The following is a 72089-nucleotide window of genomic DNA, read 5'->3' on the forward strand; positions in this document are numbered from 1 at the left end:
TATCCAAGCCTATGACTCGTCTACTTCAGAAAGATGAGAAGTTTGTGTGGACACCTGAGTGTGAAGAGGCATTCCACAAGTTGAGGACATTGCTGACATCAGCTTCTGTCCTAGCTCAACCTGATATCGAAAAACCCTTCGATGTCTTTTGTGACGCGTCGGGCATTGGTTTAGGCTGTGTGTTAATGCAGGAAGGCCGCGTTATCGCGTATGCCTCGCGCCAACTTCGAAAACATGAGGTCAATTACCCTACTCATGACTTAGAATTGGCAGCAGTTGTTCATGCTTTGAAAATCTGGAGGCATTATCTGCTGGTTAATCTGTGTAATATCTACACCGATCATAAAAGCCTCAAGTATATCTTCACTCAACCTGAACTGAACATGCGACAGCGAAGGTGGCTTGAGTTGATTAAAGATTATAATCTACAAGTGCACTATCATCCGGGCAAGGCAAACGTAGTGGCGGACGCCTTGAGTCAGAAAGCGCACTGTCACTCAATCCAAGTGGAAGATCCGTTGTTGTCACATCTTATGCATCCACTTGTGCTCAACCAGATTTCGCTGGAAAGTACCATTCGCAATCGAGTCATTGAATTGCAGCAGACAGATGTGGGCATCCACCATATAAAGAAGAAAATGAAGGAAGAAGAAACCAAGCATTTCCGAGTCGATGAGAACGGAATTCTTTGGTTCAAGGATCGACTTGTGGTCCCAAAAGACCGTGAGCTGCGAAATCAGATCTTGTCTAAAGCTCATTCATCCAAATTGTCTATTCATCCTGGTAGTAGCAAGATGTATCAGGATCTAAAACCTTTGTTTTGGTGGACAAAGATGAAAAAGGAGATCGCTGCTTTTGTCGCTCGTTGTGACAATTGTTGTCGTGTGAAGGCTGTTCACATGAAAGCTGGTTTGCTTCAACCCTTGTCAATTCCTGGTTGGAAATGGGAAGAGGTCAGCATGGATTTCATCAGTGGACTCCCAACTTCTGTTAAGGGTTACGACTCCATCTGGGTAATTGTAGATCGTTTGACCAAAGTTGCTCGATTTATTCCAGTTCGAACTGACTATCGTCCGCATCAGTATGCGGAGTTGTATTTCGAGCACATTGTTCGTCAGTATGGTGTGCCTCGAACAATCATATCAGATCGTGGACCACAGTTCGCTGCTCATTTTTGGGAATGTCTACATGAGCAAATTGGTACTCATTTAGTCCGTAGCTCTGCTTATCATCCCCAAACGGCTGGTCAAACTGAACGAGTTAACCAAATCCTTGAAGACATGTTGAGGGCATGTGCTCTCCCTTCAAAAGGTTTTTGGGTTAAGTGGTTGCCATTAGCTGAGTTCTCCTACAACAATAGTTATCAGGAGAGTATCAAGATGGCTCCATTTGAAGCCTTGTATGGTCGAAAGTGTCGAACCCCGTTGAATTGGGTAGAAGCCGGAGAGCGAAGGTATTATGGCATCAATTTCGTGAACGAAGCAGAGCAGAAAATCCGTACTATCCAGCAACATCTGGAAGCTGCTCAAGCTCGTTAGAAAAGTTATGCCGACAAGAGAAGGAAACCGATTGAGTTTTCAGTTGGTGACCATGTGTACATCAATGTGTCTCCGATGAAGGGTGTACAAAGGTTTGGAGTCAAGCGAAAGCTTGCACCTCGTTATGTGGGACCTTATCGGATTCTCGAAAAGAAAGGAAATGTGGCATACAAAGTTCAACTCCCAGTTGCGCTTCGAGCTATTTTTCCTGTCTTCCACGTATCACAATTGAAGAAGTGCCTTCGTGTACCGGAGGAACGAGTGGAAATTCGAAATATCAAGTTGAAGTCTGACCTGGTGTACGAGGAGAAACCTGTAGCGATTCTTGATCGCAAGGAACGGGAGACGCATAATCGTGTGGTTAAGTTCTACAAAGTGTTGTGGAGTAACCACGGGGAGGAAGATGCCACTTGGGAGACGGAGGATGATTTAAAAGAAGTTTACAAAACATTCTTCGAAAATCAGTAAGCTTTCAAATCTCGGGACGAGATTTTTGTAAGGGGGAAGGGCTGTAACACCCCAGTGTTATGGTTGCATTGATCATGTGCATAGCATAAGCATCATCACCTACTCAAAGCATATCATGACCATCATCTATCTTGAGCCATGTCATTCTATGCATATATATGTTTTAAATTGCTTAATTAGGCTTCCTATGCTTATGTTTGAATGAACCATGCTTGTGTTTGTGCTTAATGTCTTGGTAATTAGTTTATCTATGCTTAACTTGACTTTGGGAACAATGTTCATGTTGATCACTCCTCCAAAATATGCCTTGAAGTCATGTTTGTGCAAATAGGCCCTAGAAACCTCTTTTGTTTAGGCTTTTAAAAAGTGTTTCATAAAATGTTTCCATGTCAAAACTTTCTACAGCAAAGTTGTAGCAAATTTTATAAGGAACAAAAGTTGTTTTATGGCCATCTCATGAAAATGATCACAAATAGCTCAAAAGTGACCCACAAGGCAGATTTGGGGCTGTTTCCAACACTTAGAAAATTTTCTAAGTCTGGAATCTCTGCAGTTTGCTCGAGGGGGTATTGTTCATCTTCCAGTTTGAATTCTAGGCCGAATCAAGCTTTGATCTAGTAAGCAATGTTAGAGTACTCATGTAGCTCTCCAGCATGGAGCAATTAGCCAGCAAAATCATCGAGTGGTTTAGGAGTTAATCGTCGTGCAAAATCGAGTTTCAGTCGGTGATCGCGAGGTCTGATGCAGAGCTGAGCTCGCCGTCGTGGACACCCAGCGCGACATCTGTCCACCAGATGGCGCCCGTACGCCGGCGACGGCCCCGCTCGTCAGGTCGTCGACGTTGGCATGGACGCCACGGCGCCCCGCACTCACTCAGCGCCCGTCCATTCTCCTCCTCCGCTCTCTCGCCCTCGCCTCTGCGTCTTGCTTCGCCTCCGAGCGCCTCCAAGTCTGCCTCGAGCTCCTCCATCTTCTCCACCCATCAGTTGGACGAGATCTCCCCGAGGTGAGCGGCATTTCGCAAGTTCTCCGTCGTCGGGTTCGCTGCCGCCGCGACACCGATTCCGGCGAACCTCGCCGCTGCTCTACCCTTGCTCCCTTTCTTCTCACTGAGTAGCGTTAGGTTATGCTTAGGTCTTGGCGTTGGTCCACACCACGCCATTACGGCAATGGCCTCACCGTCGCGCGGGAACACGGCCACTGCACCGCCGTGCTCACCGCCGACGAGCACCTCGCACGTGAGTAGGTTCACCGGAGCCGTTAGGGTTAGGCGCTCCTACCTCGAAAGCTCCGCGCTGACTCACTGATGCTGTAGCCACCCTTTCCCGACGCTCTACCGGCCGGAGATGGCCGGCGTAAACCGGGGTAGCTCCGCCGCGCCGCCATGGCCGATGGCGACCCCTCTCCGTAGCCGAAACCCTAGCGCCACCTACCTCAATCGACGCGGAATCTCCCCAGGAGCACGTTGGTGCCCTTGGATCCGCCGGAGAAGCTCACCGTCGGCGAGCGTTTGCCGGCGAAGGAGTCCTCTGTTCTCGGCGTCACTGACGCGCGGGTCCCGTCTGTCAGTGACTCAACGGTCACCCCCTTTCTTTTTTTTCAAATCTGGATTTTTGACTTTCTTGCAAAAATCATATCTCCTGTTTCTGAGATCCAAAAATTGTGAAACAAATTTTGTGGTATTCCTTGAGATGGCTAGTTTTCAATAAAAATATAAAATGAACCATGTTTTCTGGGAAAATATTTATTAAGGATTTAATCTTGTTATTCATGGATAAATGCATATCTCTTGTTATACTGCTTAGTTTGCTCTGAAAATTTTATGGTAGCCTCTGCTTGGTATTAGAGTGCTTTGATAAATATTTCATGATTTTTGGAGTACTGCAGTTTTGATATGTAATTTATGATTAAAATATGGCTTGTTTCTTTAATTAAATCATATAAAATAATTGGTGCTTATGCTAGTGCTCTACTTTGGTAGAAAACATGTTTATGGTATTCCTAAGATTTGAATAATCTTAAATCTGTTGTTTGGCACCATATAAGTCATGTTTTCCAATTTATGAAATAAGCACCTAGTTACATGTTAAATACATATCTTTAATTTGGTATGTGCTTTTGCTGTGAAATTTTTATAGTGATGCTTTGATGCTATCCTTGTGCTTCTATAATTTTTGTAGATTTTTCTAAGCATCTTGACTGATATCTTGTAATTATGCTCTCTTCTAGAATTAATTAATAAATGCCTTGCTAAGTAGATGTCTGAGGGTTATCATCTGATGTTCTGGTAATCTTGTGATATGATTGTGTTCATAAGCCATGTGATTGGCATAGTTTATGTTTTGGTTATGTCATTAAATAATTAAGTAAAGGGTTAAAGGCTGTTTTGGACAGCAAGGAAGTGATTTAACTTTTTCTTAGTGATAACTTGGCTTTCTGTAAAACTTGTCTAAATCGAAGTTGTTATAAACTTATTGAACTAGCTGTGGTTTAAATTTGAGGTCCATTGGCCTAGTAGTTTAAAAGTTATAACTGTTCCAAGTTAGGTTCCAGAAATAGGTGCTCTCTGTTTTTCTGGGACAGAACCTGGAACTTTGTTTAAATGACTGGTTTAATGTATGAATCTTGCTGTGATGTTGGAAGATGATTTGTAGACAATTTCATAAGCTTTCCAGAATGTCCTCACTTAAGTGTGTTGGACCTTTGTAGCAGTATTTATGGTTTGTTTACTGAGCTGATCTGTTTATGTGCTTGCTGTTATAAATTAACTTGTTTAGTTTATTTATTCATGTGGTTTTCTTGTAAGTTAAATTAGAAGTTTACTCCGTAAATGAGTGTCCAGTGAGTTACTTATGTTATCAAGCATTCATCTTTAGCATGTGCATCTTCTTATTGTTCGAGCATGCAATAGGTGCATCGGACGCGACAGCCTCCTACGAGCTGCAAGTGAATCCCGAAGGTCAGGAGGCCAGCCAAGAGGTGGAGGTCCAGCAAGCCGGACTCGAAGAGCCCGAAGAAGAAGTTGAGTACCCGAATCACGAGCCGGCGTCGTTCGTGAAAGGCAAGCCCCAGAGCATTCTAAGTCTCCCTTTATTTTCGAAAGTTTACTTAATATGTTATATCTATTGATGCATTACGTATAGGAGTTGTGATGAAACTTTTGCTGCATTCTACTCTATCCTTGTCCAGATAACTCACCACACCCTGGTTGTAGAGTTAGGATCGAGTAGCGGCTTAGCCATGCTTTAATCGGTAGAAGTCGGGTGATATCCTGTCACCTGCGCGATATAGGGTTATGTCGGATCACGATGGTCTATATGTGCTATCGTGGATGGAACCTGATTAAATTGACTTAAGCCGGGCGGAGTTTTGCAAGTTTGTAGTAACTCCGTCTGTGGCAGCTAAGGACCGATCGTTGTACGTCCTCTTGTCATGTTGAACGCATGCCTAACACTTAGTTGGCCGGATAACTCGTTCCGACCGCGAAGCCGAGTAGTATGACTCAGGCCGGAAGACCGGCAAGTATAAAGTGCGCACTACCGGAGGAAGTGCGGTGTGCGGGGGACCATTGGCGTAAGCCCAAAGGCAGGTGAGTTAAAATTCCTGACCTCCCTGGCAGAGTGGTAGCCCTGGGAGTGCGGCGCTGATCGGAGCCGCGATTCCTGAGTTGTACCAAAGGTGACCCGTTGGCTCTCCGGCAGGGGATGCTTGGGTGAGTGCTAGGAATAACCCTCCAGGTGGATAGGGATTCGATTCGAATCACCGTCTCTCCCGGTTAGTGAGAACTTGACAGAGCAACGGCAAACGTAGCACTCACTAATGAATTTGGTTCATGATAATGATGATAGCAAGAAGAACATATGATGAATTTGATATGGTTATTATTGTTTGTAATAATCAAGTGATGTGTTGTAGTACAGGTGCTAATCTAGTGGTGGACTGATAATAAATAAATATGATGCTCTCAAAATAACTTAGTCGTAAGTTAAGCTTTTGGCAAAAGGTGAGTCAACCAGCTCCACTTGATATTTAGCCTTGCATGATCCTTGGTGTCTTTTATGTTTTACTAGACGGGTAAGTCTAGTTGAGTACATTCTCGTACTCAGGGTTTATTCCCACCTGTTGCAGATGACATCTTTTATGACGGCTTCTGCAAGACCTGTCTCCATCCCGCTGGGGATGAGGACTAACCGTTGGGCACGGTTCTCTAACAATCTCGTCTCTGATGCTTTTGAAGGATGGTGTAGACTTTGGCAGTAACAAAAACTTGTGAACTGAACTTTGAACAAGTGTGTGTAATTATTTTGCTTCCGCTACTTCAAACTTGGGTTGTAATAACTTAATGACTCCGATGTGGTGCCGCTTCGACGGCAATGAATGACTATGTAACATCCGCTGTGTTTATGTTGAACTATTACGATCTTGGTTTGTTGCGAGTTGGTTTGAAGTCCTTCGTGAATTCAATTGACTACCGGGATTATATGGGCTCAAGTTTGGAAACTTGATTGCTGGTCGATCGTTTCTGCACTTGAACTCTTATAATTTGGTCGGTTCTGTGACACAAAATTTCCCAAAGATTTAAGATAGGGGAGTAACATGATAAAAGTAACATGATAAAAGAAAGGGATCAATTAAAATTTTGAAGCACACAAGTAGGGGGAGCAAGCTCATAAACTTGGATGTTGCATTTGAATGTGCATCACATGTGTCTGCTTGCATTAGCATTAGCTTTAGAAGCTTTCTCTCCGATATCTTTCTTGTGTGGTGTATGCTAGTTGTAGGCTTGATTGTTGAAATGAAGAACTAGCATGCATAGGTAGTGTGACTAGACCTTTAGTTGTTTCACAAGTGGTACTAGAACCTTGTTTATAATGTTGATCTCATGAGGTGTTCTAGTTTTTGTGAATGTCTAGTTACTAATGGTGCTAAGGATGGTGTACATTGGCAACTCCGATTGGTATCACGCTTCAAAGGTCCATCCTTTACACCTTAGCATCATTTGGTAGAAATTGACTCCTATATTTCCTATTTAAGCATATGTGCAAGCTTTCAAATCCAAACTCTTAGCACATATGTAGGGGGAGCAATTGCTACTAATTTGGGTTTATGAAACTTGTTCATAACCTTTGGACATGCTAAAATATTTGGACAAGAAACATAAATCTAAGAAAATTTTATTTAAAATCTTTGTAAAAAGGGTTGTCATCAATTACCAAAAAGGGGGAGATTGAAAGCCCTAGTTTGGTTTTAGATAATTGATGAAACCCTAGTACTAACCTCTATACTAAGTGTGTGTAGACTTAATGAGGTTGGTACATGCCAAGTGATGGAGCAAGTGATGATCATGGTGATGATGGTGATGACCACAAGGTGATCAAGTGCTCAACTTTGAAAAGAAGAAAGAGAAAAACAAAACTCTTTGGAGATCAAGGCAAAGGTATTGCTTAGGGTTTTGGTTTTAGTGATCAAGACACCATGGAGGGTGTGATCACACTTAGGATAGATAGCCGTACTATTAAGAGGGGTAATCTCGTTGTGAAAAACGGTTGTCTAAGTGCCACTAGGTGATTGGATTCCTTGCATATGTGCATTAGGACCTAGTGAGCTAACTAAGTAACCCTTGAAAAATGTTTTGAAATATGCTAACACACGTGCACAAGTGTGGAGACACTTTGGTGTTGGCACATGGAAGCAAGGGAAGTAGTTGAGATCGTTTCGCACAGTGCTTTCAAGCCGGACGCGTCCGGTATGAGGTCGGACGTGTCCGAGTTGAGGAACCGGACGCGGAAACAGTTTTCGCGTAGAGTCCAGTGTGCTTCGTCCGGTGAGGTCGCTTTCTCGATGAAACTCTTTGAGTTTGCGTCAGGTGCACAACGGACGCGTCCGGTGAGCGTCCGGTGCAAACTCTTTGTGCAGAGCTCCCTGGGTTTACGTCCGGTGCACATCGGACGTGTCCGGTGTGTGAGTCCGGTGGTGTGACCGTTTGCGACGCTCCCTGAGTTTTGGTCCGGTGCACACCGGACGCGTCCGGTATTTTCAAAAGCGAGAGTCCGGTGCCTTGTCAGTGTCGGAGGCAACGGCTACTTTTCTAACAGTCAGGAGCACCGGACGCTGGTCTGGCTCATACCGGACACGTCCGGTGTGAACTAGGACGCGTCCGGTGTGGACGCAGACAGTGGGTTAAGCCGCCAACGGCTAGTTGAAGCTTGGGACTTCTATTTATATGCCTTGGCTGGTTCTTGCTCACCCTCTTGACTCTCTAACTTGTTGTTACACCTTGTGAGCATACTCCCACACTTCCCACTCACCTTGTTCAAGTTTTGTTCATCCAAAGTGAGTTTAGGAGAGATCTTAGTTGCATTTGCTTAGAGTTTGAGCATCAAGTGGCACTAGTGATCGTTGAGCAGCGGTTTTGCTTGTTACTCTTGGTGGTTGCCGCCACCTAGACGGCTTGGAGCTGCGGAGGAGCTTTGGCATGAGTTGGTGATTGTTTGTAGCCATTTCCTGGTGATTGTGAGAGGTTTGTGCCTACCTCGGCGGAGAGCCAAAGGCAACATTAGTGGATTGCTCGTGTCATTGAGCTACCTCACTTGTGGGTAGGTTCTTGTGGTGTCCTAGTGAGGACGAGGTTCGTGCTACACCTCTTAGCCACCGAACCACCAAGTGTTGGTCGACACAACGGGGACATAGCGTGCCGGCAAGCATGTGAACCTCGGGGGAAAAATTGTTTGTCTCCATTGTGTTTGTTCATTGGATTTCTCCCGGTGACTGGACTTCATATTATTGATTGGTTCATCCCCTCTACGCGGCGGTATAAAGATCAAACCATCTCTTTTTACATTCCCGCAAACTATAGTAGCTTACTGTAACACCCTAAAATTTATAACTCTTGAAGTAGGTGAAAAAAATGATTTAATTTGTTGTTTTTGTGCCCATGAAACATAGGAAAATAATATTTTTCATTAAATTAAAATTCATCATAGGACATAGAAACATGTTTGAGCATACATGTCATGGCATTTTATTTACTGTGATGAGTGTATTTAAACTCAAAACTCAAAATATTTAAAAGGATTCTTAAATAAGTTTCAAATGGCTTTTGAAATAAAAGAATAAAAAAAAGAGAGGAAACCAAAAGCCCTCCCTCTCCCCTTTTTCCCCTCGCGCGGTCCAGTTCCTCACCACGGCCCAGATCGCGGGCGGCCTGGCCACCCAGCGCGCGCAGCAAGCCTGCCCTGGTCTCCCCCGTAGGCCCAGCAGTAGCCAGGCCGCGACCCCGCTCTCTCCTCTCAGGCCCAGGTCGCACGCGCCGCCCCTCTCTTCCTTGGCTGGCAAGCGGACCCCGCGCCTCCGGTAACCGACAGGTGGGCCCCTCAAGTCAGGCATTTTCTCCTACCTTGAGTCGGGGGCGAGCAGGACTCTGCCCCGACCCGAACACCGCGATCCGTTTCCAAATTCTTCCGTGATTTTGCGTGATTCGTGGTTTTTGGTTCTATAAATGGGATCGGGAATCATACCCCCTTTCTTTCCTTCCTGTTGCATGGACGCGAGCTCCATCTTGCCCTAGCCCAGCTTGCAAGTGCCGCCGCCATCCTGCAGTTTGACGCCGAGCGTGGATCGGCGTTTCCACCGCGATATTGCCTCTGTAAGCTTGATGACGGGATTCGAAACGAATTTGCAAAGTCCCCGGACCCCTTTTCCCCTAGTTCTTTGCTCTGGTTTGATCTCAATTGAGTGCCGAATCCTCTGCAGGGACTTCTATCCGCCAAATCGCGTGGCCAGTCATCTCCGAGCCCTCCTCGCCATCGCGTTTTGCCCTAGGTAAGTTCGCACGAAGCTTCTCTATCTCCCAGTACTTTTCCCATCGAAAACCGAGGCCGAAATCGTATTTTGATAGAACTCCGGCGAGCTCCACTCTATCCCGGCCATGGCGCCGCCGCTCAGGCCGCCGGCGGTTCCCTCTCCCCCTCCTGTTTCTAATCTGAGCCATCGGATCGAAATCCAACGGCCGAAAACAAAACTTACCTCTTCGGCTGGGATTTTTGTTAAAGAGTGCTCGGGAATGTTTGTTTTTCAACCCGCGGTCCATAACGCCCATAGAAAAATACGCTTTGCTATGTTGAAAACGTAAACTGCCACAGTTTGAATTCAAAATACGTTTTCAGTATTTACAAGTTTGCCACTGATTTTATTTAGCTCATAAAATCTTCGTTTTAAGTCCGATTTGACCCATTCAAATTGCGTTGGATCCGTAATAATGAACACTACATGTTAATAATATTGTTTACTCAGTTTGAAACTTTCTAATTTCGTGATCCTATTTAATTAATTATTTATCTATAGGAAATCTTAGAAAATTCATATCTTTTCCGTTTCAACTCCGATTTTCGTGATCTTTACGTCTATGAAATCGTAGCGATGCGTAGAATCATTTTATAAACTTTTCATACTGTTTTTATATGATTGGTGTACTGTTCTAATAGTAGACTTGTTTGCTTCGTGTATGTTTGTCTCCGATTGTTTGTGTGATCGATGATCGAGCTTAGACAAAAAACAGTTTTCGGAGTTCAAGATCAAAGCTTTGGCAACAAGTGAGACCAGCAGAACCAAAAGGATAAGCAAGAGCATTTGGATTAAGGCAAGTATAGCATTTGGATTTTATATTCTGTGACTATGATCCTGTGACTAGATTAATGTTAAGTAATAAACGCTAAAAATGACTTTTTAGCAACTTGATGATTTGTCTGTACGTGATCACCCGGGACAACAGTGCAACCATGAGGGCTATAATGGCTCTGGCTTTAGTTAAGTATGAGTAACTTTTCTAGCTCGTTAGCGGTTACCCGTTGTGGCGCAATTGGGGAATAGCAGACCGTGGATTCCTGCGGGTGAATCACATGGACTGACTAATGAAACCAAGCGGCCCTAACTTGTTAGACGAACCTTTGAAAGACTTCATAGTGATCCCTGCCGACCTCCCTTGGAAGGGGGTTAAGAGATTAGCTACCTCGGGCGAAAGGGTAAATCATGACTCATGGGTAAAGATGTGCAACCTCTGCAGAGGGTTAAAAACTAGTATACTAGCCGAGCTCACGGTCAGGAGCGGCCTTGGGGACATCTACATTAAGGGTGATGATTCTTGTGTGTTAAATATGCTCATTATTTATTGTTTAATGCTTTACATTATTTATGTCACATTGATCATGAGATTGTGGGAGCTATACAATCTAGTTGCTATACTTGTGGAGTTCGACATGGACTCACTATTGCCATTTTCCCCAAACCTCAGGAGAAGTTTAGGCTTGTGATCAACCAGTCAGTTGGATCCTGTAGAGTGAAGTTAATACCCGAAGTTGGAGTTGCGTATCCGCTGTTTGATACTAAAGGTTATCTCTCTTATACTATGCACGTTATATAATTTATGCATTGTCTTTTGATATTACCCCTTATTTGTAGCTATATGTGAGATTTGACTACTAAAACTCATATATAGTGTATATCTGGTTTTGTCCTTAAAATCGGGTATTACAAAGTGGTATCAGAGCAATGTTGACTGTAGGACGCAAGCCTAGTTAGAACTGGACGTTTTGGCATGCTTCTATCTTTGCTTACTTCTTGCTTTTCGCCTTGACCTTGATAGTTGCTAAAAGTTATGCTTACCTCTTGCCTAGTTCTTTTATAAAACCTTGTCTCTATTCTAAATCCTCTCTCTTTGTCTCTTTAGATGGATCATAACGAGGAGACCTTTGACAAGAAGGAACGAAAGCACCCAGATTTTCCAACCGTAAAAGCATTCGACATGGAGAAGCTTCTAGCCATGCAAACACAAGTAGTGGAAGGAATAACTCAGAATAAGAACTCTCAACAACGTATCTCAGGACCCGTGAGGAGACAAGTAGCAGAAGCTTGGAAAAATATGAGAAATCATGGAAGCGTTGGGAGTAATACACCAGGATATCAGGATCAATGCCACTGTTGTGAGCATTATGGTCTTCCTTGTCTTCGGAATATGTCATCTAAGAAGGAAGTTAAGACAAAACCAACCTGTGTGACTAATGAGGATAAGAAGAGGAAGGCAAAAGCACTAGAGCCGAGATTGGGAAGTGATCAACACCCAAATCCCAAGATGTCACATGTAGCTTCAAATTCTCGTCAGGAAAACTCAAACCTTGGAGATGAACAAATTCCCCAAGCTAATCCCACTGCTCATGAGGTATGCATAGATGGGTGGACAATTACTTATAGAGAGTTTCAACCTCGGAGGATCAAGCAATGTAGAAAGAAATCTAACCAGGCAAAGATAAACCATCAGAGTATGCAAGTTGATAACACACCGAACAACACTTCAGTGGAAAATAACATCACAGAGGAACCAGCTAAGAGAAGGTGTTATCACTGCCAACAAGAAGGACATTATATAAGCTCTTGTCCACAAAAGAAGCAACAGATGCATCGTGAAGATAACCACACTAAGTCTAAGATATAGGTGTCCGTGTCCCCTGGTGTAATAAAAACGCTAGTAGCGAAAGTTGAGTTTGTGTGCCTTGTGAACCTTTAATGCTTAATTGCTTGTTATTATGTTTATGTTTGATTTGGATCTTTGTAATGAGTGTAATGATTTTGTGAAGTTCTTCACAATTTCATTTAGTTTATAGAACTAAGGCATACGGAGTAATGACATAAGTAGTTGGGTTTGGTTATATCCTGTTTCTGTCTTTTGCTGATTTCTGGAGCAGTCTGCAATAATCATAGTGTATATCAAGATCTGATCGTGCAAAGTTTACTAAACTTTTCTGGAAACAACTAGACTCCAAGATCTTTCTCTGACCACAAGAATCACCCTCATAGCTGTTATGGTTTGGAAGTTACAAAAATCACAACAGGATACAACTGTGCTGTCAAGAACCTGGACCAGTTTCGGTTGCTTACTGTTTTAGACATATATAACTATAGAATTTGGAAGAGTATTCTATAGAAAAGTTGTAGACAATTTTCTATTCTTTCCAACGGTATAAGCTGGAACTTATTTGGATAAGTAGAACCTGAGATATGATATTTACAATTGGATGTTTCTGTTCTGTTTCAAAATCTGGATAGATCTGGCAATTCCTATTCTCAGCCAAGCTTAAAGACAGAATCTGGGGAAAAGTTGTATATGAAAGTTGTAAAGGATTTCATAAGCTTTTCAACAATGTAAGGATCATCTCCATATGAGTTAAGTAGCTCGAGGTATAATTTCTGGAATTTACTGCATCTTTGCTGGGATATTATCAGGAAGGATATTATGTTTGGCTGTTTTACCTGAGCCTAAATACAGAACCTAAGGACGTCTTCTACAGGAAAGTTGTAGGGAATTTCATAATCTTTCTAACGGTATAAGCTACAACTCTATTGGATTAACAGAATGGGAGTTATACCTGTTTTTCTATGCTGGTGTTTTTCATATCGCGGGAAAATTTCAGGATACATGTTTGTTCTCTTGCACAGAAGCTCTTTGGGATGTCATAAGTTCTCAATGTTAGTTAACTTGTCTGGAAAACATACTAGCTACCTTTCTTGTGTCCCCTAGATGACCTTTATTAAGGGGGGTAGCCTAAATAAAGGGGTTACATGGAGAAGAATTGGATAATGTTGGAACAAGAGACTCGGTACCACGAATGTAAAAGACTATGATGTGTGGCGTCCAAAAAGGATAGGAGAACTAGTCCCTAGTGTCCCCAATCAATCTAATTTTAAGGGGGGAAGTACCTTGATATCACGAGTGATGCATTTTAAGACTAGCTTGGAGTGATAATTGTCTTCTAAGATATTCTATGGTTATGATCATCTATCCTTGCCGTGTTACTGACGTTGGTCACTTGATGACAGGGAGTGTAGTGTCCCATGAATCCGGAGCACAATATGACACCTCTCATGGATAGGTGGGAAGAATATGATCATCTTGATTTTGAAGAAAGATGCTATGAGTATGACAAAGCTGAGTGTTATCAAAATAATAATATGGAAGAGCAAGTTGACAACGAATCAAATCAAAATCCACAACGACGGAAGCGTAAAAGGAAAGCTCGTAAGAAGCCCGCTCCTGGAAATAAAGTACAGCGAAATTATATCAATGCAAGACTGAACAATGTGGATAGGCATAACATTCAAGGAGCCACCAAAGTGGTGGGAGGCTATATTCAAGTGGACTCAGTACTAGTTTTTGCTCTGTTTGACCGAAGTGCTTCGCATTCTTTCATATCCACTGACTTGGTAAAGACAATCGAACGGGTGAAGTGTCCGACGAGAAAGCCTTTGTTAGTTCAAACCCCAATGGGAGAAATACAGGCAGATCAGGTTTGCTCAAATATCAATCTTGTCATAAAGAAGGAAAACTTCACTGTAAACCTCATTGTGCTAGAGTCACTCAATGTTCCTTTGGTTCTTGGCAATGGATGGTTATGTGCACACAAGGCAGTGATCTATGCTACCCAGTGGAAAATTTTCTTAACTGCACCATCAGGGAAAAGAATTGAGTATCAAGGTGGTCCACTCCTACCTGAGGAGGCATATCCATGCCGAGGTATCACGTCTTTGAGTTGTATAAGCTGAAAAGTTGGTAGTCAAGATGGACAGTGAGCAATTACGAATAATAGACATCTTATGGAAGTTTTGTTCACAAGTTGTAATCCCGAAACATAAGTGCTTGCATTTGGAATACAAGTTGTCAAGTTGAAATAATGATCAATATCTTATTCTTGATTATGTTTTGGAATCCGTGTCTTTTCCGAATCTCGAGGACGAGATTCATTTTAAGGGGGGTATATTTGTAACACCCTAAAATTTATAACTCTTGAAGTAGGTGAAAAAAATGATTTAATTTGTTGTTTTTGTGCCCATGAAACATAGGAAAATAATATTTTTCATTAAATTAAAATTCATCATAGGACATAGAAACATGCTTGAGCATACATGTCATGGCATTTTATTTACTGTGATGAGTGTATTTAAACTCAAAACTCAAAATATTTAAAAGGATTCTTAAATAAGTTTCAAATGGCTTTTGAAATAAAAGAATAAAAAAAAAAGAGAGGAAACCAAAAGCCCTCCCTCTCCCCTTTTTCCCCTCGCGCGGTCCAGTTCCTCACCACGGCCCAGATCGCGGGCGGCCTGGCCACCCAGCGCGCGCAGCAAGCCTGCCCTGGTCTCCCCCGTAGGCCCAGCAGTAGCCAGGCCGCGACCCCGCTCTCTCCTCTCAGGCCCAGGTCGCACGCGCCGCCCCTCTCTTCCTTGGCTGGCAAGCGGACCCCGCGCCTCCGGTAACCGACAGGTGGGCCCCTCAAGTCAGGCATTTTCTCCTACCTTGAGTCGGGGGCGAGCAGGACTCTGCCCCGACCCGAACACCGCGATCCGTTTCCAAATTCTTCCGTGATTTTGCGTGATTCGTGGTTTTTGGTTCTATAAATGGGATCGGGAATCATACCCCCTTTCTTTCCTTCCTGTTGCGTGGACGCGAGCTCCATCTTGCCCTAGCCCAGCTTGCAAGTGCCGCCGCCATCCTGCAGTTTGACGCCGAGCGTGGATCGGCGTTTCCACCGCGATATTGCCTCTGTAAGCTTGATGACGGGATTCGAAACGAATTTGCAAAGTCCCCGGACCCCTTTTCCCCTAGTTCTTTGCTCTGGTTTGATCTCAATTGAGTGCCGAATCCTCTGCAGGGACTTCTATCCGCCAAATCGCGTGGCCAGTCATCTCCGAGCCCTCCTCGCCATCGCGTTTTGCCCTAGGTAAGTTCGCACGAAGCTTCTCTATCTCCCAGTACTTTTCCCATCGAAAACCGAGGCCGAAATCGTATTTTGATAGAACTCCGGTGAGCTCCACTCTATCCCGGCCATGGCGCCGCCGCTCAGGCCGCCGGCGGTTCCCTCTCCCCCTCCTGTTTCTAATCTGAGCCATCGGATCGAAATCCAACGGCCGAAAACAAAACTTACCTCTTCGGCTGGGATTTTTGTTAAAGAGTCCTCGGGAATGTTTGTTTTTCAACCCGCGGTCCATAACGCCCATAGAAAAATACGCTTTGCTATGTTGAAAACGTAAACTGCCACAGTTTGAATTCAAAATACGTTTTCAGTATTTACAAGTTTGCCACTGATTTTATTTAGCTCATAAAATCTTCGTTTTAAGTCCGATTTGACCCATTCAAATTGCGTTGGATCCGTAATAATGAACACTACATGTTAATAATATTGTTTACTCAGTTTGAAACTTTCTAATTTCGTGATCCTATTTAATTAATTATTTATCTATAGGAAATCTTAGAAAATTCTATCTTTTCCGTTTCAACTCCGATTTTCGTGATCTTTACGTCTATGAAATCGTAGCGATGCGTAGAATCATTTTATAAACTTTTCATACTGTTTTTATATGATTGGTGTACTGTTCTAATAGTAGACTTGTTTGCTTCGTGTATGTTTGTCTCCGATTGTTTGTGTGATCGATGATCGAGCTTAGACAAAAAACAGTTTTCGGAGTTCAAGATCAAAGCTTTGGCAACAAGTGAGACCAGCAGAACCAAAAGGATAAGCAAGAGCATTTGGATTAAGGCAAGTATAGCATTTGGATTTTATATTCTGTGACTATGATCCTGTGACTAGATTAATGTTAAGTAATAAACGCTAAAAATGACTTTTTAGCAACTTGATGATTTGTCTGTACGTGATCACCCGGGACAACAGTGCAACCATGAGGGCTATAATGGCTCTGGCTTTAGTTAAGTATGAGTAACTTTTCTAGCTCGTTAGCGGTTACCCGTTGTGGCGCAATTGGGGAATAGCAGACCGTGGATTCCTGCGGGTGAATCACATGGACTGACTAATGAAACCAAGCGGCCCTAACTTGTTAGACGAACCTTTGAAAGACTTCATAGTGATCCCTGCCGACCTCCCTTGGAAGGGGGTTAAGAGATTAGCTACCTCGGGCGAAAGGGTAAATCATGACTCATGGGTAAAGATGTGCAACCTCTGCAGAGGGTTAAAAACTAGTATACTAGCCGAGCTCACGGTCAGGAGCGGCCTTGGGGACATCTACATTAAGGGTGATGATTCTTGTGTGTTAAATATGCTCATTATTTATTGTTTAATGCTTTACATTATTTATGTCACATTGATCATGAGATTGTGGGAGCTATACAATCTAGTTGCTATACTTGTGGAGTTCGACATGGACTCACTCTTGCCATTTTCCCCAAACCTCAGGAGAAGTTTAGGCTTGTGATCAACCAGTCAGTTGGATCCTGTAGAGTGAAGTTAATACCCGAAGTTTGAGTTGCGTATCCGCTGTTTGATACTAAAGGTTATCTCTCTTATACTATGCACGTTATATAATTTATGCATTGTCTTTTGATATTACCCCTTATTTGTAGCTATATGTGAGATTTGACTACTAAAACTCATATATAGTGTATATCTGGTTTTGTCCTTAAAATCGAGTATTACACTTACTTTCTTGTATAGAAACTTTAGGTAGCTCTCTAGTGTAAGTAGTGACATAGCTCTTGTGTGCCTAGAGATTATATCAACTAGAATTGTTGGATAGGTGGCTTGCAAACACCCCTTTAGAGCTAGAGCAAAAAGCTTCGCTTTGTTATTTACTAACCTCTTGCTCTAGTGAGTTTGTAGAATTTTTAAATAGGCTATTCACCCCCCCTCTAGCCATATTAGGACCTTTCACTATCTACCATGATCTCATAGGTAAACGTATTTAATAGAGACAAAGCAGGAAAACTACCATCCAATCACTTCTTGGTTACCACAATCCTGTCCTAAACATCTATGTATGAAGTATGGAGGGAGTATTAAAACAAGTATGGAAGGAGTATGTATGAAGCATTAAATATAGATAAAAAATAACTAATTACACAATTTGCCTAAAACTTGTAAGATGAATCTTTTGAGTCTAGTTAGTACATGATTAGACAATAATTGCCAAAGAAAAACAAAAGTGCTACAATGTCCAAATCTAAAAAGTTTTTGGATCTAAACAAGGCCGAAGTTTTATAGTAAGGCCTTGTTTAGTTAAAAAAATTATAGAAAAATTCAGATTCCCTGTCACATTGAATCTTTAGACACATATATAAAATATTAAATATAGATAAAAAATAACTAATTGTATAGTTTGACTGTAAATCGCGAGACGAATCTTTTGAGTAGTTAGTTTATAATTGGACACTAATTATCAAATAAAATAAAAATGCTACAGTAGCTAAATTCCAAAAAATTGGATCTAAATAAGGCCTAAATAGTTTGAAATATACTTCTTTTAAGGCCAGTTTTAATGGGGTTTCATTAGAGTTTTATCCACATTAAATATGTTGATGTGACACTATATTAATGAAGAGAGATTATGAGAGTTTCATGAAAGTAGAGAGTTTCATGAAGATGAAACTCTTCTATACTGTTTTCTAAAATATAAATATATTGGAAACTGGGTCATGAAACCCAATGAGACTGGCAGTGGGGAGTTTCATAGTGTTGTTTTCAAGACTGCCATGTCATATAAAATAAAATAAAACTTAAATGAAACACCCACCAATGAAGAGTTTCATTCCATAGTTTCATAGGTATTTAATTCTAAGACTAACAAAGAGTTGGTAACCGTGGCAAGAGAGTTTTATTTAGATGAAACTCATTTCTTTTCTCTTCTTAAATACATTATCATATCATCAAAAATATCTATATGGCAATCTATTTAATGTAAATAAAACTCACATGAAACTCCCATTGAAACTGGGTCTTGTTTAGTTCCTCAAAAATTTTGCAAATTTTTTTAGATTCCCCATCACATCGAATCTTTAGACGTATGCATGATGTATTAAATATAGATGAAAATAAAAACTAATTACACAGTTTGGTCGGAATTGATAAGACGAATCTTTTGAGCCTAGTTAGTCCATAATTAGATAATATTTGTCAAATACAAACCGAAGTGCTACTATTCCTATTTTACAAAAAAAATTGGAAGTAAACAAGACCCTGGTCTAATTGGACAAATCCTCATTTGTCAAATTGTTCCTTGACTTTCACTCACTATTTAGATATGTATAATCATATGAAGTATTGTTAAGATTTAAGATACTTAAAATTTAGTGTATATATTATAGAAAGCTTCATTATTGACAAAATTCCAATAGATTTTGTAAGTTTCAATGTTTTAGACCAGGATCTAAAGCTCGATAATGATAATACTCCCTCCGTCCATAAATATTTGTTGCTTTCGCTTCCCAGGAAACAAATTTGACTATATATATATAATGTTAATATTTATGGTACAAATTAATATCATTAGATTAGATAGATATTTAAATCTAGGTTTTTAATATATTTATTTGAAGATACAAATGTTGTACGTATTTTCTATAGATCGACTCTAACTTTTGGCACGAAACCATCAACAACAGTTAATTGGGATAGAGTACAAAATAATAGCTCTGTTTGGTACAACTTATTATAACTGTTTATGGTCAAAATAAGCTGGAACTAAAAGCCAATCGATATGTTTTAGAGCCTTTTTTGGCCATGCTTCTATGCACAACACTTATTGAGGGTGTATTTGGTAGCAATTTTGCATGCATCACAAGAGTTGTTTTCAGATTCTCCTACCAAAGGAGGCTCTCATGAAAGAACTTCCACAAAACAAGCATAGTCTCCCATTGCAATCGTTGCCTCCTTGCTTATAATTGCCACTGAGTCTAGGAATTATGGGTCTGTCCTAATTCTCCCGATGCTGGCGAGCCAAGAGAAAGCAAGAGGAGAGAGAGGTAGAGATGAGACGGGGCATTGCGCGAGGGTTGGGGACTTAGGGTATGTCTCTGGGGTCTCCACAAAAAATCTAGGGGATTTATGCAAAATGGCTAAGCTTTCAAATCTTTGCCTTCTTCGTGTAAAAAATTTAACGTGAGGGTTCTATTAATAAATTTTCAAAATATGATTGCTATTTATATGGGATAAGGTATATGGTGGGTTGATTTTTATAAAAGTTAAGAGTTTTTTGTGCAAAACATACAAAGACGTGTGTCGACGTATGAATAAGCCACCAATGCCTGGAATACTCTCGTGCGAGCAGAATAGCTAGTGGGTTTTAACAACCTTGACACTTGCAAAGCTAGGGGGTGGCAGCAGGGGCCACGCCCCCCCTAACAATATAAACTTATTTTTATAACATATATAGGTTTTAATAGTCTATGTTTATATTAAAAGATATAATAAATAAAATCTTGTTATATGTATCTACTAATATCTTCTAAACAACATAATTGAATATAATATAATTATAATAAAATATTTTGATTTTAGCTTAATTTGTTCGTCTACCATATTAGGAGATATATACCTATTGAATTTTTTGGTTACTAGAATATTTGTGTTTTATTATACTTTATATTTTACTGACACATATTTGACTAACAATAACAATTCAGTGATCATCTCTTTTTATTATGAATCGCATTATTGATATAGACACTCACATATATGCAAACAAACTGGTCATTTTTATGAATAAACAAACATCCTATTCCACTATGAGCACTTTTGAAATACTAAGACGATAGATTTTAGGTTCACGAGTCATTACATGCACCACGTTATTGACAGAACAATCACCTACCATGAGTATAAATATTTTCAAAATACTAAACTGGTAAATTTTAATATTCATTAATCATCATATGTGCCTCGATGTTGATAGACATAGTCATCTATCAAAAGAAAAATAGCGAACGTATTATAAGATCATCAAATACTAGAATAAATATAAACAAATATAGTTTAATCTTGGAACAAAAATCTGATCAATTAAGCTATACTAAGTTATCATATGTTGGAACTCTTTGACCAGCCCTTCTTATGTATAATTTTTTTGCTCCGCCACTAAACCTTGATATATAAACAGTTTAACTATATATATGTTCCCGATGGATACAATCCCAAACTCTAAAAAAATGGCTGCGGACAGGCAAGGATGGCCATAACGAAGGAAAACTATGGTGCGCGACCGCGACATACATTCACTCGAGAACGCGCGCGCTATGTATCGGTGAGTTGTACTAGTAGTAGTGGTTTGCCTTTTCTTACGTGGAGGAGATAACCAAGACATGCATGGTGGTGGTGGTGGCTTGTAATAATGCGTAGAACAGTGTTGATGAGCATGGCTTTCCGATCCCTCTCGACCCTTTTTCTCCGGGGGAGAAAAAGAGAGATAAGACGATTTCTTCGCGGATCCTACACCCGTGACCATGAATCCATGAAAATATGGTATAATAATAACAATAATAAGCCGTTGAACTGAGGCCATGTTTAGTTCCTTATGAAAAAAATTTCGCGTAACAGTTTTGTTTATTTGTTTATGGTAATTATTGTCCAACCATGAACTAACTAGGCTCAAAAGATTCGTCTCGTAAATTCCGACTAAATTGTGCAATTAGTTTTTATTTCCGTCTATATTTAATATTCCATATATGTGTTTAAAGATTCGATGTGACGAAAAATTTTAAGTTTTTGGTAGGAAGTAAACAACGCCAGAAAGAAAAAGAGCGAGCACGGGGATGCCGCCAGCAGTGCCTTTCTCTGGGATGGATTGATTGATGGAATGATTCCGTCGTGAGCCGGCCTGCGCGGGGCGCGCGGAACAACGGTGCGTGTCTCCGCGGCGCGATCCACGCGTTGTGGTGGGGGTGGGCCGGGAGTGGGACGCGCGGTGATCGCGGGGGCCTGCTGTGCTCTCGATTGCCCGCTTTGCCTGCCGCCGCTCACGATGACGCGGAATCTTCTTCTTTTTTTCGTTCTCACAGGTGATTGCGGCGGGCGAAGTGGCACCATTGTCGTTTTTGGTCTCGTGGTGCAATGCAATGCAACCTTTAATTTGCTTTGTGCCCGCCATGATCCACTCTTGCCCGCGGCCTGCATCCTGCGTGGTGGCACCGGCACCGGGCACGTACCTACCTCATCAACTGCTGCTTGTCGGTTATATCGTCCTGCGTTAACGCCTTGTTTAGTTCTAAAAAATTTTTGTAAAATTTTTCAGATTTTCCGTCACATCAAATTTTTAGACGCATGCATAAAATATTAAATATAGACGAAAATAAAAACTAATTGCACAGTTTGATCGGAATTGACGGGACAAATCTTTTGAGCCTAGTTAGTTCATGATTGGACAATATTTATCAAATACAAACAAAAATGCTATTATTTCTATTTTGTAAAATTTTTTAGAACTAAACAAGGCCTAAATCTGTCACCCCGGCCAGTTGATGACAGATTGACGGTAGTCAAGATAGCATGCATATGCATACGTAGTAAGTACACATAATAAAGTGAACTCTCTAAAGGCTAACAGCAACCTAATCAAGATACGCGGGAACAGCTTGGCAAATCTCCTCTAGGCTGACTACAATTTTAATATGGGATCGACGATCAAGCACATCATGTTCTAAACACTAATTTTAAACACAGCTTGAGTAAGTACCTCTTTATGACTTCATTTCTTGTGGAATACGAGTATTTTTTCGATGTTAAACATGCGTATTCCACTTGTTCGAATCCCGCTAGCTGCAAATATGTGTTTTTTCACGCGAAAAATCATTTGACTTATTGTGACATGCGCTATATGATTGGACCTCCTTGGTAGGGGTTTCCTCGCCGGATTTAAAATATTTTATTTTTTAAATGGGTTTGTGATTTCTAGAAATGATTTGTGGAGGTGGCTTGTGTTTCCAACCATCTCTACAATAATTTCTAGTTGCATCAGGATCTGCTTCTACGTATCCTTGATTTAATTTATAGAGTCAGATAGATAGAGGCAGTTGAGCCAGCTGCCTCTACAAATAATCCTTTACATAGCCATGTATGTGACTCTTTAGGAACATTGTGTATATGTAATACATCCATCTAAAAATGAATGCGGTCACACTATATGCGTTGGCACGATTAAATAGAACATCCTAAGGTTGCCGTGGACACTTTCCACATATGTCGCGGACGTGGTGTTTGAGTCACGCCACTGTATATGGCATGGCACATTTCGAAACAAAAGGATTTTTTTTGTAAATAATAATAACACAGAATAGTACATCCCAATATATCATTTGTTGAAATATTGGTGTGTTTGGTTGCAGTCTACATATGGCCAAGGCTCACTTGGGCCAAAAAAAATGAGTGTTTGGTTTTGTTGAAGAAGGCTTGGGGCATGGCTAACTTAGGCCAACCGTACAGAGATAGCCTGTCCATGAAAACCCAAATCGGGCTTTCCAACTAAGCCAGGCTCTGGCCAGCCGCCTGGCCAGGTTCTCGTCACCGCTCTGCCTGACTCGACCACATCTCGGCGCCTTGTCGCAGAGGTAGATGCTGAGCGTGAGCTCCCGGTTGGGGAAGGGCGGCTCCGTCGGGTTCGACCCGAGCGCGGCGGCGCTAGTGTTCTTGGATCCGTTGGAGTCGCCAAACATAGTCACTGGATCCGGGGCGAGCCTCGTAAGCCTACGATGACGAGGCACCGGCCGTGGAGGCAGAGACACGATTTCTCCAGCGCCATGGGGTCGAACTCCCACTCGTGGATCCCTTGCTGCGTCGCCTGCTCCCGCTTCTGCTGGAACGTGCTGTCCGCCTGCATGTTGCGCCAGATCTCGGTGTCGCGCGCGTTCGGCAGTGGCGTTGTGCCAGCCACCACCGTCGACGTGGGCAGCCAGCTCTGCTCCATCCACTAGTGGAGGATCTCCGGCGCGTGGTGCGACACCTGTAGCGCCCACTGGTCCCCCACCTCATGCTTCGCGTACACCTCTGCCGCCAGCTCCGGAGGGAACACCTGCTCTTGATGGACCGGTTGGGGTTGGGGTCGCTCTGGCCGTACTAGCGGTGTTGAAGCCCACTATGTACGCGCCCAGCTCCTCCGCGTTGGCGTGCACTCCAGTTGTTCGATGGAACGAGACAAAGGAGGTAACTTACCACCGGTAGAAAGGAGGTGAGTGTATTCAAACCAAATTAGCTAACCAAACACACTCTTTATTACTTAGCTAGGCTTGACAAATCACTCCAACCAAACAAGTGACTATTGACTTATGTAAACCTGGTCAAATCTAGCCCGGCTCAAAAAGCTAGCCAGACTTGGATTTAAACTTGAACCAAACACGTCCTGTATGTGCAAATTTATATTTATATACAGCTATGCTGAGCATTGTTCGCGTATGGTTTGCCAAATTTTTTGTCAGCGTTTGACTTGTTACAAAGTGTTTCTTAACGTAGATAGCAAATATGCATTGTGTAGTTCACTTTATTGGCGGCCATAATGCATGACAGAATATTCAGAAACCTTTTCTTGGGATGTAATCATTATCGTGAATGGAATTATACTAGAGAATGAAGTTGAGAACGTGCCATATGTACTGATCAATCCCTGGATCTGGAATGGTAGCGGGTGACATTAGAATCTTGATCCATTGTGATGACTGAGGGATTGGTCTCCACCTTTATGGAAAAAAAAAAAAAGCAGTGGGAGAGAGAACAAAAGTCAACAAGAGACAGGATGCTGGATTGCTGGCGTAACGGTGATCAACGCAATACGACACTGCACGGTCGACGCGTCCGGAAATGGTCTCCACTCCAGCACTGCGAGCTGGGCTGGGCTTTCAACTTTGAGCCTAGCCCATCCGCCATCTCTTCGCTGCGACCTGCGAGCGAGCACCCAGCAGAGCAGAGGGAGTGCACAGACAACTCAATCCGGAAACGACTGGCTCACAGTCACAGCAGGTCACCTCACCTCGCCCTCCTCTCCCTCACCAAGAACTTCTTGCCCAGTTTACATGTCTGTACTTCCTAGCCGCTCAATTTTACAGCGCAGAGCAGGAAGCATCAGCTAGCTGCACGCCTCTCGCGTCGCTTGCCGCCTTCGCTCCTCCTCTCTCTTCCTAGCTCGCTTGCTATGGCCGTTCTTGCGCTCAGGCTGGGTTTCGTGGCTCCGCCTTATCCTAGGACCAGCAGCGGCAGGTTCGCCTTCTCCCCCTCGTCCTGCCGCGCCGCCGCCAACGACGTGGGGGTAGGAGGACCCGCGCGCCCGATCACCGTCGACGGGGACCCGCCCACCGTCGTCTCCGCGCCCGGCCGCCGCATTGTCGCCAGTACGTACGTCAGTCGTCTACTCTAAGCTAGCCCATTCATTCAATTCAATCGTTAAAGTTCATTACTCGTACTCGTACGGTATCAAATCAAACGTCAATCTCGCGCGCAGTTGGCGATGTCCACGGTGATCTCTCCCAGACGAGAGCCGCGCTGGTGCTGGCCGGCGTCCTGAGCGCGGATTCAGAGGGCCATCTGTGGACAGGCGGACGCACGGTGAATCCCCTCCTGCCCTCCATATATCTGCTTCAGTTCTTTAGCATTGCACGTTTCAGTGCGTAAATAAATAATATTGCTCCGTTATTATCCTGATACTGTACTTATTTCTCAAGTTTGCTGCTACATCACAGTAGCCTCTGCAGTTTGCATAACATTTATACTCTGTCTCCCCCACTGAAATTAGATGTATAAATGATATGCTTGTGTCATTATAGGTACTGGTTCAAGTTGGTGACATCCTTGATCGTGGTGAAGATGAAATTGCCATACTCTCCCTGTTGAGCTCGCTCAACATGCAAGCCAAATCTCAAGGCGGTGCTGTATTTCAGGTCTGCCTACGTCTACCACTCTGCTACTCGTTGTATGCCACTAGTTCTGAATGATATACATGGACCCTGATTTTTCAACAGATTAACGGAAACCATGAAACCATGAATGTGGAAGGTGATTTCCGGTACTGTGATCCGGGAGGCTTTGATGAGTGCGTGCGCTTCCTTGACTACTTGGATGAATGTGACGGCAACTGGGATAACGCATTTCGCAACTGGATTAATGTCTGTGAAAGACGGAAGAAAGAATATGGAGCTCTGCCTAATGGGGACTGGCATCCTTGGGACTTCGTCAAGGTAAACAATGGTGGTCACTTGGTAGACAACAATTAATCAACTCCAAGTGAGCACTAACTCATTTGCAGAACCATTTTGGGAAAAAAAATCGCACTGATGAGGCTATGTATGTTCTTCTTCTGCTTCTGAAATGTTGGCCTTCCAATATTGTGACAGAAGCAGAAAGGCTTTGCTGCAAGATCATCTCTTCTCAAGCGAGGTGGTCCGCTAGCTTGTGAATTGGCACGGCATCCTGTTGTCCTCAAGATCAATGACTGGATATTTTGTCACGGTGGCCTTCTTCCTCACCATGGTGAGCCCCTTTACCTCCCTTTGCGTCTTTGTTTGCATACATGATCTTAGTCTAAAACACAAATCGGGTTCAGGGTCAGAACCTTCCTGACAGGATCACTGCATAAAACAAATGCAGAAGAGGCTCTTGCTTGAGCCTAGCAAGAATCTTGTGATATAACAAAATTTCAATCTAATCACAAATGTTCTTTTTAATAATACATATTGCATCAAGTGAACCTAAGTATCTCAGTTCGCTCTCTTCCTATTTGCAGTTGAATATGGGATTGAGCGTATGAACAGGGAAGTATCAATTTGGATGAAATGTTCAGGCGAAGACGGCGATGATGAGACAGACATCCCCTTCATAGCTACTAGAGGTTATGACAGCGTGGTATGGAGCCGATTGTACTCACAAGATCCTGCTGAGAGAACACGCCGTGCTTTGATGGTAAGGAAAAAAAATCTAAGAAAGTATACTACACTCCCTCATGTATCACAGAGATGTGTGTCAGAGACCTGAAAAACTCTTCTGAAAAGTTTTTCGACAAATGTTCATATTGGTTTCAGCTATCTTCTATTGTTGCTGAACAAACCCTAGAAGCTGTAGGAGCCAAAGGGATGGTAGTAGGGCACACACCCCAGATGCATGGAGTGAACTGGTATCCGTTTCTCTTAATCTCAATCAGTGATTTGATCTAACAAAATTCTTAATTGAGATTTATGAGATACCAATTAGACTGATGGATAACTTAATTGTTGACTACTTTTTTTTTATCAGTAAATGTGATGGCAAAGTCTGGTGTGTTGATGTGGGCATGTCCTCTGGTATTCTTTCCTCAAGGCCAGAGGTGAAGTCTTCTCTCTGAGATTGAAATCTCTTAGAAAAATAAGATCCCTTAAGACAATGAAAATTTGGAAGGACTTAATAACTCCTCGTAGAGCACTGTGCTGAACTGCTGATTCTCGTCAAAGATTCTATTTGTTGTTGTTTGACAATGGAACATGTTGCTAACCTATTCAAGAGGTCTATTTGGTGATCCTCCGCAGCGCATTAATACTAATTTTTTCTTATCTATGTGCAAATAATGATATCATTTCTGGTAGTGAAACCTTTTTTAAGTAAATGACTTGCTCTTTTTCCATCTATAAAGTTCCACCCTTCATGAATGTCAATATGTGAATGCCCATACAGATGTTTTTCCCTTATTATGTGATGGCTCAGATTTCAGAAAAAAAGCACTATTTTGGTCGTTGATGTATGACTTTTGTGATATAGGTCCTAGAAATAGTCAATGACAGACCAAAGGTTTTGAAGAAGCGGAGAGAATTATATGATGAGATGGAAGTGTTGGACTATTTGTAAAACCTTGAGAAACTTATGTAAGCACTCTTTCATCACAATAGCTTCATCATTCATACTTCAAAAAAATGAAGGTTGCATGCTGCTTGTGGAGCATTTGGAATATAGACTCTCTACCAAATTTATTCTGTTTTGTTCTTGAGAGTTTTGATACTGATTTTGATATATGAAATATTTCTATTTACATTCGAATGGTATCATAAATTCAGGAATATTTTTTTTCCAGATGAAAAATTCATAGTAGAAATAATCATGTTACTGCAGGTACATAATAGAAAACATTAATTGTCGTGAGAGGTATCGTACCAGACAATTTGGGTGGCAGTACTGAATGCAAGATGCTACAGAGAGAGAGATATAGATCAGAAGGAAGGTTTTGTCACTATGGTTAGTACGTTTCCTTCACTTAGAATTTGTATATGTTTGAATCAAATTGTGCTGGACTACAAATTTTATAGGTTGCAGGCCACTACATATATCTTAAGCATGTATGCTACTATGATTTTAGATATGCAGTTATTTCTAACAAGAATTACAGAGCTTTCTAGGATCCCGTAAAAATTCTCAACAGGTAGAGTTGAACTATTATTATCTACAGAATAAAATGTCTGAAGTACCAGCAACGATTTCCCCAAATACATGCATTTTTCTTTATAGGAAAAATTATTATGATATTTTTCTAGGATTTTCTTAAGGCACTTTTTAAGTGCTGAATGTAGAATACTTCCATAAACAAGATCAGTTTTAGCCACCATACTGACAAAATCTTTAAAAAATGTTATGTAGATTAGTGCTTGTAGGGAACCAGATGCAAACATGGATCAAATGCCCAAAGCCGCTTGTTTTGCCGAGTCAGACCAAAGGTTTAGTGGTGCTTATTAGTTATTTGGATCAGCATTCGAGCATTGATTATAGCCTTATTCAGAGCTGTAGGCATCAGAAGTCATGCAAGTAGTAGAATGAGATGGAGAAGACATGAATTTGCTGAGGTCTTTCGTGTAATTGCTTTGTTACCAGAAACGAATTAGGCCTCTTCCTTCCATGTGTTACCGGAAACAAATTCGAAAAGGAAGTTTTGTATATAATCTGCAAGCAGTACTGTAACAGCATTACAGCAAACCACAGATGAATATATCATGGAGCTCATCTTTATTTCGATCCTTAACAAGTTCTTTTGATACATTTTCTGGCAATTTTGACTCTCTATCTAGTATTGTTACTATATCTGCTTGTTTTTTTTCCCTCTTCACTTTTATTTATGTTTATGAATCAAATTTGAGTAGTTCACCTAACATTTTTAAACCGAAGCAATCATGGCAAATGGTGAGTCTCCATTCCATTGAAGGACCGCCTTGCTCCTCAAACTATTCTGGTTGTCATCAACAAACTAACTAGATATGTTCACTTTGTGGGATTAGCACACCCTGTCCGCTGTGTGGCAACTGGCAAAGGCTTACATGGACCACATTTACATGTTACTCGATCAGCCCCGGTACGATCTCTGAGTCTGAGGGACCGTATCTTCACTGGTGCTTTATGGAAGGTATCGTTTAAGCGGTATGGTACCACACTACCACCCTGAGCATGAGCTTGGCGACGGGAAAACCAAAAGGGTGAATCAATACTTGGAAGGTTATTGCCATGCTTTGTGCATGGTAAATGGTATGCTTAGTTCCCAAAAAATTTCAAGATTTCTCGTCACATTGAATTTTGCGGCATATGCATGGAGCATCAAATATAGATACAAAGATAACTAATTATACAGTTTCAGTTTGTCCGTAATTTGCGAGATGAATCTTTTGAGTCTAGTTAGTCCATAGTTGGACAATAATTACCAAATACAAACAGAGTGACAGAGCTAATACAAAACTAGGTTTCCGGTCTTTTTGGTCCATTTCAGGTCTTAAACAAAATTGGCAAGGTGGCGTACATACTGTCTGAACCTTCCTGTAGCAAGATTGATCCTGTGATCCATGTCTCGCAGTTGAACCAACACCGGACCGGGCCTGCATTCCTGGGGACGAGAAGCATGTGTCTGTTCATTATAAAAAGTTAGTATGTGTCTGTTCCTGTGAAGATTCTGCAGCAACTATTACTCCATGTAAGAGTAGGTATAATAGTAGATTTATAGGCAAGCTAATATTGATGTGGAGAAGAGAATAAGAGAAAACAGGAGAGAGATGATAGCTTGATTATATAAGTACGTACCAAGCTGGGCATAGATACATAGGTAGTTGTGGGTCCAAATAGCAAGTGTTGTGAGGAGAAATAAAAAAGAAAAGGTGTTTTAGAGACAAGTATGAGACAACTTATTGTATAACTTAGCTCCAATCACTTGGTTTATAGTCAAGCACTTGATTCTATTATTCACCTTGCTCTAAGCAACTATTAGGCCAACAGAAGACCATCTCGTCGAGCATATACTATATGCTTTTATTGAAACAGAATCCACGTTTGGAATGCCACAACTCCTTGCAACTAAGGATGAAACGGAACGGAAATATCCCGAACCGAACCGAACCGCTTTCTATATTGGATCCGATCGAATTCGTATTTTTTTGTCCGACTTTACCGTTTTCGCTTCCGTATTTTAGATGTTTCGTATTTCAAATGTAAAAGTAGAAAACGGTTTAGACATTTTTCGACCGTTTTCTACTTTTAATTTGAAATATTTCGAATTCAAAATTTTGTTTAAACCGATGCTTGTTCTTATTTATGTGTGGGCTATTGTATTAAATACCTAAGACCAAGGATCATGTACTTTTTAATTATTATATGCACTTAAACTTGATCGTGTGTATACTTAGTTATGCACTTGGTACTACATATCGGTATTTCGTATTGAGTTTTCGTATATCGACCGTGTTCGACATAAATCCACTCGAATTGGTTCGTTTTCGAAATTCACGATATTTCGTAAGTTCGCGTTCGTTTTCGTGTCCGACTTTACCGTTTCCGTTTTCGTTTTCGTATTTCAAATGTAAAAGTAGAAAACAATTTAGGAGTTTTTCGACCGTTTCTGACCGTTTTCATCCTTGCTTGCAACAATGAATACTCTAGACTAGCCTCACAAGACAAGACAACACTAGTGGCTCCCTTGTGTTCTCCGCTTGAGAAAAGCCCCATCAACATTTAGTTTCACAAATTCTCCGCCGGCTTCTTCTATCCGTTCCTTGTGATTCCCACATTCTTCTTCTTCTTCTTCGATCTAGCATAGTTCTGACAAGAAGAGCTGATATAGCTTGCGCCGACCACACCAACTTTTGCACTATTAGTTGGCCATGTGTTGCTTGTCTCCCTCTTCCACCACACATACACCAAGCTGTTACTGCTATTAATTCTCTTCATCCTACCTCTGATAACCTTGGAGCCACAATCATTTGTTTTGTGCAAATGGAGGTTTCTGGAGTTTGGCTGGGGCTTGAGGTGTGTCTCATCTCCTTGCCCTTGCGCCAGTTGTTTTGTGTGTGTTCCTGGGTCCTTTGCCTTCGTAATTCCAATCTGTTCTTGACTGCCCACTCTGTTATCTTACCCTGGTTTGCAGACTGTGAGCCTGTGACACATATAGAGTTGCAAACTCCTGCCAGCTGCCCACTAAGATGGATAGTTAGATGGAAGAATTTGCTCCAAAAAAGTTGGAAAAATTTGACGCACAGCCGCACAGGCCTCGGGCTATACAGATTGTCAGCCGCAACGTTCAGCTTCAGCGTGCGGTGCATTCCAGTCACGCACGCGCATCAAGCGCAGCCCGGTGCAATGCAAGGAACCGAATCTGACCTGTGACCTCCAATCAACTTTTTCCCGCAACTTTTCCGGCCGTCCAAACCATCCCTTTCTGCTTTTTGATCATTATAGGCATCTTCTCAGATACAGCAGCTAATGTAGCGTGGATGTCTGTCCTAGCTTCACCATGGAGTTCTCATTAATGTTTTTAGACGTAGCTATTATTCTAAATTTGACCGGTTAATAATATGTTAAAAACTGTTTAGCTAGAGTGGATATACGAGTAGTCAGGTGCGGATCTAGCATCGAAATGGGATAAGCTCGAGTCCTTACTATAGATCGCTACTCAAAATCAAAACATGAAAGCTTGAAAGAAAGGGTTAGACATAGAAAATAGCAGGAAATGTTTATCCTAACTTATTTTTTTAGATGTGCATTGGGTATTTGGGTAACTAGCTAGACATCAATCGTTCAAATAAAACACATGCGCGCACCTATCATCGTATCATCTTTAATTTATAATCAAATATAAATATTTCAAGTTGTGGATGCACACACTCAGGGTCTTTTTATCCTAATTAAATTATAGTAATCTAGAGTATAGATGAGACTACAATAATCTAAATTATGAACTGCAATAGTTTAGATTCTCTGGGTCCCTAAATTATATATAGAGGCGAATTATTAGTAGTTAGGATACAGTTGACCTATATAATCTCGAAACAGTATGTTGGAGAGATTATATATGATTATTGTAATCCGGTAGTTGTCCTATTATAATCAAACCCATAATCTAAGGTGTTTGATCATCTCTAGATTATTTCATCTGATTGCTACAATCCAGGTTGGGGATCAAGCACACTGTAAAACTTATCTTCCGTCACATCTTGCTGACAATGAAGCCAATAGCATCGAGGAGACGCTACTGTTTGCTTTTGAGATACAATTAATATAGCTCGCATCATGTGGAAACGATGTTAGTTAATTTACCTATAATATATATAAGCAGTATAGTAATTCTACATCTTTCACACAAGAGCAGGTAAAATGGTGCTTTTTAAACCCAAGAGGACACGGGTATAACGATAAATTTGACGAAATAGAGCAACTGGATTTCATGGACAACTGCAAGCAAAAGAACAGTGTCCAACAAATTAGAATATTTTGTGTCATAGCATCATACTCATGAAGTGGATACTGAATAGCCTCGAACGGCCGAGAACTCACAGCACAGAGTGTTTTGATGTTGAAAGAAAACTTGCATTGAAAAGGACGTTAGTTAATTTACCTGTTATAAGCGTCCTCGGAATTGGTACATACATTCATTCTACGTCTTTTTACAGAAGGGCACGTATGATAGTGCTTTTTAATAAAAAAAATCGGATACGTGACGATAAATTTGAGAAAATAAACCAGTTAGATTCCAAGGACAATAACGCTACAAAAGTAAGTGCCTGTTTGGCACAACTCACAACAGTTTCATAAGCTATTATAACATGTTTTTTTTTGCCAAACACTATTTTTCAAAATAGCTTTATGGGTAAAGCTATTTTTTTTCTCCTCTTACAAAGATATGAGTTGGATGAAGCTGAAAAAAATATCGTATCCTAGCTCTCATTTCTTTCTTTCATCCATGCATAAAACTATTGATGAAGCTGTTTCGCCAAACAACTTTTTTTCAAAATAGCTGAGCTTTAAGTTGCTCATGAAGCTCTTTTTTGAAAAAAATAACTTTACTAGTGAAGCTGAGCTGTGCCAAACAGAACCTAAAAGGATGGCAAAAACAGCTCCTTAATGTTTGGCACAGAACCTAAACACATGCAGATAGCCTTAGCTGAGTTGGATGACGCATGCCGATAGCCTTAGTGTCTGGAAACGGTGTTCTTCCCCTGTTTGAATGTTAATTGTCATTTTGCATCATTTCTCTAACATTGTATTTTACCCTACTTTCAAAATGAAGATGACACTTTTTCTTTTTGCATCTTACGACGCCCCACACGCCTCAGATCCAAACCCCTTGACCCAAGGGCTAATCTCTACTCTATACATGGACATAAAAATTGTTAACCTTATTAGTTGGTGACATTAAATCCTACTGACTCATATAAAAGGGTTAACATTGATTGGTAACATTGGACTTAAGAAAAGACTTACATATTGGTCTAACCAATCTTTCAATAGTTAAGACGTGACTAAACTTCTATAAACTCACACCAATATTAGTATAGATGGGCGGAGCTATAGTCATGAGTGTGAGTGCGGCTTGAAAATTTTAAAAATAGTAAAAATGACTAATTTTTCACCATATTTGCACCAAAATATTATATATCCTCGCACTCACAAGGCAAACGTACGCTCCTTAGATTTGCTCTATCTTCGCCACTAAATATACAAATGAGTCACCATGAAACTACCCCAAATTAGATCGTCTCATTTTTTTTCTACTAGTTTGGAAGGTTGTTAAGTGAGTCAAGGTGGATTAAATAAATGAATTAAAAACAACTAGAAAAAACGTGAGAAAAACACCTACCTCCTTATCTTTCCAACCCCATCCATGAACCCTAGCGGCGTCGGCATGCGGCGGCTACGGGTGCGTGGCACGACGGCAAATCAGGAGGTGGTGCTGAAAGCGTTCTCCACTATCCAGTCTGGCAGTCTCCATGCTCCTGCTTTGCCTTTTTCCTTTTCATACAACTGCTCTGCTCTGCTTCTGGGTTATGGAGGAGATCGAGTACAATTTTAAAACAAAATGGAGGAACCTTTGTCTACATCCTTCTAGCCGTCCGCTAAACTTGATTCTATTATTTTTTTTATCGCAAGACACGATTTAAACACCTTCCTCTACGTGCCTAGCTAACACAGTTACACGAAGGCTATCAGCATGCGTCATGCGTGCATAAAAGCAGCCGATTGGGGCTAATCATCTCGGCACATTCAATAACTTCCATACTTTTCCTAAATTGTGGTGCTTTATTTCTTTTTTAATAGAAGGAGAAAATAATAATAATGGTACCTTTCATCCATATAGATATTGAGCACGAGCATTATTTGCCCAATGAAATTCAACTGGGGCCAAAATCATTAAAGCAAACTATTTTTCTTAGAGCAACTTAAGGAGGGCCTCTACTTAAGCCTCAATAGTTAAATATGGGTGCTGAGGCTAAAAACATTACTCCAGACCCCATATTTGGTTGGGCACTCATATTTCAACCCCAGACCCCATTTCTGGTGGCCCAACAGGACAATCCCCATCCTCCATCGCGTGTCCTAGCTCTAGCGCACTCTCCCTCTCCCTCTTCCCTTGCATGTGCATGACACCCTACGGTAACCAGCTCGATGCTCTAATTGTGTCATGTCCAAAGGAAGAAAAAAGAGAAAGATGGAAAAGACAATGCGAGTGGGTCCCTTCTGTCATTCTCTCTAGAATATGTTTGAGTTGAAGCAAAAAAGTTAAGCCCCAAGAAATAGGGGGAGCACCCAAATTAAAATAGGAGCCTAGTTTTGGAGGTTACTGCTGGAGTTGCTCTTATGGATTTTTTTTAGACTGCTCCTTCCTATTCTCTAAAATCTACTTTCGTCTTCTATCCTGAGCATTAGACACCTTTTTAAGCAAAATGTCACAATCAATTTGTTAATGGCAAAACCTCTATTTGGTCTCAACCATGGTGTCCTATATATATGGAAGGAGATGCATGATCGTTTAAACCTTGAACAATCTCATTACCAAATTCCAGATAAGGTCTCTGATCTTTGGCTCCCAAACTGTAGAAAATGGGATCAAAGTAAGATTATAGTGCAATATACTTTGCAGGTTCTTTTGTAGATTCCTCTCGTGGTGGGAGATGGGCTTAATATTTTGTGTTGGAAGCTAGTCTCTAGTGGCATGTGCTCAACAAAAAAATCCTATAAAATGCTAGCAACAGAGGAGGCTGCAAGAAATCCACCATCTAATATCCCTATGCAGGTGTTGCAAATTCTTAGGCACATATATATGGGCAGATAAAAGAATTCAGCCTCGTGTCAAAACGTTCCGTGGAGGCATCTCAAACTCACCCTTGGGATAGCTTGCAGGATCTACATGACTATTTCGACGATTAATGAGAATTGCTGTTGTGTGAGAGGCCTGAAGACAATAGACATCATTTTTTTTATTGCAGCTTCGCTCGAGCGGTATGGTTTGCTTCACCTATTGGCCTTAGAGCTAATGCCTTACCCGATTCAGGCCATGAACTTCATTCTCAGGTTGTCATCACATCGTAGCAAGGACCATCTCAAGCTACTACAGGTATGATTTTCTCCATCATGTGGTGTTTATGGAAAACTCATAATCACCAGAAATTTAATAGCTTAAATTGGTCTGTTGCAAGAGGCAAAGGTCATTGATGGAGCTTACAATCTTGCATTTCAAGTTGATACTATGTCTGAGCCGACTCCTCAGGCTACTACAACTCCTTCGGTTGTAGAGGCTTCTCATTTTGCTACCTTGCATGTTCATGAAGGCCCTAAATTTTTTTTTATGATGCTTCTATTTGACTCTCCAACCATTGTAAAAATATTCTAAAAGAATAAGATAGCTGATGCTTTGGCAAAAAGAGCAAGATGATGGAGAAGCATCCCGACTTCATGTACTTCTCTTGCCAAGAGCTTGCTCATTCTTCAACATGTAATATCAAGCTGTGCTAGAAACTTCGATTGGGGTAACATGATCCCCCTCTTTGTAACGTATTTGTAACATATTTGTGATGCAATGAAAGTTTTATTTTTTTTTAAAAAAAGGTTGGTTTCTAGCCGGCGGTTGTTTTAGGCATAGTCATGGAAACTTGCGCTGCACTCAAACATACCCTAAAATTTGTCGATTAAACTTGTTCAACCTAATCGTTAGTTTTTAAAAGAAAGCTTTATCATTAATAGATACATGATAAATTTTATCACCTCAGCCAAAAAATATCTCTTGCAACCAATATATGTTTTTTTTTCAAAACTTGGGCACTAACATCTTTGCATGTCTTGCGGTCATGACAAAATTATCAACACATATCTTTTGTTAAAATTACTTGGTGCATTTTCTTTGGAAAATTTAGAAAGAATCTCTAACAAAATTTTGAAACCTGTCTAAATCTTTGTTTGGAGAACCTTTCTAATAAACCTTTTTGTAGAACCATTGTTTGGACAACCGCTCTCTCTTTTTTTTTTCTTTTTTTTTTTTGAAACTTACAACCGCTCTCTCTTTAGTGAGCGAGAAACCAGAAATAGAGCTGGAAATGTTTAGAGATCTAGTTGAAGAAATTATTTGATTGGATCTTTTTATCAAAATCCATATTCCCATCAATAGGAAAGAATATAATAAGACTTTTAGAGTTACCCTAAAGTTTCTGGTTATTTGAGCTTTGTCTTTCATATGCAGAATCCAGAATCAAAGCTCAAAATAAATAGAAACTTATAGTACACACACTAACGATGATGATAGATAACAAAGGGAGTAGCTGGCTAGACGACGCAGCCGATCCTGTGAAGCCAATCCTCCATTGTGGCCGATGAGTTGGACAGCGTCATGGCGTCGGCGCCGTGGGAGTGAGACCCGTCGAGCACGCTGCAGGCGATGAGCCTGTTGGCGGCGTCCGTGTAGTGCACCCCATCCCAGGAGACGTACTCAGACGGGTCCGCGCACGCCGCCGCCCGCGCCGCGCCGCAGAACGCAGCGTCGTCGTAGTTGTACGCGCCGCCGCCACCACCACAGCACGCGTCCAGCGGCCTGTGCCCGAAACCGTATTCGCGCGGCGACACGATGATGTCGGTGACCGCACGGTAGAGGTCCGCGTAGACGATGGTCGTGCCGGGGTGCGCTCGCCGGAGGCCCCCGAGCACGCGGCGCAGCTCGCGGTTGTGCAGCTCGGCGAGGCCGTTGAGACTCCTGATGCAGCCGGACCCCCGGTCATACCCGGCGGCGTCGACGCTGCCTCTGTAGAGCGTGAGCAGCTGCGGCTCGCAGCCCAGCGGTATCATCCCCGGCACCACCACCGTGCTTGCTCCGGCGGCGATCACGTCCTGTACCGCACGTGTAGTGTAAAAAATGTATGCCGACCTTGAGCAGAGTCGGAGGCGAGAACGAACGAAGAAGAAACTTACGGTGATGACCGAACGGATGGCACTGACGACGTGAGGCACGAAGGTGTGCACCTCGCCGACGGTGCGGTTCTCGTTGAGGCCGATGAAGTAGTCGTTGACTCCGATCTCTCCGACGAGGAAGACGGAGGTGGCCATGCTCTTCCTCTGCTCTGGCTCTGCGCCAACACGTCGTACAACGTCGTTGAACCAGACGGTCTGGTTCCTAAGCGAAACCGGCACGAACGACATCAATCCTCTGCTCTCGAAGAAGTGCAGGTCGAGCGCCGTCGCCCCGCCGAACGCGAAGTTCACGCCGCGCCGGAAATCCGCCGCCGTCTTGCCGGCGAGGTACGGCGTCGGGTGAGGTACGCCCAGCGCCTCGACTGCGGGACACGGAGACGTCTCGGTCACATCATCGCATCAATCACATGGAAATATAAACGGTGTGGGACATGTGTGGTCGCCGGCCGGCCGGTCGGTTGGTGGTGCTCACCGAGGAAGTCGATGACGAGGCGGCCGTCGGAGGAGCGGCCGGTAGGGCGACGGAAGAAAGTCTCGCCGTACGGCGGACGGCTCGCTGGTCCGCCGGCGGTTGCTGAGAGGTGCAGCGCGTTCCCGGTGTCGGTGAGGGAGTCGCCAAAGCTGAAAACACGATCGTAGCGCGTCAGGGGCCCTCCGTTGCCGGCTGCCACGGCGGCGGCGGCGTGTAGAAGCGCCGCCACCACGGCCACGAGGAGGCGCGGCGAACTTGGCGCCATTTCAATTCGCTTGCTTTTCAGGAGTGGTCTGGTCGACGTGAGCCGTGCGGTGTGGTTCATTCGCAGGACAGGAGTAGTATTTATAGCAGTAGCAGGGGCAGAGGGGTGCATGTGTTTCTTGCACTTCTAGAAGCAGTGCTGTGGCCGCTTTGATTTGTACACGAGGAAATTGGGGATGGGTATGGGAATTCCTCCTTGAATTGAATATTTCTCGACTTTTTTCTCGCAAGTTATACAAGGATATGAACCTCTTCATTCAAGCAGCGAAGTCGCAGTTGATCTGCCATATTTGATCTCGTGTTTCGGTGTTTGCAAGAAAGGAACGCCAGAAAAACATTTGCGCCTTGATGAAAGGTCATGGGCGGCGAATTGAGCATAGCTCGACTAGGTTTCTTACAGTGAAACCTATCTATCTAAGTTTTAAGTCTTCCATTTTTTTTTGAATTTGTTGTGCTTTTAGTTGCAGGCACAATAATAGACTTATAGCCAAAGTCTTCTTCAGAAGAGGTCAGAGTAGGTACAATAATGGTTTTATAGCCAAGCTAATGCTGATGTGGAGGAATGAAAAGAGAAGAGAGATGATAGCTTGCTCTTATGTAAGCACCAAGCTGGGCACGGATGTATAGGTAGTGGTGGACCCAAATAACAAGTATTGTGAAAAGGAATAGGAAAGAAAAGATGTTTTAGAGACAAGTATGAGACAACTTACTGTATAACTTGGCTCTAATCACTTGGCTTATAGTCAAGCACTTAGCTCTATTATTGACCTTGCTCTCATAGAGTTAGAGACTTAGAGTTTGCATACCTATGTTTATAGGGATCAGCGTGTGCACGTAGACAATGAAGTGCTTAAGATGACTTTGTCTGTAACACTCAAAATTTGCTTTCTAATTAATATGATTAAATTTGATTTATTTGAATATTTTGTGAGCATTTAAATTAGTGAATAAATAAATTTTGTGGAATTAAAAGTTATCATAGGGATAAAAACTTGTTTATGCATACATGCTGGTGCATATTTTATTTTTGTGTTGATTGCTTTTGGTTGGAATTTGATTGCTCTCAAATTTCTATTTAAAAAGGCTTTAGAAAACAAAAAAGAAAATAAAAAAAAGAGGGGAAAACCCTTCCTCTTGGCCAAAGGCTAGCTTCTCCTCCCCCTCGGCCCACTCCCTCCATCTTCCCTGCGGCCCAACTCTCGTAGCCCAGCAGCCAAGGCCGATCCCCTTCTCCGCGTTGGGCCACCGCGGCTCCCCGGCCCAGCAGTTCCGGCCCAAGCACGCGCGCCCTCCTCTCTCCCTATCTGGCTGATGCTCTGGCCCCACCTAGCAGCGCCTTCCTTCTTCTCCCCCGCGTGGCCGAGCCGGGCTCCCCTTCGAACCGGCCGGAACTGATCCCGCAAAGCACGGGATTTCTTGCTTGTGGAGCCAACCGATGCCCTACAAAGCTCTCTCTCCACCCCGCAGTTCCCTTTTCGCATCCAAGTCATCCCAACTAAGCCCTAGCTTCGTGTTTCGTCGGTTTTGGATCTCGCCGACTCCCTCTCTACCTCCCCACGTGGCCACACTACTCCGGGCTCTCTCCGGCCGAAAGAAGACTCTAGGTGAGCTCGTAGTAAGCTCCTCCACATCCCGGTGGTTTTATTTCTCAGTTTGGTGCACGAAATCATCGAGCTCCGGTGAGCCCCAACAATGGCGCCACCGCCTAGCTCCTGTTCCGGCAAACCGGCCGGCCGGAAGCCCCCTGGGGTGATTCTGGTCCGTCCGATCATGATCCTATGGCCCAGAATAGAAGTTACCCTTTCGGAGTAACATTTGCTAAAGAGCCCCTCCCCTTTTTGATAATAAAACCCGCCATCCCTTGGCGTGTTATCCGGTTTACGCTTTTCAATTCAGAAAACGTATTCCTGTCGGCTTAAAAGAAAATACGCTTTCTAGTATTTACAGTTTTGCCACCAAATTTAAATTGCTTATAACATGCTCATTTTAACTCCGATTTGACCCATTCCAATTGTGTTAGATTCGTCTTCTCGAGATCTACATGTTAATATCACTGTATTTTGAGTTTCTAACTTTTTAATTTCGTAGTACTATTTAATTTATTATTATTCTATAAGAAATCTTAGAAAATTCATAACTTCACCGTTTTAATTCCGATTTTTGTGAACTTTACGTTTGTGTGATCGTAGCGCTGCGTAGAATATTTTTATAAACTTTTATATTTGTTTTATCACTGTTGATGTATTGTTCTAATTATAGCTTGTTTGCTTCATGTATGATTGTCTCCATTGGAATGCGTGTTGTTGATTGATGATCGAGTTTAGTCGCTGACCTTTACGTTGGTGATCAAGGCCAATCTTTTGACGACCAGTAGCAGGCTCAGGAGAGCTTTGATCAAGGCAAGTATAACTTGAGACTATCCTTGTTACCTACACACTTTTAATACATATATCATATGTATGTGTCGACCTTGGCAACCTTAGCAAAATCATAGATGCTTGTTATCCTGAATTTCTTGATACCTACTTGGATATGCATTTTTGGTAGTTCTTGCTAGTGCTTGATTATTAATCCATGATCTTGTAACATGAATATTTGGATATACCATAAACAATAAAATAAGCTTTCTAGCAACTTGAACATAAAGGGTGGAAAGAACTCTAGTTTTGCTAGATTGGTCTTGACCCTCCATAAGGACTTATCCCTTGGTAAAAGCTGGGACAACTCGTACAACCATGAGGGCTATATGGCTCTGGCTTTAGCTCAGTATGAGGACCTTTTTCTAGCTTGTTAGCGGTTACCTTAAATGGCGTAAGAATGGCTAGACACGTTGGGTATTAGCCTCTATCCGTGTGTATAGGCTGCGTGTTATGCGAAGGGGGCTCTATATCTGCCTGCCGAGTGAATCTAATGGTTCTAACTTGTTAGACGAAACCTTTGAAAGGCTTCGTAGTGATCCCTGCCGACCTTCCTTGGTAGTGGGTTAAGAGGCTGATCACCTCGGGCGAAAGGGTAAATCACGACTTTATGGGTAAAGATGTACAACCTCTGCAGAGTGTTAAAGCTGGTATACTAGCCGTGCCTACGGATACGGGCGTCCCGAAAAACTGTCGGAATAGATGGACACTGATGAACATGATTAATGATGATAAATGATGGTTTATTATATTGTTTATATGTGTTATTCTTTATTCTTGTATATATTGATCATGTGGTTATGGGATTTAATTATGCTACCTTGACATTTGCTATCTAAATATAAATATACTATCTACATATAAAAGCTAAATGTAGTCAAACCAGTGTCAGCTTATTGAGCCTCATGAACCCCTGGTTATACTTGTTGAGTACGATATGTGCTCACTCTTGCAATTTCCCAACACCTCAGGATATGTTAATGAAGATGACTGGAATGAGGACTACGTTGACAGTGTCCCTATGTGGTGCTTCCGTCGAGAGTATCTTTATATTATTTGAGATTATGTAATAATTATTATTCCGCTATGTAATAAACACTGCAATGGTACATTTAAGATTTGTTTACTTATGTGTGCGACTGTTCTACATATGAGTTTTTTATGCATCCTATTTTGTTAAAATATGGGTGTGACATTGTCAATCTTGAGATTTGCTGGTAGAATTCTTCGAAAAAGCTCATAATGGTAGGATTTACCGGCAGAGATTTTCAGAAGAATTTATAGGGTTAGGGTTGACGTACATATGTTTGTAGAGCTGAATGTACGTGTATATTGTAAACGTGTCTATATACTGTGTAATTAAAAAAAATGATCATGGGCGACACTAGTACAGGAGATTCGATCTGGCCGCAGGGGCGAAGCCAGTGACAAAATAACCCTAGTGCACAGCTCAAATGACATATATAACTCTATTGAAATATATGATAAATTTGAAGCTGTTTAGTGGTAAAATATTTTTTACCCAGGTGCCTGGGCACTCGGCAAGCTCAACGTGGCGTCGCCCCTGGATCTGGGTCGATCGGACCAATTAGCGAATGACTGCTAGGCTAGAATGTAACAATCTTCCTATAGAAATAGAGATTTGGGATCAGGATAGAAAGAATCTGAGGTAGGATTGAGAAGAACGCGGCTGATGCCCGCGAGGAGGAGTCGGTGAACGGTTTCTGAATTCAGTTACATGCCCTGTTCTTCATCAGGGCGACAGCTATATAGCCGACTCACACCGACTAAAGCTAATGGGCCAAGCCCACGGAAAGCATGCTAAGCTAAGCCTAATCATTCCTTAACGGGCTTCAGTGCTTTCCTGTCTTCCTGACATAGAATCGAGCGGTTATGTATTTAAAAATTCATTTTCACAATATTTTTTTACAAAAATTCGTACACATAAATTAGCGAACGACAATCCTACAGGTCCCCTGACTTTTTCTTTTTAGAAAAAAATTATTTTTACAGTTAAATAGTTATACTCGCAATTTTTATATACTAGCAAATATGCATGTGCGACACGCACGTGTCTTTAGAATCTATTTCAAATACAGTGAAAATATTAATTGTATTGTCAGTATTTAATAAAGGTACATTTCTAGTTTAATAATTTAATTTTTTTCATCTTTTTTTGAGAGCAATTTTTTTTCATCTTAGAGTGAGCCTAACATCTTTCTTTATTTTATATCGGACAATTCAATTATATTTTCTAGGGATATGAACACAAAATATCTATCCTATTTTTCACTTTGGTTTTTCGTTTATTGAGTCATGGTACTGTATCCATCCTAGTTTTTTTTCTTTTCTCTTTATTTTGGTTTTTTCTTTCCTCTATTTGTTTGCACGTAATAAGAAGTCTAAGAGTCAGATTTTACTTCCAAGCAAAATAAAATATGAAAGGAAAATATGTATTCATGTAAGAAAATATGTATTCTTGTAATAAGAATCATATTTTTCATGAGTGATAACTTATGTATAGCATATTACAATACAATAGAAGCGTTTGTCTTTTCAAAATTCACTTAGCACCGTAGAAGTTTCTTTTTCTTCCATTGTTTTAGCAGTTCCCTCCCGGAAGATATGCTTCTCATGATATGTTTTTTTGTTGATGTATTTTATATTGGAGTCGAAGAATCGGTCTGGTCATGTAGACCCTGAATGAATACGTGCTTGATTTTTTGCTTTGTCTTGTTCGTTGCCTCTTCTCGTTTTGTTTTATATTTATTATACAGAGCCATGTCACATTAGGATTTATATTGAAATTTTGCAAGATCATCGAGTCTGTTTAGGACTGTACATATGTGACGTGAGCTTGAGTTATACACGTTTACATCTTATATACATGTAAGATGTAAGATCACGTATGACGGAGGGCTCATATAGCACGAAGTCCCGATCGAACGGTTATTATGTATGGAGATTCTTTAAAAAAAACTCGCTCTTTTATAGTGTGATGATGATAATAACCATGTGTGGACGAAACTTATCATCATATTTTCTTAGAAAGTTATAAAATTATGTACATAACTTTTATACATAATATTTTTGAAACATAACTCACTAGTATAATTTCATACAAAATTGGAATTACACGTATAATTTTCGGTATAATATTTTGGGGAGCGAACTTTATCACCACAGTTTTTATAATAATTTTTTATATAGTTTTTAATAATAAATTTCATGAATAACATAACTTATTCTAGACAAACTTCTTCATATATATTTACAATATATACAAGAAAATTTGATAGCTTACTATAAAAATAAAAAATAACAAAAAATAAAAATAATAGAAAAGCAAAAAATACTATAATACACTAATACATGAGTGGATGGCTCATGTACATAATAAAAAAGAATAATAATAAGAAAAAAATTGAGCCCTATGAAACCACCACGCATTTTGTTCCCAGCGTCTCGTGAATGACTAATACGTGAGCGGATGTCCTACCTCATGTCAGTAGACGAATTTGTTGGTTTTGAGTGAATGAATGCTAAAATGGAATTGGGGGTCTGGGTCCACATAACCACTCTCTAGTTCTCGTCCAAAAAAAATCATTTAGGGTGTGTTTGGCAACTACGTGGAAAGAGGCATGAGAATTAGCAGTGGGAGTTCGGCCTACAGGAAGTTAAGGTCAGAAATTGACTTTTAGTTCCAATACTTTATTTGGTTTGTGGAGGTAAATAAGAAAGGAAATTCATATCCTCTATTTGATGTGGGGTTTTGAGGAAAAAATTAAAAGGCGAATCATGATAGACGGAGAAGATCTACTTTTCTTTTACTAGTATAGCGCCCGTGCTAACGCTACGGGTTCATTCTAGGGATGCACTTGAAAACATCCATTTTCAACGAAACAACGATAATTTTTTCATAATTTTTAGTCTCAGACAATTACATATGATCATTCATATAATATAATCCATAATACACTCATGAATAAATAGGGAACAGTAAAGCCATGTCTCGGATACTACAAATAAGTTCCTAATTGTTTAGAAGCAAGGAATGGTTGACAAAATTTCTATAGGTTCAGCAACAAAAACTGTACTTTGAGGAATTAAAAAAAACTAATCTGAGCTCTGTTGCTCGTTGCAATTGCTCACCAGAGAGCTACAGTTCTTAGAAAGAACATGTATCCATACCACAATCCATAGGAACACGAAGGAAAGAAAGATAATTGATTCAAACAGCAACGCATTTCATCCGAATCATTTTAGGAAACAGAAGATTAACAATCATGGTACATTTTGAAGCAAATCTATTTGTATTTATAGAAGAAAGGCAAACACAGAGCAACAACAGTAGAGTTCACAACTAACAATGGAATATAACTCGACTAATGTCTAGGCAGTTGTACATAGGGATCCAACATCCAGGATAGCATCTGACAGTTTCAAGTTCAACACTTGCAAAACATATTTATTTTAAGCACAAGAATGGTAACACAAATGTCATGCACTAACGACTGTCTTTGAGGTAGAACTGGTGATGGCACTAGCCTCAATCAGCAGAGGCACCAACTTCCCATTATTGTTCAGTGCCATAGTATCTGCCAGAACAGGTTAACATGTCAGGTAACTTCAGAGAGATGGTCTAGCATGTGTACATGTTGTATAGTCTTGCATAATCGTAGACAGGAATTCACAAAGGAGGCTCACCATCGTGGCCACCAATATGTTTCCTATTGATGAAGACATTCGGGACAGTCCTCTAACCAGTCCATTCCTTGAGGGCATTCTGGAGCTCAGGCCCATCACCTAAATAAAAACAGGTTGGAACAGTAAGAGTTACCCTGAAATCCCATGACGATCATCACCATGCAGAGTCCTCAAAATATAAAATCATCACCATGCAGAGTCCTCAAAATATAAAAGGACAGAGAGACCTGCTAAATGTGTGCCATGAGTGTACACTCAGCACTCAGCAGGCATAATAATTTGTGTTTGGAACCACAACATGTCAGTTTAAAAGGATATGATATGATCCAGTAAGCAAAATAAAACAACTGTTGGGTACCATAAAAAGGGATACCCAGATCAGAGCGATAAAAAGCGCAAAAGACAGAGCAAGTCATCCACGAATCGACAGGGCACTGGCCCCAGATCATCTACTCCTCCAATCTCGAGCTCAAAACACGGCACGCCCGACCCCCCAGGGCTCGGACGCAAACACCATCTCACCCGACCCCAATGGGCCTCGGGCGTAAGTTCCATCACGCCCGACCCCCCAGAGGCTCGGACGCAGACACCGCCTTGCCCGATCCCCTCGGCCTCGGACGTAAGTTCCGTCTCGCCCGACCCCCCTGGGCTCGGGCGCCAAACGACACCCCACCAGATCGAGGCAAGGCTTCCGACACACGACGCCCGTACCGTCGACATGACAGGCGCAGTGACTACCATATCACAGCAGGGCATGGTGGCGACTATTCCAACCACCCTGGCCACTGTGACCTTACCTTCTTTCACTGTGGTGTACTGCCTCACAGCAAAAGAGGAATGGGAAGGTTAATCAGCATCACTATTTGCTGTCTTCTCCCACTGTTAACAGGACAAGCAGCAGTGTCATCGATCCGACCCCCACGACTCCCACAGGGCTCGGTAACCCTCCACAGGAGCAGCCATGCTGTCAGCCATGCTTCAAGGACGGGGTGGACAAGCTCCTACAGGGTCGGGACTGTTGCTCTTCCACTCGGCAGAGGGAAATCTACTCATGTAAATCCCTGTCTTCCCTTGAGGCTATAAAAGGGGAGCCAGGGCTCACAACGAAGGGCAGGTTCACCAAATACACACACGGCCACCGCATTTACTCACAGAGCAGCAACCAGCACTCTGTCCACCACAAAGCCGAGACTTGGGACTTAGCCCTCTCTCGCAACCTGCTTGTATCCCCCTAGTACAAGCACCTTTGGGTGCAAGGCTATACAGATCCCCGATCTCACTGGACGTAGGGCATTCCAGGCCCGAACCAGTATAAACCCTCTGTGTTTCACTTGCATCACCATCCAGGCTTAGGTAGTCACGCATATTCTCACTCGTTTGTGTCTAGACCACGAGTCTAGACGCCGACAGTTGGCGCGCCAGGTAGGGGCCTTTTGCGTGACATTCCCCTATCCCTACTGGGAAGGCGTGGATGGCAGACGGATTTCACCCACTTCGCCACGGCACCATCATGATGTTTGGGAGTTTGGAGTTCATGTCCCTCGGCTCCAGCTATGACATGGTCCTCCTTCCACCACGTGGTGGTACCGAGCTGCGTCCTGAGCCGATCCCACCACAGTCAGTGCGTGGGAGGCGCTCGGGACACCATGCGAGCGATGCCTAGCGGGGGCGTCAGAGATCCAGGATCTCTGACCCTACCACTGAGGCCAGGGTCCGTCCGGCCCTCCCCCCGCATATTCCTCATCAGATCGCCCATTCCTCCGGTTCGACACGCTCTAGAGGAAAGGCCCGCAGAGCGTCAGGCTCCGCTTCACGGACCGACACGGGACCATCACAACCTCCTGTTCCACCCCGACTAAAGGGGAAGGCACGACTCCCGCCCGTTTCCCAGAAGGGGGACAAAGGGGCCTCAATGTCCCGTCCCCCTCCACCTGTGGATAGAGGAGAGACAGCAGCGCCTCCTGAGCTCCCTTTTGGACTCAGGAACGCGGCCGCCACTTACGCCTCTTCCGTGAGCACTTCATTAAGTGCGTACGCGGAACTTCTAGGGCACCATCTCAGGTCTACCCTGGATCTCCTGGCTTCGCCACCCGTTTCGTCATACCCAGAGGACCCTACTTCGGGCGATGACGAGTGGGCGGGCGCTGACTTTTCCGGGTGTGGCGACCCGGAGACCTTCATGCGCTTCTTGGAGGCTAGCAACTACTGCCTCGGCTATTCCGACTCCGACGACGGGAGCTATGACCCGTCAAGAGAGTGCTTCAACCTCGAGGTCGAAGGAGCCCCCCACAACGCTCAAGGGGGTATAGGGCCCTCTAGGCAAGGGAACGCCACTCCACCACCTAACCCGACTCCGGGAACCGATCCTGGAGCCCGCGGGGCAGCATCAGCCCCCGCAGGGGGACATCGCCCTGACCTCTAGCAGGTCGATGAGCTGGAGGCCAGACTCGAAGAAGAACGTGCACGCCTCCGACAACTCCGTGAAGCCCTGGTTCGAGACCCGTCCGGCCGCGGAGACGGAGGTGAGGCTAGACGCCGCGCCCGAGACGTCAACCGCCGCATTGTCGAGGACCAAGGGGGAGACGCCCCGGTCTTCAGCACGGCCAGCCAGAATGTAATGGCCGCCGCACTCCTCCTCAGGGCAATGCCCGAGCCATCGACTCCTGAAGGAAGGAGAGTGCGCCAGGGGCTACGTGGCCTCCTGGAGCAAGCCGTGGTGCAGAACGCGGAAAGTTCTGCATCACAGTCCCACGGCACGAGGCGCCAAGAGGACTGACCCTCTCCTAACAAGGCACCAACAGTACAGGGCCCGTTACCCCCTAACACGCAAGGGGGCAACAGGGACCCATCAGTCCACGATCGTGTCGGGGCTGACGCGGACGTTCGAGCCACTCTCGAGGCCAGACGGCGTGACAGGGACGAGGCCAAGTCTCGGCGCTATCGACTGCGCCGAGGCGGAAGATACGACCCCGACCACGACCGCAGCACATCATCAGAGCCTCCGGGCCCGCGCGTCTTCAGCGAGGCTATACGTAGAGCCAAGTTCCCGGCGCGATTCCGACAGCCCGCCAACCTCACCAAGTACTTCGGGGAGACGAACCCTGAGCTCTGGCTGGCGGATTACCGCCTAGCGTGCCAGCTAGACGGAGCGGACGATGACCTGCTCATCATCCGCAACCTCCCACTACATCTGGCCGATACGGCCAGAGCATGGCTCGAGCACCTCCCTGAGCGCATGATCCATGACTGGTCCGACCTAGTCAAGATCTTCGTCGGGAACTTCTAGGTCACATATGTGCGCCCTGGGAACTCCTGGGACCTCAGGAGTTGCAGGCAGAAGCTCGATGAGTCCCTCCGAGACTTCATCAGGCGTTTCTCCAAGCAGTGCACCGAGCTCCCCAACATCACGGAATCCGACGTTATCGGGCCCTTCATCTCCGGTACCACCTGCAAAGAGCTGGTACACGAACTCGATCGCAAGACCCCCACGAGCACCAGCCAGCTGCTCGACATGGCCACCAACTTTGCCTCAGGCGAAGAGGCAGTTGGTGCTATTTTCTCCGACGGCACAGCCAAGGGAAAACAAAAGGCCGAGACCACCGAGGCCTCGGGCTCTCGTGACCCCAGGAAGAAGAAGAAAGGCCGCAAGGGGAAGCAGGGCCAGCCGGACGACAATCTGGTCGCCGCGGCAGATCGCAAGAACCCCAAGCGGGCTCCTGCCGGCCCCGGTCTCTTCGACGAGATGTTGAAGAAGCCATGCCCCTATCACAGGGGACCAACCAAGCACACCCTAGAGGAGTGCACTGTCCTGCATCGATACTACACCGACCTCATCTCCAAGGAGGGCGCTGAAGAGCCCCCCAAGGACGACGACCCTCAAGGGGATGGTTTTCCCAAGATCAAGAACTGTCTCTTGATCTTTGGGGGACGCGCGGCTCGCCTCACCACGAGTCAGAGGAAACGCGAATTCCGGGAAGTCTGCGCAGTCAGCACGGCCACGCCCTCGTACCTCAAGTGGTCCGAGAGCGCAATCACGTTCGACCGACAGGATCACCCGGACCGGATCCCCAATCCCGGGAGTTATCCCTTGATAGTCGACCCCATCATCGCCGAGACTCATCTCACTAAGGTGTTGATGGACGGAGGCAGCGGTCTCAACATCCTTTATGCCGAGACTCTGGCCCTTATGGGGATCAGTAAGTCCCGGCTGAGGAACGACACTTCGCCATTCCACGGAGTGGTGCCGGGACATCGTGCCCACCCCCTCGGTCAGATCGATCTGCTCGTCTGCTTTGGGACCCCCGACAACTTTAGACGGGAGGTCCTCACTTTCGACGTGGTCGGGTTCCCAGGAACCTACCACGCAATCCTGGGACGACCGTGCTACACCAAGTTCATGGCCATCCCCAACTACACCTATCTCAAGCTCAAGATGCCAGGGCCAAAAGGCATCATTACTGTTAGCACGACCAGCCAGCACGCCTATCAATGCGATGTCGAGTGCATCGAGCAGGCCGAGGCTCTAGCTGAGTCTCTAGCCATCCTCACCGGCCTCGGCGACTGCGACCAGGACGTCCCTGACCCCAAGCGCCACGCCGGGAGCTTCGAGCCGACAGAGGAGACCAAGCTAGTCTTCCTTGACCCCGGGACCTCTGAAGGCAGGGCGTTGAGGATCAGCTCCAGCCTCGACCCCAAATAGGAAGTGGTGCTCGTCGACTTTCTCCGTGCAAACGGCGACGTATTTGCGTGGAGTCCCTCGGACATGCCCGGTATACCGAGGGAAGTCGCCGAGCACTCCTTGGACATCCGAGCCGGCTCCAAACCCGTGAAGCAATGCCTGCGCCGATTCGACGAGGAAAAGCGCCGAGCCATCGGGGAGGAGATCCACAAGCTACTAGCGGCCGGATTCATCAAGGAGGTATTCCATCCCGAGTGGTTAGCTAACCCTGTGCTAGTTAAAAAGAAAAATGGGAAGTGGAGGATGTGTGTAGACTACACTAGTTTAAATAAAGCATGTCCGAAAAACCCTTTTCCATTATCTCATATTGATCAGATAGTTGACTCCACCGCGGGATGTGAAATTTTATCTTTTCTTGATGCTTATTCCGGTTACCACCAAATCAAGATGAAAGAATCCGACCACCTCGCGACTTCTTTCATCACCCCTTTCGGAATGTACTGCAACGTAACCATGCCTTTTGGCCTTAAGAACGCGGGGGCTACATACCAACGATGTATGCTCCAGGTCTTCGGGGACCTCATAGGCAGAAAAGTAGAGGCTTACGTAGACGACATTGTCCTCAAGTCCAGGAAAGCAAGCGGCCTAGTTGCCGACCTGGAAGAAACGTTCCAATGCCTTAGGGCAAAGGGGATCAGACTCAACCCCGAAAAATGCGTTTTCGGGGTCCCCCAAGGCATGCTCCTTGGGTTTATTGTGTCTGAGCGAGGGATCGAGGCGAACCCAGAAAAGGTCTCGGCCATCACAAACATGGGCCCGATTCGTAACCTAAAGGGAGTACAGAGAGTCATGGGATGCCAAGCCTCCCTAAGCCATTTTATCTCTCGTCTCGGGGAAAAAGGGCTACCTCTGTATAGGTTACTAAGGAAATCCGAGAATTTTTCCTGGACCCCCGAGGCCCAGGAAGCCCTTGACAAGCTCAAGGCTTTGCTCACCAACCCTCCTATCCTGGTACCTCCCGCCGAGGGGGAACCACTTCTTCTCTACGTCGCAGCCACTGATCAGGTGGCCAGCGTAGCTATCGTGGTCGAGAGGAAGGAAGAAGGGCACGCCCTACCGGTCCAAAGACCGGTATACTTCATCAGTGAAGTACTATCCGACACAAAGACCCGATACCCCCAAATCCAAAAACTACTCTACGCTGTAGTTTTGGCCCGACGCAAGCTCCGCCATTACTTTGAGTCTCACCTAGTCTCGGTAGTGTCATCTTTCCCTCTGGGGGAAGTAATTCAGAACCGAGAAGCTAATGGTAGAATTGCTAAGTGGGCCATAGAACTTATGGGTGATGGGATCACCTATGAGCCTCGGAAAGCCATAAAATCGCAAGTCCTAGCAGATTTTGTGGCAGAGTGGACTGGGACTCAGCTCCCCCCTCCACAGATCCCGCACGAATGCTGGACCTTGTACTTTGACGGGTCTTTGATGAAAACCAGGGCTGGTGCCGGCCTCGTCTTCATCTCACCCCTCGGGGTAAGGATGCGGTACACGATCCGACTCCACTTCCCCGCCTCAAACAATACAGCGGAGTACGAGGCCCTCGCCAACGGTCTCCACATCGCAATCGAGCTTGGGATCAAACGGCTCGAGGTCCAAGGCGATTCTAGACTCATCATCGACCAAGTCATGAAAGAGTCTAGCTGCCACGATCCCAAGATGGACGCATACTGCAAAGCGGTCCGACGCCTGGAGGAAAAGTTCGACGGCCTCGAACTTAACCACGTGTTAAGGAAATATAATGAGGCCGCCGACGCGCTCGCCAAGATGGCGTCCGAGCGGGCCACAGTCCCCCCGGATGTTTTCGTCAGCGACCTCTTCAAGCCTTCTGTCGATTACAAAGATGACGTAGGGTCGGATCCACCCCCAAACGAACCGAACCCCAACCCCAGCGACTCCGCCGTTCCGGAGCAGGAGGCCATGGACATCGAGCCCGAGCCCCCTGCACCTGACGACTCGCCAGACTGGCGCTACCCCTTGCTGCAACGCCTCGTCGATGGTACTCTACCTCTAGACCAGGCTGAGGCAAGGCGTGTGGCTCGTCGGGTCAAGACTTTTGTCCTCCTCGACGGGGAAATGTATAAGCGTAGCCCCACCGGCATCCTTATGCGTTGCATCCCACGTCAGGAGGGTATCAAGCTCCTGCAGGACATACACTTGGGGGCTTGTGGCCACCACGCCGCGGCTCGAACGCTGGTAGGAAACGCCTTCCGACAAGGTTTCTACTGGCCCATCGCCGTGGCCGACGCCACGGAGATCGTGCGGACCTGTGAAGGATGCCATTTTTACGCTCGGCAGATTCATCTCCCTGCCCAGGCTCTGCAGACTATCCCCATCACCTGGCCCTTTGCCGTCTGGGGTCTCGACCTTGTCGGGCCTCTGCAAAAAGCGCCCGGGGGCTTCACCCACTTGCTTGTCGCAATCGACAAGTTCTCCAAGTGGATTGAGGTCTGACCCATCACAAGGATCAAGGCCGAACAAGCTTTGTTGTTCTTCACGGACATCATCCACCGATTTGGAGTTCCGAACTCCATAATCACCGACAATGGCACATAGTTCACCGGGCGAAAATTCCTGGAGTTCTGCGACAGACTCCACATACGTGTGGATTGGGCAGCAGTGGCTCATCCCAAGACCAACGGTCAGGTGGAGCGTGCCAACGGCATGATCCTCCAAGGTTTGAAGCCCAGGATTTTCAACCGACTGAACAAATTTGGAAAAAGATGGCTCAAAGAGTTACCGGCCGTGGTCTGGAGTCTAAGGACTTCCCAAAGCCGAGCCACAGGCTTCACCCCGTTCTTCATGGTCTATGGGTCGGAAGCCGTCCTCCCCACGGATCTGGAGTACGGGTCCCCAAGGGTACAAGCCTACGACGAGAATAGCTGCAAAATATTCCAAGAAGACGCGCTGGACCAGCTGGACGAGGCTAGAGATGTGGCCCTCCTACACTCCGCCAAGTACCAGCAGGCCCTCCGCCGATACCATGCACGACGGGTCCGAGGCCGAGCCTTTCAAGTCGGCGACTTGGTGCTGAGGCTCAGGTAGAGCAACAAGGGTCGTCACAAGTTCACCCTCCTGGGAAGGACCTTTTGTCATCGCCGAAGTCCTCCGACCCGGCACATACAAGCTCGCCAATGAAGCAGGGGAGGTCTTCAAAAACGCGTGGAACATAGAATAGCTACATCGCTTTTACCCTTAGAACTTTGTAAAAATTTCCGTTTGTTCATCACCTTGAAAGAATAAATGAAAGTTTAAGTTATATGGCCTTTTCTTATCAAAGAGCCCCGGACCTGCCTAGCAGAGTCCGAGCCTCCCTCGGGGGCTACATGGGGGGAACCCCCTGTGGCGACTCCAAATCTTTTTTTCCTTTTTTCGCACAAGTTAAAGGAACCCTGACCCAAGGTCTTCCTCCTCTTTTCTAAAAAGATTTAAGAAACCGAAAATTCATCCCCTAAATCTTAAGGCATGAGCCCGAGAAAAGATCCGCGCTCACGAGCAAAGACGACCTCTACTCACCTTAGGGTCGGGGGGCGGATCTAGACTTCTAAAAGCTACTAAGGAAAAAGGAAAAAGACTTAGGCTCGGGGACTCTGGCTAGCGCAAACTCTAAGCAGCTCACCCGACCTTGCGCTACCGAGGCGGGTCGGCATAAGGTAAAAGAAAACAAGACACTCAAGAAAAAGCTTAAAAGGAACAGTCATATAAACATCCATACTTGGCATTAACATTGTATATACAATACAAGGCCCACTGGCCTTAACATCTACAAAAAGAAAAAGAAATCTAACTTAAAGGGCCTTGTTGCCCTACCTGCGCAGGCCCTCGAGCCCCGAGGGGGGAAGCTCCACCTCGTCATCGAAGAAGGCGGCCAAGGCATCCCCGGGGGCAGTCGCGGCGTCTTCAAGCCTCTGCACCTCCTCCTGGGCCTCCGTCTCATCGTCGAGGAGGACGTAGCCCTCACAGACCGCCGACAAGTCAATGCCGGCATAGTGGGAGCTCACCACCGCTAGGGCTTTCTTCACCCCGGCGTGGAGCGCCTCCCTCATCCTCTCCCCAGCCCAGGAGTAAAGGGCTTCGACTCGACTCCGCAGCGACGATCCCGACGCCGGCACCCCGAGCCCCTCACACGCCGAGGTGACCACGGCTTCAAGAGCCGAGCGGTCCAAAACCTCGGTGTCAAGGGACCTCTGCAGAGCCTCGGCAGTAGAGGTCGCCTCGACCACCTTCCTCTCTAACTCTGTTGAAAAGCAGAGCAAAAAATGGGAAGTCAGGAAAGTTAACCCAAAGAACGAAGGGGGCCGAGGTAAAAAACGCAAGTCTTACCCTCGGCTCGCTTCTCGTGCTCCGCCGAGCTCTGGTGCCAGCTGGCCACCTGGCTCTGAGCAGCAGCAAGGTCAGCCTGAGTTTGGTTCAGGGCAAGGTCTTTTTCGGCGAGCAAAGCCTCAAGCCGAGCAACCTCGCCCTTATACCTCTCAGCCGCCGCCTTCTGCTCCTCGGATTCCTAGGTAAGGTCCCTGACCCTCTTCTCTAGGGGGGTGACCTATTCTCGGGCCTCTTGAGCCTCGGATGCGAGAGCCAAGCACTTCTGCCGAAGCTCGGCAGAGATCTCGCACTCTTTCGCGAGCTCCCCCTCAGCTGCCTCCCTAGCAGCCCTTTCGTTTTCGCAGGTCGCTGTTGACGGTCCTTAAGTATCAAATTTAATTATCAAATAAACAAAGAAAAGGATCCAAATGAAATCAACATCTAGACTTAGGGTTTTATCTGACAGAATTCTACGAGTTTTGGTGTTTGTCTACTTCTGCAGGGGGTTATCAGGAAATAAGGAAGAAAGGCCCACATGTCGGGATTACATAGAGATATCAACCCACCGCGCAATTTTCTACCATCTAGAAGACTCCAGAAGCCACGGGAAGGAAGCGGAGCCCCAAAGGGGCCAGGCCCAGGGCGCCCGCCCTGGTAGCCTGGGCGCCCGCCCCCCTGTTGGAGCCAAATCAGGACTCTTTCGCTCGGGACGTTCCACCGACCTATTGGATCCAGAATAACATAGTACCACCTCGCCTATCGACCCAAAAACGCATAGAAGGGAAGGACTATATAAGGAGACCCCCTCTGGCCCCTGGAGGAGACAAGAAATTATCATAGAGATTGAGGGGTGCCCTCGAAGGAAAACCTCTTCTCTAAATAATATTTCTTTTTAGGCTTAGCAACCAATGTAAAGTAGAAATAGATCTTCTAGTTTCTACTAGATTGAGAGAGATAGAGTGGAGGTGTGGATCGGAGGAAGGCCGGCCTGTCGGTGTCTACTCCGAGTTGTACCTGCGGGATCAAGTCTCCTAACCCGAGGCTTGCTTCTAAGATTCTTCAGTAATTCGACTTCTAATACTAGTAAGTTCTTGTTTTATTGTTCTTTGGTTTATGAGTTTACTTTAATCCTCTTCCGGTTGAGTATTAGAGTAATCACTTGTTAGCGTAAACGTGGTGTTTAGGCTAGGGTACTCATAGATATCCCCTGACTAGCTGGACCGTGGTAGTAGCGAGGAACGTGACATTTCCGAGTTACCTTTGTAGATCACATCTCGTTAGCAGGACGGGTAGGTTTATAGGTGCGGGTCGAACATCCTTTGTGTTGTCTAGATTCCGTGAGCCTCCCCAATAGAACAGTAGATCATCCTTACCAAGGTTAGAACGAGACTACAGTTGCAGTCTTCTCTATACATCACTCACATCGAGAGACATTCTTTGTAGCCTAAAGGGGTAGTAGCAATAGATTTGGTTTGTCAGATGCACCCTTTCTCCCAGTGGTAAAAATATAAATACGATACTCTGGAAAACCTCCCGGGTGAAATGCTCACCGATATCCGTGCGCTTGCGGATCATTTCCTAATTGCGTTACCAAATATCAACAAGCATTTCTGGCGCCGTTGCCGGGGAGAAAGACGGTTTGCTGAGATAACTTTGAGTCTTGCTATTATCTTGTATTATACTTTTATACTTTTATTCATTTATCTTTTTATTTTTATCTTTATGGATAACTCAAATTCCATACCTATTATTAAATTCTTTGCACCTTCGGAAACCAGCCATAGACCATGGGAGTCAACACGTCCTGCCCCTAATTATGATCTGTGTCCGGAGTTGATTGCAATAGGTCAAAACCAACCCTTTTCTATAGCCGAGGTCCTATCTTTTAATCAAGAAGATAATACACTTTTAGCTACACCTAGGGAATCTGTTAATCTTTTTATAAATTCTGGTTTAGACCTAGCCCTACAAGACCATGTTTTTCCTAGATATTTTCACATTGGTCTTAATCATATAACCATTGGTCTTTATCTATTAGTAAAGGTAGGTATGTCTTCATTTGTGGACATCCTTCTTGTACTAGTCTTCATAGAAAAATCTTAGAGATAGAGAAGGAATTATCTCCCAGACGAGGAAAGGAAGTTTCAATAGCCGATTTCCAAACATTTCAATCCCATAATTCGGCTATCCAACCCATCCTTGAGCTTAATAAATTCTACTATGCTCTTTCTCTTGAACCTCCCGATAATCCTATGAATCTCTCTAGACATCCCATGCATAAGAAGGAGGATCGAGAAGAGCAACACCAATGGCTAGAGGGCATTAAAAATCCATGTGCTATCACCATTGAATGGATAGATAAAACAAACTTGAGCGACAATCCTAGAGGAATTTTAAGCATTCATGAAGAATCATCCTTGGAGTTTGAGAATGAGAGAAACAACAGTGAGCATGGAAGTTATTTCATAAATACCTCACCCAGTCCTTGCTCATATAAAACATCTCTCCAATCAATTTGTCTCTCCATCCTTACCACATTTGAGATCTCCAACCCCTTCTTCCTTTCTATTTATAAAAACTTTAAAAGGGCGGTTGTCGATGCATATGTCTATAATAAATATTGCAGATCTCGTTGAGTTAATTGATGGTTCCGCAAGGACAAGCTTAGTGTCCTAAAACAAGCACTTCTAATTATTTGCAACATTGCCTTGTGTATTGAGCATATAAAGATAATTGTAGAAATATTCCTTCGGGTATTCTTGCCACTAACCTTTCTAGGATTGGAGCAAGAAGATCGGATGAATGACAAGCGCAAGGTATGCCCAACCAATCATCATGCAACATTAAATTAAATTCATCCAATCTTGAATTTTGCAAAATTCAAGCTTGGGGGAGTATTTTACATAAAACATCCTTTGCCATGTTGCTATGTTGGTTGTCCTTACCTTTGAGACATGCTCAATTTGTTAAATACTAATCACACTACTTCATCTCCACTTGAGTAGATCTCTATAAAAGCCATCATGCTACCTTTGTTTATCCTAGTAAGTGTTAGTTTGGAAGTACGGGTCACACTTCCAATGGCATTTAAATTAAGCGTGGTGCCTAGGTTAAATAGCCTTCCTTAATCTGATTAGACATGGAGTCTAGTTTGGTTACTGAACTAAAAACTGCTTGAGTAGATATTGGTATATTTTGTTGGACTAACCCCTGTAGGAAAACTTTCAATAACAACCTGGGAAGTCCTGAGATGCGAACTCATTAGAGATGAAGAAAGTGACACATGAAGTTTAACAATTTGCACAAGAAAGACGTAGCTCATAAGAGATGATTCATGGAGGGTGCCACAAACACGATGCACAACCGCTAAGAAAGGAAAGCTTCCACAAGGTGATACTATACCATCACTCTTCAAGTAAGGTAACATCTTAAGATACTTGACTAACACTTTTATAAGCCCCTCCTTGGTTCTGGCATTCACATAAATAAAGAGACAAACATGTATGATTTATAACTCCAAATTAACCAACTTAATTAATTCAACATGTTTAGTCCTTTAATCTTTGTTCTTAGTACTACCTTCGTGACCCCACACTCCTAATCATATAAGCTAAAGTATTGCACATGCAATCTTTGGAAGATATAAACAAAACATAAATATAGATAGATTATCTTTCCATTAGGTTGAGCCATCTGATCTGACAAATGCTACACTCATGATCCATCAATTTTGTCTTGCTCACTATGCTTAAGGTTAGAGAAGAACAAATACACTTTTGGTTCTGTTGGTGTTTTCCACCAACAGGGCCCATGCACTTGATCTCTACCTTGTCTCTATGAGCAGGAACACTTCGAGCATAATATGAAGGAGTTTTACAACTCCCAAATTCCACCAAGTGAAGAACTAGGATCTACGAGCACAAACACACTGGAGATACTGGACGCTCAGGCAATCACTGCCCTGAGATGCTTGAGGACGTGAACTACATCAACAACAATAACAACTATTACTACAACCGTCCTCAACAAAATCAAGGCTGGAATCAACAGAGGCCTAATTACTCAGAGAGGTGATCCAGGACGCCCCGTCATCCCGATCTCCATCGGCATGGTGGACTTCCCAGAAGCACTCTGCGACTTTGGCTCCAGCGTCAACATTATGCCCAGGGTTGCAGATCAGACACTCAGTTTCCCAAAGAAAATATTGAAGAAACTCTGCATCCGAGTTGGTACCTTGTACGCTCTAGCAGACTTCGTGGTGATAGAGACTGGTACTGAGGAGAGGGCACCCATCATCTTAGGGAGGCCATTCCTAAACACTAGAGCTGTCATCTACGCTAATGCTGCCAAGATCAGTCTCTACATCAAGGGGAAGAAGGAGACTTTCCTTCAAGAACAAAACTACACAAACTTCAGAGCAACCCCGACATCAACCAAGGAAGAGGACCAACAGGAGGAACAGGAACAAGCAAATGTGGACCAAGTCAGCTAAGAAGGTTACTGCAGTTCAAGGAGATACTCTTTTCAGAAGACACTCTACGACACCGGATCTGACGTCAACATAATGGCCGTAGTCACTTATCAGCTCCTGCATAAAACCATGCCCCTACAACCAATATACATTCAGCTATAGATGACTTTCAAGTTATTGACATGGGAGAAGACAAGTATGATCCATCCACCATCCTTGGAAGACCGTTCCTAAACACTATCAAAGCCATTATCTATATTGGAACCGGAGAAGTCCACATGTGCTTCCCCTCTGAGAAAGGTACGCCACTACTTTAATGATTATATAGTTGAAGATTCTAAGCAGGTCAGGACAAGAAGAAGACAACGCAACCGCAACCAGAGGAGGCAAATCATCAAGGACGGACGGGTAGACTACGAAGGAGAAGTGATAAGGACTGAAGACATACAGCTTGAACAGAACTGTCCTGAGGAGACCGTAGCACCGAGTCACATGTGGAAAGAGAAGATAGTTACACACGAAGAGGAGGCGCCACCAGAATCACCGACTACGTCATCCAGCGAATCCCAGGACGATTAAGAAAATGGAGAGTCACGTTCGGAGGACTTAAAAACACCGAACGCCTTGCCAAGAGGTAAACTTGGTAGTTATCCTTTCCCTTTTAATTATTTCAAATAGTTTACTTAGTTAATCATGTTCGTATTATCCTAGAAAGAAAATAAAAATGTGAAAAAAAAATTGTAAGCCCCATGTGAGTAGACGAGTGGCATAAAACCCATAAGTACATTCACTGTGGTGGCATAAAAATAAAATAAATATTTTTCTGCTTTATAAAAACAAAAATATAAAAATAGGGAATAATATTTATTAAGGAGTCTCAATATGATAAAGGCTAGATATTTATGCTAACACTTAACCAGTTCCACAAGCTTTGTTGTCTATTTGAGCTCCACAGAATTTAAGAATCAAGAAGACTAGCAAACGGAGGACATTCTAATCGCTGTCAAAATACTGCTGACTTTCAAACACACCTCTGCCACCTGCTAGCTACATCAAGAGAAATTACGTCAAAATTCAGCTTGGGGGTGAGCACCCCCATTTATCTCGATAAGTATTTCTATCTATCTTTATACTTATACTATATTAGAATATAAATACACATAACTATGAAAAACCAAATAAAGATTTTATGCTTATATATATTTTGCTTAGTGTGTTTAATAAATAAATAAAGTGGCTATGCTAATCTGTATCTAATAAAACTTAAGCATGGATATGATGAATAGTTGCTCTGCCTAATTTGCAAATTTGAAGTTCTCTCTCAAGTTTAGATATAACTGTTATAATTTAAGGCTTGCTCTAGACCTAAACTTGTGGGATGAAAACTTGATCTGAAGTCTAAGTTGTTAACGGATACGATATGGGAAGGTTGAGCTGCTGTTTATCTGTTCCTAGAGATGCTAGAATTCTGGAGAATTTTATCTTTGAAAATCTTTAAAATGTTGCATGATGAGTTCCTGTATGATGAGAGTTTAAATTCCTACCACAGCCATATATACATGCTTGCTAGACCTTGAGCCACACATTTACTATTTACTGCTTATGAGCATTGAGTGTGGTCAAGCTGTGTAGACCCTTAGGAGCTTGTCATGTGGTTAAATCAAGATTCACTTGCACGTTCACTCATACATACTACTTCTACTCCGGAAGTACCATCCACATATATCCACTCATTTCCATCTCCAAAACCACCCAAAAGTATTCTACTCCTAATCCGGGAGAGAATAACCAAAAATATTTCTGTTTCCCCTTGTGAAATAAATGCTCAAGTTATCTTGTTACTACCACTTGCTATATTATCTCAAGAGATGAATGCTCTGAAGAAAAAAAAAGAGAGAAAAAGAAAATAAAAGATACGAGGAAATGAAAAGGAGCAAGTGCTCGGAACCTCGAAAGAAAGAAAGAAAAAAAAAGAAGAGCATCTCATTCTCCTCATAAAGTTTCAAAAGCAAGGAAGGTATGTATCCCCTCAAAGAGCAAAGTAGAATTAGACTTCCACCTCCATTGTTTTCACCATTGTTATCACCATCATCACCATACACCATTCATTCGCCACACATGCACATCTTGATTTGGCTTATTGATTTGTTACTTTGGATCCATGGTTTGACTATGCAATAAATGTCTTGTAAGTATGTATACTTTATCTCCCACCTATAAGCTCCAGATATTAAAGCCTTATTAGAGTAGGGTGAGAGAGAAGACAATGTTACTATGCTTCATACCACAAATACTACATATCTTGAGAGAAGGCATATACCATCACTGCCTTGGTAAGGATCCAAAAATACCACAAAAGAGAGACCTGAGAGAATCATACAAGGAATTTCTGAGTTTTATTTGAAAATCTGCAAAAACCCCAGAGCTATAGCTGATCAAGAATAAGAGACATGGCACTTGGCTAGACTGTTCTATCTTTTAACCACTCAAGACAGAAGTGACGGTTACAAGTCCTATGGTGTAGGTAAAGTAAGTAAGTTTTAAGTCTTAACAGTTTATTCTAACTCAGAGATGATATCTTGCTTAAATGCGTGTGTACTTCTAAGAAATGAAACCACTGCAGAAACTCTTGAGTTCATCCTTGCTCAGGGACGAGCAAGAGGTAAGCTTGGGGGAGTTTGTTGACGGTCCTTAAGTATCAAATTTAATTATCAAATAAACAAAGAAAAGGATCCAAATGAAATCAACATCTAGACTTAGGGTTTTATCTGACAGAATTCCACGAGTTTTGGTATTTGTCTACTTCTGCAGGGGGTTATCAGGAAATAAGGAAGAAAGGCCCACATGTCGGGATTACATAGAGATATCAACCCACCGCGCAATTTTCTACCATCTAGAAGACTCCAGAAGCCACGGGAAGGAAGCGGAGCCCGAAAGGGGCCAGGCCCAGGGCGCCCACCCTGGTAGCCTGGGCGCCCGCCCCCCTGTTGGAGCCAAATCAGGACTCTTTCGCTCGGGACGTTCCACCGACCTATTGGATCCAGAATAACATAGTACCACCTCGCCTATCGACCCAAAAACGCATAGAAGGGGAGGACTATATAAGGAGACCCCCTCTGGCCCCTGGAGGAGACAAGAAATTATCATAGAGATTGAGGGGTGCCCTCGAAGGAAAACCTCTTCTCTAAATAATATTTCTTTTTAGGCTTAGCAACCAATGTAAAGTAGAAATAGATCTTCTAGTTTCTACTAGATTGAGAGAGATAGAGTGGAGGTGTGGATCGGAGGAAGGCCGGCCTGTCGATGTCTACTCCGAGTTGTACCTGCGGGATCAAGTCTCCTAACCCGAGGCTTGCTTCTAAGATTCTTCAGTAATTCGACTTCTAATACTAGTAAGTTCTTGTTTTATTGTTCTTTAGTTTATGAGTTTACTTTAATCCTCTTCCGGTTGAGTATTAGAGTAATCACTTGTTAGCGTAAACGTGGTGTTTAGGCTAGGGTACTCATAGATATCCCCTGACTAGCTGGACCGTGGTAGTAGCAAGGAACGTGACATTTTCGAGTTACCTTTGTAGATCATATCTCGTTAGCAGGACGGGTAGGTTTATAGGTGCGGGTCGAACATCCTTTGTGTTGTCTAGATTCCGTGAGCCTCCCCAATAGAACAGTAGATCATCCTTACCAAGGTTAGAACGAGACTACAGTTACAGTCTTCTCTATACATCACTCACATCGAGAGACATTCTTTGTAGCCTAAAGGGGTAGTAGCAATAGATTTGGTTAGTCAGATGCACCCTTTCTCCCAGTGGTAAAAATATAAATACGATACTCTGGAAAACCTCCCGGGTGAAATGCTCACCGATATCCGTGCGCTTGCGGATCATTTCCTAATTGCGTTACCAAATATCAACAGTCGCCCAGGCGTCTCTTTCCCTGCGGAGAAAAACTGACTTCTCCAAGGACGTAGCCTTGAGTGCCTACAGAATCGGAAGTCGCACAGGGATTCAGTATGGCAAAATAGAGCAAAAACACTTCACAACATGGGAGGAAGCCTTACCTGGGCCAAGTTATACATGTCTCAGCTCACGAGCTGAGAAGCTCGGTTGATGGCCTCGACGCTGGCACGCCCGCACGCGTCCAGACCCTGCTAGAGGTAATCCTCCGACGGGTCATCCAGAACGAATCTGGCCCCTCCCTCTGTGTCGTCGAGGTTGGGCCAGAATACGGGGCTCTTACCCCATCGGGCATCGCCCTCCCCTCCAGCCGAGGGGCCTCGGGCGCCGTGTCGGACGCCACGATGGCTCGGCCTTCCATAACTTGCGCGGGCCGAACCGCGCCTCCCCGATTCAAATCCTCCGGCGGAGGCATAGCCCCAGCGGCAGGAGCCGTCTCCTCCGGCCCGTGAGGCCTCAGCACCCCCGTGCCTTGCCCCCGATGGCACTCCCCCTCCTTGCGGCCCAGAGGGGGCGGTGACGTGGGCCTCGCCGACCCAGGGGTCGACTGCGTCCCCCTCTTCACGGCCTTCAGGGGGGCCAGCACCACCGGTGCCGCCTTTTGCTTCCGGCTGAAGAAGATAACGTGAGTTAGAAGAAAGAGAAAAACAAAAAATCAACGGAAGGATCAGAGATCCTATACGTACCTCGCTCGGGGGACAGCCTTCTTCTGGGAGCTCAGAGCTCCTTGGGGCCCTCCCAAAGCGCCAGGGCCCGTCGGCTGGACCCCCGTCTCGCCAGTAGACGGCGCAGGGGCCACGATGGTGGTCTCAGCCTGCGTCGCTTCCACCGAGGCGCCGGCCCCCGCCCTGGGCACCGGGCACGGCTCGGTTACGCCTTCTGGCGCTGCCGGTTAAGGGGGCGCCTTGGATTCGCACTCCAACGCCTTCTCCCCCTCTTGGGGACCCACGGGGACCAAACCCTCCCGAGGGGCGCTGTCCTCATCATCCACAATTATGTGGGGGACGGCCTATCCGCCCCCCGGCGCCTGAGTCCCCTCGGGGGCCTCCGACCCCCCTCGGGCCTTTGACCCCTCTGGGGTCTCAATCCCCCCGCCAGCAGGGGGATTATGTCGTCCTCCTTCGCCAGCTCGTCAAGCCAGTCGACGTTGTCTCCCCCGCCCTCTATCTCCGAGACTGAAGTCTCAGGAGAGGGGGGCGGGGCGACCCCCGCCTTCTCAGCTTCACGGTGGTTCTTGGCGGAGATCTCCCGCCTTTGCGCTTTTCGGGCCACCTTGGCCTTCTTGTCCTCCTTGGCCTTCTTCTGTTCCTCATTCCGGGCCCGATTCTTGGCCCGGATTTCCTTGTCCTCTGGGACAGGGGGCAGGGAATCCCTGACGACCCCCATCCTCTGCAAATGACCAAGCGGTCAAGAAAAAGGCAGGAAGAATAAGGATACAGGCGCAAAAATTCAGCATCTTACCAGAGAAATGTAGCTCTTTTCAGGGCGCATCGGCACCACCCGGGAGCAATGTTATCCTAAACGCTAAACGATAAACAGTCGGTCACCCTTCGTTTAGCGTTTAAACTGTTTAGACGGTGTTTAAACGGATTAAAATGGTCTAGACGGTTTTACACAATATTACAAAAATGTGCATATTTTTTAATGTAAAATCAATCATTCTATCATTTATACATATTTATGCAACTAAAATCCATTTACTTTATTATGTATATATGTTTATGCATGTTAGAATAATTAAATATACATATTTATGCATATAACAAATCAATTTTATATATTTATAAATATAATAAATTTAAGTATACAAATTGTTAATATAAAATTCAACTAGATTCACCTGGTTTTTGCCTAAACGGCCGTTTAAACAGCCGTTTAACACCGTTTACAACCGTTCTGTGTAGGCCGTTTAGACCGTTTTCCCCCTTTTTTGACCGTTTAAATGGTCAACCGTTTAATTTCCCGTTTACCCCCTAAACAAAATAGTTTGCCACCGTTTACCGTTTAATGACCGTTTAATCGGCCGTTTAGGCCGTTTAGGCGAACACTGCCCGGGAGTTCTTCATATCCGGGTGTGTTGTCTTCTCCACTCGGGTGGTGATATCCGATGCCGATATCGGCTCGGCTAGCATCTTCGTCCCAGCCCAGGGGACGTCCCAAGTCATCTCAAACATGAATACCCGCCGCTGCGCCAGCGGAAGCAGACTCCTCTTGTGGAACGCTATCGCCACCGTGGCCGCGGTGACTCGGGCATCCCGCAGCTTCTCAAGCCCCGCAAGAAGCAGGGCAAGCTTCTTCTGCTCCTCTGTAGGAGCGCCCCACACCCACTTCTGGGGGCTCTCTATCACCATCTTCCCAGTGTACGCCGGGAGAAGCCCACCGTCGTTCCTGAGGTAGAACCACCCGCTCTGCCACCCCCGGTTCGACGAGGGCATCGCACTCCAGATGTACTGGGAAGACCGCTGCTGGCGGAGTTGCAGCGTGCAACCACCGACTCGCAGGGGGAACTTCTCCCCTCCTACATAGCGGGCCGACATCTCCGCCTTGAAAAGGTGAAGCCAGAGGTTCCAATGGGCAGGAACCCCCAGAAACCCCTCACAAACTGTAGCGAAGACGGCGGCCTGCATCACCGAGTTGGGGTTGAGGTTGTGCAGCTCCACCTCGTAGTAGTGAAGGATAGCCCGGATCAGTCGACCGGCCGGAGTTCCGAACCCCCGGTCTAAGAACGACAGGAAACAAACCACATAGCCCGGGGGCGGGTTTGGCTCCCTGTCGTTCACCGAAGGAACGATCCACTCCGGAAACTCAACGTCCTTGAGAGGACGGAGAATCCCGGCCTTCACACGGGCGTCCAGCGCGGACTTGGTCACGTTGTAAGGTGGCCACGCCTCAACGCCGGCCATGGCTTTGGATGGAAAAGAGCGTCTGCGCGGCAAAAACGGAGAAGATGGGGGTAGGAGAAAAGGCAGGAGGCGAGATCTTTTTTGCAGGAGCGAGAGGAAAGAAACCAAGTCCCCTGCGGCGGCTTTTATAGAGGAAGTACGCCACGGCCACGTCGCCAGTAGAAGACCAAGAGGGCGGAAAGGGCAACCATCGCCCACTCCCCACCAGGTGAAGAATTCGAAGCGCCAACTCCCTGCGATTCTCACGCCCGCCGCACGCGCGCATTAATTTCGCAGGCGAAACGTCCCGTCCGGTCAGGGCACGACGTCACGGCGTTTCGAGTCCCCACGCACCGCGCCTCAAAAGGAGCGCCCTAAAAAGTTATGTCGGATGGTTCCTTCCAAAGCAAGAAGCGCTCGACCCCCCGTTGACCAAAGTCGCGGGTAGGTCCCCGTCGGGCGCAGATTCCGTCTCGCCTGACCCCCTACTGGCCCCGAGCAAGATTGCAAGGCGGATCCTGATATTAAAATCAAACTGAAACCTTTCGAAGCAAAAATCCCCGGGCCATGGCCACCTACGTTCCAGAGGTTGCAAGACTGACCCACAAACCGGGTTCGAACAGTCGCCTCAGGATGATCGAGCGAGGGATGACTGAGGATGAGCACAATAGAGGCCACGGTCCGACCCCCCTAGGGGATCGGCGCATCTTTGCCTGTCGTGTCCGAGACCCATGCGGGTGTCACGTGAGTGGGATCCAATAGAGGGAGGCATCGAGCCCTCAGAACCTAGCGAACGGTTCTGACATCCACCGTGACTGCCCTCGGGTATTTTGAGATGTGCCCATAGGGCCACCAGCCGACCCCTATCGAATGGAACTCGGACATCCACTTGGATTTACCTGCCTACAGCTCTAGGGGAACGTCGATACTCGCCCATCGAGGGTAGTACGGCGCTACCCACCCCTCCTCCGAGCGAAAGGATGAATGAGGGGCGTAACTACAAGACGAGGAAGAACCTGATCGACCCTTGTGGGGAAAGGGCTCGGGGGCTTCCTCGCATAATGGGAACAGGCTCTACGTGTAGAGAGCACACAACCTATCCCTCAAATACTCCCGACCATATCACTCAGGTTAAAAAGCCTTTGAAGAAATAACACCATTCCTCCAAAAGGCTCGGGGGCTACACCCGGCGGGTGCGCTCGCGCGCACCCTCCAGAGGAAAATTTAAAAAGTCCCCGATCAACAATGGTCCCTTTAAAGAAAACCTTTGAAGAGGTGATCTCACCCCTTCAAAGGCTTGGGGGCTACTGTTGGGTACCATAAAAAGGGATACCCAGATCAGAGCGATAAAAAGCACAAAAGACAGAGCAAGTCATCCACGAATCGACAGGGCACGGGCCCCAGATCATCTACTCCTCCAATCTCGAGCTCAAAACACGGCACGCCCGACCCCCCAGGGCTCGGACGCAAACACCATCTCACCCGACCCCAATGGGCCTCGGGCGTAAGTTCCGTCACGCCCGACCCCCCAGAGGCTCGGACGCAGACACCGCCTTGCCCGATCCCCTCGGCCACGGACGTAAGTTCCGTCTCGCCCGACCCCCCTGGCTCGGGCGCCAAACGACGCCCCACCAGATCGAGGCAAGGCTTCCGACACACGACGCCCGTACCGTCGACATGACAGGCGCAGTGACTACCATATCACAGCAGGGCATGGTGGTGACTATTCCAACCACCCTGGCCACTGTGACCTTACCTTCTTTCACTGTGGTGTACTGCCTCACAGCAAAAGAGGAATGGGAAGGTTAATCAGCATCACTATTTGCTGTCTTCTCCCACTGTTAACAGGACAAGCAGCAGTGTCATCGATCCGACCCCCACAACTCCCACAGGGCCCGGTAACCCTCCACAGGAGCAGCCATGCTGTCAGCCATGCTTCAAGGACGGGGTGGACAAGCTCCTACAGGGTCGGGACTGTTGCTCTTCCACTCGGCAGAGGGAAATCTACTCATGTAAATCCCTGTCTCCCCTTGAGGCTATAAAAGGGGAGCCAGGGCTCACAACTAAGGGCAGGTTCACCAAATACACACACACGGCCACCGCATTTACTCACAGAGCAGCAACCAGCACTCTGTCCACCACAAAGCCGAGACTTGGGACTTAGCCCTCTCTCGCAACCTGCTTGTATCCCCCTACTACAAGCACCTTTGGGTGCAAGGCTATAAAGTTCCCTGATCTCACTGGACGTAGGGCATTCCAGGCCCGAACCAGTATAAACCCTCTGTGTTTCACTTGCATCACCATCCAGGCTTAGGTAGTCACGCATATTCTCACTCGTTTGTGTCTAGACCACGAGTCTAGACGCCGACAACAACACACATAGAATCCTGGTGCTTCGCCTTCAAATCTCATGGCTCCACAATATCGGCAGTCAGGAACCTTTTTCAAAGTATGGTGCCCTTCCGGCAAGTTATGATCATAGTTATTCCGACCGGACCGGAAATTGAACCGGCGAGGACGTCGGTTCAATGGTTCACTGGTCCAACCGTTGGGAACCGGTTGAACTGCTGATTCAATTGTTTTGGACCGGACAAATCAAATCAGTCACAAAAACATTGAACCGGTCTACATATATTAATATATATGCTATAATTAATAATTAATATATGATAAACGACACAAGCTTAATTGCATAATTATCAGATTCATACATATGTATATATGGAACGACATATTCTTAATTCAAAATAGCAAGTGCATGATACCGAATTACCGATAACATAAGTTTCAGCTTCGTACGTAGTTCATAGTTTAATACATCATAGAAATATAGTCACGACGAGCTCATGGCCCGCAGCACAACAACACAACTTCGTAGGTTCTTCAATACAAAAAATCAAGTGCGTGATAACTGATAACTGATAGCAAACTGACATGCTAAAAGTTCCAAACTAATGCTAAAAGGACAATATAATGTCACGAACACGAATATAAGACATGGTTGATGGTACTCAATCAAAATTCAAGGGATCCCATTCATCTTCAGGTTCAGGTGCAGCATGACGAGGACTTGATCCACCAACATCAAATGTAACACCATCATAATCAAATAGATCTTCATCTCTTTGGGGCCTTTCCTGGTTCTGAATGTCCTGAATCTCATCACTGTCTTCCATGGCATCAGCCTCAACAACATCCAAGTCTAGCACCAATTCTGAATTTTTGTTCAACATAGATATTATGTTAAATGAGCAAAAACTTGTATGTATGAATTGATTTCACAATTGACAAGAGACATTACTATCACTGCAATGTATACTTAGTGCGGATAGTTCACTGCGAAAAATGTTCAGCTCTTCCGAGTTAAGGCGAGGTGGATTGTCTTCTAAGATCCAAGCTTCATTTCCCATTCCAATTTGTTCCAAACTTATTGGGTCATAATTTATAGTACTGAATTTGCACCTAATGTTCAAATAGTTCAAACAAGAAGACAATATATTATTTACCAAATAGTGAGGCTATAGCTAATATATTATTTTCAGGTTATACAATAGCACAGCAGCTAGCTGTGCAAATTTTAGCCTTTCAAGAGAACAGATAATAGCATTTTAGGTTAAAGAACAAGCTAGCAGCTAGCTGTGAATAAATGTAAGGAACTAGAGAAGGGTTACCTGTGGCGCAGCCTCAAGTTACAATGAACATACACAATATCATTTAACCTTTGATGCTCTAATATGTTTCTTTTCTTGGAGTGCGCATGTTCAAAGTAGCTCCAGCTCCTCTCACATCTAGAAGCACTACAAGTTTGCCTCAACACACGCAAGGAAAGCTTCTGTAAATTTGGTGCGCTGCTGCCATAAGTTTGCCACCACTCATCTATGTGACAAAACAAAAGTTAGTGAAGCTGAAATAAACTGAAAAAGTAAGAACAACAATGTAGATATAGTAAGTTACTAGCAAGCATGCCCGAGCGATCATTAATAGCACTTGAACTCCCAAAATCACCTTCTCCATTTCTAAAAATCTTCATTTCTTTTGTCAAAGCACTTCTAAGGGCAGCATCTTTGCTAGCATATTTCTCTATGACATCAAGAACTCCAGAACTAGTGAACGTGTACATCTCTCATAGTTGTGGATTGTACTGGTTATTAGGATTGAACCAAAAGCCAGCGGCATGGAGATTCTTATCAAAGTGCTTATCCCATCGTGCATCTATGTATTCCAAGAAAGGCTTTACAAACTCTTTCTTTCGCTGAAATCTCTTTTCAATTTTATCTCTTGCAGCATGGAATCTGGCAAATAGATAGCCCATTGCAGGTCTCTCATCGCTGTCCACTATTCTCTGCACCCTAACTAGTGGTTCTGATCATTGACAAACAATAGCACCATTTTTTCAGAACTTTTGATCTAGCACAGATTTGGTGAATTTTTTGCCATGTGCTTCCTTATAATATGTACAGTTTGTCCACTCCTCGGAAATAACCATTGCATGCAGATTAGCCTTGTGCTTATATATGCTTTGCAAAGCAATAAAATTAGTAGCAAAACGAGTTTGAGCTGGGCGAAGAATCTCATGACCTTTAGTGAACTTCCTCATTAAATACAATGGAAAGCAATGGTTGTAGACATATTTTGTAATGACTGATGCATGAGATACAGTGGTCTTCACTATATCCTCCTTACCAAAGTCATGCAATATGAAATTCACACAATGGGCAGCACAAGGGAACCAATAAATGGATGGGAACTCATCTTCTATCCTTCTACCAGCAGCAACCATGTTTGAGGCATTATCAGTGACAAAATGAACCATATTTTCAGGCCCAACAAAATGAACCACATCTTTGAATAATCTAAACAAGAAATCTGCAGTTTTGGAGCTATCAGTGGCATCGACTGACTTGAGAAAAACAATACCTTTGGGACAATAGACCAAGAAATTGATGAGGGTCTTCTCTTTCTATCAGTCCATCTAGGGATGAAAATGGTACGGATATTTTCCAACCGTATTCGGGACCGAATTCGTTTAGAGAGGTTTAGATCTGTCCGTATCTGAGTCCGAATATTTAACATCCGGTAACGTATCCGTATCCGAATACTTAAGTCGTATATTTATGATGTCAACATCCAATCATATCTTATCCGACAGGATTGACATTATCCATATTCGAATCCGAATCCGACCAAAAATATAAAAACAAATATGGTATCAGTGATATCTATTCGTATCCGATCCGTTTTCATCCTAAGTCCACCCATCAGACCTTGCAGCGCCACCAGCAACACACAACATGCACAGACCTTGCAGCGACACCTGACAGCCATCAGTCAGTTTGCACGGGCCCTCGCCAGCTCACACGTATACAATAGTTTCTCACAAAAAAATTATAACTTTTAAAACCAACATCCAAATTAAATTCCGATTACAATATCGGATTTCTTACAATAAATCCTTCAAAATAAGATCTCATATAGATATATTTAAATCAAATTTTATTAACAAACATTTATCTTATGAAGATAGAACATTTTCTTTTACTGAGCAGAGATGATGTTCTAAGCTCAGAAAACAATGTTTCGTTCTTATAGCAAAAATGTTCTTGGTTTAAAATAACAGTATTCTAATTTTAGGTTCATGATATTGGTATTATAACACACATAAAAATAAATAAATAAAATAACATAAATAAAAAAAATGAAATCTAGAGCAAATAATAAGTAAAAAACCATATAATAGAGAAAAATTAAAAGAACATCAAAATATACTGTAGAATATCATATATATATACACTAAGTGAATATCACTAAATACATCATAGAACATCAGTAAATATATTATTGAACATCACATATATATTATCTAACATCACTAAATACACCATAGAACATCTTATGTATATTGTGTGAACATCACTAAATACATTATAGAACACCACATAATATCATAGAACATCACATGTATACTATGAGAACATCTCATGGATACCATGAGAACATCACATATATGTTACATGAACATCGTAAAATACAAAAAAAAATTATGTACAAATCAAGTGAGCACAAAAACAAAATAAAACATCACATGTATATTACATGAACATTGCCAAATAGAGCATAGAATATTACATGCATACTATGTGAACACAAAAGGAATCATAGGACATTACATTAAAAGAAACATACGAGAACATAAAAATAATAAGAAGAAAAATAAAAAAATAAAAAATAAAAGAAAGATAAAAGTAAAAATAACAATAAACACATAAAACATAAAAATGATGAAAAAAAAGAAAAAAATAAAATAAAATAAAATAAATATTATGAATCAAAGAAAACATACTTAAAAAGAAACAAATAAAACAAATAAAAACAAATCACTGAAGAGAAGACAATAGTAGAATATCACCTGAATCACAAA

At 44.1% G+C, this 72089-nt stretch overlaps 3 protein-coding genes across 10 annotated transcripts; 2 read left to right on the forward strand and 1 right to left on the reverse strand.

The window, feature by feature from the left end:
- LOC8059639 (shewanella-like protein phosphatase 1) lies at positions 24721–29988 on the forward strand. 8 transcript variants are annotated; one of them, XM_021451041.1, is made up of 12 exons: positions 24749–25146; positions 25257–25360; positions 25579–25692; positions 25774–25989; positions 26146–26281; positions 26535–26710; positions 26830–26921; positions 27041–27110; positions 27539–27642; positions 27887–28009; positions 29041–29284; positions 29496–29988. In XM_021451041.1, the coding sequence occupies exons 1-9, from the start codon at positions 24951–24953 to the stop codon at positions 27623–27625; spliced, it is 1191 nt and encodes a 396-aa protein (XP_021306716.1). In that variant the 5' UTR covers positions 24749–24950; the 3' UTR covers positions 27626–27642; positions 27887–28009; positions 29041–29284; positions 29496–29988. The 8 variants fall into 8 exon arrangements, with proteins under 8 accessions (XP_021306721.1, XP_021306716.1, XP_021306715.1 ...); XM_021451040.1 differs by having other exon boundaries at positions 29523–29988; XM_021451043.1 differs by having other exon boundaries at positions 29607–29988.
- Positions 36596–38283, reverse strand: LOC8062780 (GDSL esterase/lipase At5g45910). Its single transcript, XM_021451164.1, has 3 exons — positions 37944–38283; positions 37472–37833; positions 36596–37390 (listed from the first exon to the last, which is right to left on the reverse strand). The coding sequence occupies exons 1-3, from the start codon at positions 38266–38268 to the stop codon at positions 36833–36835; spliced, it is 1245 nt and encodes a 414-aa protein (XP_021306839.1). The 5' UTR covers positions 38269–38283; the 3' UTR covers positions 36596–36832.
- Positions 51831–53361, forward strand: LOC110431811. The gene is made up of 2 exons (XM_021451448.1): positions 51831–52322; positions 53344–53361. The coding sequence occupies exons 1-2, from the start codon at positions 51831–51833 to the stop codon at positions 53359–53361; spliced, it is 510 nt and encodes a 169-aa protein (XP_021307123.1).

This window comes from Sorghum bicolor, chromosome 1 (assembly GCF_000003195.3).
Source record: "Sorghum bicolor cultivar BTx623 chromosome 1, Sorghum_bicolor_NCBIv3, whole genome shotgun sequence".
Taxonomy (NCBI): domain Eukaryota; kingdom Viridiplantae; phylum Streptophyta; class Magnoliopsida; order Poales; family Poaceae; genus Sorghum; species Sorghum bicolor.

What these genes read in the sequence shown, in the direction of transcription:
- LOC8059639 (XM_021451046.1), top strand. Translation starts at nt 24,951, where the DNA reads ATGGCCGTTCTTGCGCTCAGGCTGGGTTTCGTGGCTCCGCCTTATCCT. An exon ending in ATCCTTGGGACTTCGTCAAG is followed by an intron (nt 25,990 to 26,145) that starts GTAAACAATGGT and finishes ATATTGTGACAG; the next exon opens with AAGCAGAAAGGCTTTGCTGC. An exon ending in TTCTTTCCTCAAGGCCAGAG is followed by an intron (nt 27,111 to 27,538) that starts GTGAAGTCTTCT and finishes TTTGTGATATAG; the next exon opens with GTCCTAGAAATAGTCAATGA.
- LOC8062780 (XM_021451164.1), bottom strand. Translation starts at nt 38,268, where the DNA reads ATGAACCACACCGCACGGCTCACGTCGACCAGACCACTCCTGAAAAGC. An exon ending in CCTCGTCATCGACTTCCTCG is followed by an intron (nt 37,834 to 37,943) that starts GTGAGCACCACC and finishes CGTGTCCCGCAG; the next exon opens with TCGAGGCGCTGGGCGTACCT. An exon ending in CCATCCGTTCGGTCATCACC is followed by an intron (nt 37,391 to 37,471) that starts GTAAGTTTCTTC and finishes CGTGCGGTACAG; the next exon opens with GACGTGATCGCCGCCGGAGC.
- LOC110431811 (XM_021451448.1), top strand. Translation starts at nt 51,831, where the DNA reads ATGGCGTCCGAGCGGGCCACAGTCCCCCCGGATGTTTTCGTCAGCGAC.